The 70,145-nt window shown below is 36.7% G+C and overlaps 1 protein-coding gene across 1 annotated transcript; it reads left to right on the forward strand.

Moving 5' to 3' along the window:
- Positions 1 to 24,697: 24,697 nt before the first annotated feature.
- Positions 24,698 to 52,344, forward strand: LOC113082401 (heparan sulfate glucosamine 3-O-sulfotransferase 3A1-like). Its single transcript, XM_026254059.1, has 2 exons — positions 24,698 to 25,511; positions 51,619 to 52,344. The coding sequence occupies exons 1-2, from the start codon at positions 24,949 to 24,951 to the stop codon at positions 52,238 to 52,240; spliced, it is 1,185 nt and encodes a 394-aa protein (XP_026109844.1). The 5' UTR covers positions 24,698 to 24,948; the 3' UTR covers positions 52,241 to 52,344.
- Positions 52,345 to 70,145: the final 17,801 nt, after the last annotated feature.

Below are 70,145 nucleotides of genomic sequence, written 5' to 3' on the forward strand. Positions count from 1 at the left end.
CTCATTTATTTTCAAGTTTGATTCACTATAAAGGAATTATGCTGTGCTTTCGAATAAATCAAATAAAGCAAATGAGGGAGCTAAAAATCATCTCCTGAAGTTTGAGTTACCGCATTGATTGCATTCAAACTCTTTTGCTGGAACAAGAAAGAGAGAATGATGGGATCATTTGACTTTTTTTCAGTCACTGATAATGATCCCAGAGTTGCATTTGCAGCCATAAATGATCCAGAAAACTGCTATGAATATGACCCCTGCTTTCCGTTGGGCTCTTCATATCTTCTCTATTCTCTCTAACCATAACGTAACTCAATGAGATGACACAATGGCCAATATAAAGCAGCATTACCACCCAAGACTTATTTTATCACATACTCACTCATGTCTTAATGTGACACTTTAAGCTTGAGTTGTTTGAAATCAAAATGGGACTGAGAGGAAGTAATATAACATTGGTAATATCAAACAAAAGACTAAAATACGACTAGAATTACAATGAAAAATATAGAAAGAATAAAAAAGCTAATTCAAAATATTAATATGAACTATAATATATGTAAATGATATTAAAATAACACTGCTCTAGCGACAGGTCCACAGGTATGTATCTCTCCTCACAAACACACACTCAATCCCCAGTTTCCTCAGTGTTACAGTGAGTCTGGGTGAGAAAGGAAAATGATCCAGAAGAGAAATATTTGTACGATGAATTTCATATGATGATCTGATAAGATTCACATTAAGCATAACATACGCTGGCTCTGATATTCTCTTTGGACACACGCTGTTACCAATCACAGGACTAAGTTCAAAGTACAGTGGTTCAAATTCTTAACATAACTCTCCCCAGAAATCTTACCAAAACAATTAGTCAGTCATGTGGCGTTTATCCCTTAAAAACGTGTGAACCTGTCAGATTGGTGTACATGGTCACAGATACTCCCGATGCCACATTTAACGCTTATCTCAGAAGAAACGGCAGTTTTATGTGGCCCTCCAGTCTTCTCGCCCTGACAAGCCCAACTGCAGACTGTTCCTTCTCGATTTTAAAAGTATTAAAACACTAATGTTGCTCCAGCAGAAAAGAAGTGTTTCACAAAGCTGATGGAAATCTGAGAGTAAAGGCAAAGACTCCATTTTCCACCAACACTAAAATTGGCAAGCGTCCCTTATGTACATTTCTCTACTCATCTATATTTTGCCTAATGGCTTAACTCACCCATTTCTGTTTTCACTGCTCTATGCCTTTTTTTTTTTTTTTTTTTTTTTTTGCACTGTTCAGTTATATGTTCATAGGTCTGATATGAGTGGACTAGTGTCCATCTACAGGAAACCTGATGCAATCTTGTGGAATACAAGCATGAACATTCCTGTGAATGAGAAATGTCAAACAATGCGAGTGCTGTATTGACAAAGTGATAGTCACTGAGACTTTCCTGTATGAGATAAACCGAGATATGCTGGGTGTTGCAAGTACACTCCTAAAACTGAATGTTCTTTATGAGCATTGATGTTTCCATAAAGAACGTTTAACATCCACTGAACCTTTCCATTGGAAAAAAGGTTCTTTAGACTGGAAAAATGCTGTTCTAATTATTAAAATGCTCATCGTACTAATAAAATGTTTCATTTAAGACTGAAAGGTTCTTAAGGGAACCAGAAATAACTATTCTATGGCATCACTGTGAGAGAGAGAGAGAGAGAGAGAGAGAGAGAGAGAGAGAGAGAGAGAGAGAGAGACTTTGTTTTTAAGAGTGTAGTCATAAAAAATTATATATCTTGCCGATGTGTCTTTTAAATTTCAACAAGATAAAAAAAATGAGACACCTAGCAGCAAGAATATAGAGCTATAAAAATCAAGTGGATTGCAAAACCCAGATTAATCTGACTTTGTAAGAATATCAAAACCTTTATGAATTTTATCTGTGGAACATGGAGCATGTTTTTGCCCATACACTAGGGTCCAAAATGACACTGGACACCACTGACTTTAATTGTGGAGACCAACAGCACTAAGAGATTTCAAAATATTTCAAAATATTCCAAATATCACTTTTGAGCCAGAGGAGAAAGTAAGTCAAACAGGCTTGCAAAAATATTAATTTTGGGGTGAACTGTTCCTTTAAGAGTTAACACAAATGTCATTGAACATCCATCTAGAGTTTACTGACTGGCATTTTTCAAACAACACTTCTCTGTGTCATTCATGGATGGACTCCTGGTGCGTTCAGAACATCATTACAGCTAATAACCTTCATTTCCTGCAGGAAGATTCATTATTTATTTGGACATTTATTTATATTTTATTCTATTTTTATAAGTTGATAATTGGACCTAATAGGACAATTTCAATGATTTTGCTCAGGTGAAAAACGCCTGTCAGTGCACAGCTGGGAACGCAAAGACTCAGATACAACCTTTGAATGGATTCACATAAGCCGTCAACATGTCAATGTTGATGACTGAGAAACTGCTTGTGAAGCTGGAGGAATTTGTGTAAAATATAAGAATCATTTGCTGGAGTTTGGTGTGGTTCGGAGAATTTCCACTTGGCCTGAAAGCATTGTTGTGAAATGCATTTGACCAAAACGGACATGCATGCTAGGAGCTCTGAAGATGAACGTTATTTAATTACTGTTTGATGAACTGAAACAAAGAAATTCATTGTGAAACTGGTATTTTTTTTCCATGTTTAGAATGAAGCAAAGTAAAATGGCCTATTTGAGGTCTGGCAGAGACTTCCCAATCCAACTACAAAAAAAGAAAAAAGAAAAAAAGATTTCTAAACAGAATATTCTAATTTGCATAATATCCATCAATTTTAGTATACAGTGGAAATGATTCCAAGAAGGCACTTCTCTGATCTGCATAAAGTATGAATTAAATGTTGTTTTTAAAGAGAGATTATAATCTAAATCAGCATAGACTTATTTCAAAGAATCATGTGCCATATGAGGAATTAATTAAATTTTAAAATATAGGCTACACATAAAAAGAAGTTTGAATTGTAATATTTCACAATACTACTGTTTTTAAAGTAAAGACTATATATATATATATATATATATATATATATATATATATATATATATATATATATATATATATATATATATATATATAATATGCACCTAGATATTTTTAGTTCTACAGCCCTCCTTTCATGAAATATTATACTGTTCTCTTCCTCATGGCTCCACCCATCACTGGATGCCATCAGATGAAACCTACAACGACTCCATGGCCGTTTTTAACATTGGCACAACATGGGTGTGGTTTTCCTGGCAGGCACTGACACGTTGCTCAGATCCTAATAGAGATATCTCAGAGGTTATTAGCACAGATGGTTGTCTGCAAGTGTATGCAAATAAGCTGCACACCGAATCAGGCATCCCCACCAGCACCACCTGCCTGCCTCTAACACACACGTACGTCCCTCGTCTTCCCTCAAAACCCCAGTACAAAAACAAGACTGTACCTCCCTGTTCCTAATCAGCTAGAGCATATTAATTAAAGCAAACACATTAATCTTCATTCGCTGCCTTTTGAGGAGCACAATACCAAAGGCGATAAAGAGAGAATGGGAGTGGCACAAAGAGAAATTCAGAGAGGAAGGAAGAATCACATTGTTTTTGTGTTTTTGAAGATACATCCTTGGGAAGATGCGTTAAAGAGGTTGGTGTGGTCAAGGAGGACAGCTCTGGCTTTTGTGTGTGGGTGGACTTAAAATTTCCACAGTGGGTGTTTGCATTTACGTCAGGGAAAAACAGTTGACTATAGTGCAGGATAGTTTTAATACTTGTCACTAACACACACTTACTACTTCCCTTAAAAACATCATTTGAATACCCCAAAGCAAAATTGTATTGCTCAGTTATAGCTCATGACATTTCTAAATTATAATGTACTCAAAGCATCTGTTTGAAAACATTGTCTCAGATGTTATAATTCAATTTCTTTGGAGAAATAAATAGAACTGAGAACTGTTGGCATACAAAATCACTGTAAAAAAAAAAAAAAAAAAAAAACCCAACAACAACAACACTGCAGCAAAGATAATACACTTTAAAAAATGTTGCATTTTTTCAACCCAACTTTGGGTCAAATATGGACTAATCCAAAAATTGGGTTACATTTTTACATTCAATTTTTAACCCAAAAGTTGGGTTAGTTCATATTTGATCCAAAATTGAGTTGAAACATTTTTAAAGAGTACTCATTTTTAGAGTTCACAATGTAAGATAATACAAAGATCGGATTTGTGACTGTTCTTTCCTATGGTTAAACAAATTCATTCTCCCTCTCTCATATGCATAAAGCAAAGGGTTTAGTTTATACCACAAAGGACCATTGCTTTCATAGAATTATTTAAAAAAGAAAAAAGCTGCTGCTTATTATAAACAGACACTTGAGTATAGTATTTAAAGTGTGGTCTCCATACCTTTTACTTTGCAGTAAAATGAGTCTGTGTTTACACCAAAACACAGAAGAAAAGCACATTGTTACCACACAGCTTTGTCATTTTTGTATCTGACCTCTCTGTTGTGCTTCAGACTGGCATCTGTGGTAAACTTCAGAGAGAAGGAATTCTGTTTTGACCAAGCAAAAATGGCACTGCCTAAAAATAAAGCATATAGAATTTTTTACTGGTGTTTTGTTTAATTTCCTCATGTTGCCATGGGTATACTGTCACAATAGGAGTTCATTAAGTTTGAGGTGGCTGGAATTTGCTGTTTCATCAAAAAAAAAAAAAAAAAAAAAAACAGCAATTAAACCAAACTAGCAAAGAGTGCACTATATGCAATTCTTACTCCAGGGCAGATATTTCATGCACAATTTATATTTTTGCTTTTTCTGAATGTTTGAAAGGCTTCTCAAACTAATGTAACTTAACCAGAAGCATTCCTAGATAGATGTGCCACAGCTGTGCTATATAGTCTGCAGTTTAAACTGAAATGCTTGTTTAATCCTCAGAGGGAAATGAGTGATAGTCATCTGGCTTATTGGGGCCAATTACTCCTTGACCCCAGATTTGCATTATTGACCAGTGCATAGACACTTTTGTTCTGTATTGCTGTAAACACAAAGCCCTGTCATATAGAGGAGACCTGCTAACAGATGGCATCTCTATTCTACACAATAAAGGTTGACACTTTCTCTCTCCTATTAACCTATTAGAATGTGGTTATATACCATAAAAATAAAAATAAATGCCCTAGTATGTCTTTTGTTTTGTTTTATATTTATATCATATATAATATGATACTATAACAAATATGATACTGATTTTATCAGTATCTGCATTTTATTACTGAATAAATACACGCTTTTGAAGCAATCAAGTAAGTCAATGATTCAGTGAATCATTCATACAGTCATTTGCATTGCTTCTGAATGAATCAGCTGTTTGAATGAATCATTTGAATGAATGACTGAATGACTCGCTCATTAAGACAATGACTTGCTGCCGCCTACTAGCAGTTTTATTTTCACATTTATTGCATCATTTTATTTTATTTATTATGTCTAATAAATGTTTTTTTTTTCATTTAACACAATAATGATTTTTAACTGACGGCTTTAATGCATACCTGCCAGCCGGTTATTGTAAAATAACCTTCTCAGATTTCTCAATATCTGGAAAACACTTTATATCTTAGCATTCCTGCCCACATCAAACTACCAGCATTACTGCCTTGACTGCCTCCACGCTTTGCCTCATATCCCCACACCATAAAACTCAATAGCAATGCAAGGTCATTAAAAAGAGGTGCTTCCAGAAGTCATAGGTCCTCTTCTGACTATTATTAATTCCTCATTGTCATTAGGATATGTCCCCAAAACCTTCAAACTGGCTGTTATTAAGCCTCTCATAAAAAAGCCACAACTTGACCCCAGAGAACTAGTTAATTATAGACCAATCTCGAATCTCCCTTTTCTGTCCAAGATACTAGAAAAGGTGGTATCCTCACAATTATATTCCTTCTTAGAGAAAAATGGTATATGTGAGGATTTCCAGTCAGGATTTAGACCGTATCATAGTACTGAGACTGCTCTCCTTAGAGTTACAAATGATCTGCTCTTATCATCTGATCGTGGGTGTATCTCTCTATTAGTTTTATTGGATCTTAGTGCTGCTTTTGACACAATTGACCACAACATTCTTTTGCATAGACTTGAACACTTTGTTGGCATCAGTGGAAGTGCATTAGCATGGTTTAAATCGTACTTATATGACCGCCATCAGTTCGTAGCAGTGAATGAAGATGTATCATATCGATCACAAGTGCAGTATGGAGTACCTCAAGGCTCAGTTCTAGGGCCGCTACTCTTCACGCTTTATATGTTACCCTTGGGAGATATCATCAGGAAACATGGTGTTAGCTTTCACTGTTATGCTGATGATACGCAGCTCTATATTTCCTCGCAGCCCGGTGAAACACACCAATTTGAAAAACTAATGGAATGCATAGTCGATATAAAAAATTGGATGACGAGTAATTTCTTACTGCTAAATTCAGAAAAAACAGAGGTGTTAATCATAGGGCCTAAAAACTCTACTTGTAATAACCTAGAACACTGTCTAAGACTTGATGGTTGCTCTGTCAATTCTTCGTCATCAGTTAGGAACCTAGGTGTGCTATTTGATCGCAATCTTTCCTTAGAAAGCCACGTTTCTAGCATTTGTAAAACTGCATTTTTCCATCTCAAAAATATATCTAAATTACGGCCTATGCTCTCAATGTCAAATGCAGAAATGTTAATCCATGCATTTATGACTTCAAGGTTAGACTATTGTAATGCTTTATTGGGTGGTTGTTCTGCACGCTTGGTAAACAAACTACAGCTAGTCCAAAATGCAGCAGCAAGAGTTCTTACTAGAACCAGGAAGTATGACCATATTAGCCCGGTCCTGTCCACACTGCACTGGCTCCCTATCAAACATCGTATAGATTTTAAAATATTGCTTATTACTTATAAAGCCCTGAATGGTTTAGCACCTCAGTATTTGAATGAGCTCCTTTTACATTATACTCCTCTACGTCCGCTACGTTCTCAAAACTCAGGCAATTTGATAATACCTAGAATATCAAAATCAACTGCGGGCGGCAGATCCTTTTCCTATTTGGCGCCTAAACTCTGGAATAACCTACCTAACATTGTTTGGGAGGCAGACACACTCTTGCAGTTTAAATCTAGATTAAAGACCCATCTCTTTAACCTGGCATACACATAACATACTAATATGCTTTTAATATCCAAATCCGTTAAAGGATTTTTAGGCTGCATTAATTAGGTAAACTGGAACCGGAACACTTCACATAACACCGTACTTTCTACATCATTAGAAGAATGGCATCTACGCTAATATTTGTCTGTTTCTCTCTTGTTCCGAGGTCACCGTGGCCACCAGATCCAGTCTGTGTCCAGATCAGAGGGTCACTGCAGTCACCCGGATCCAGTACGTATCCAGACCAGATGGTGGATCAGCACCTAGAAAGGACCTCTACTGCCCTGAAAGACAGCGGAGACCAGGACAACTAGAGCCCCAGATACAGATCCCCTGTAAAGACCTTGTCTCAGAGGAGCACCAGGACAAGACCACAGGAAACAGATGATTCTTCTGCACAATCTGACTTTGCTGCAGCCTGGAATTGAACTACTGGTTTCGTCTGGTCAGAGGAGAACTGACCCCCCAACTGAGCCTGGTTTCTCCCAAGGTTTTTTTCTCCATTCTGTCACCGATGGAGTTTCGGTTCCTTGCCGCTGTCGCCTCTGGCTTGCTTAGTTGGGGTCACTTCATCTACAGCGATATCATTGACTTGATTGCAAATTAAAACAGACACTATTTCAACTGAACAGAGATGACATAACTGAATTCAATGATGAACTGCCTTTAACTATCATTTTGCATTATTGAGACACTGTTTTCCAAATGAATGTTGTTCAGTGCTTTGGCGCAATGTATTTTGTTTAAAGCACTATATAAATAAAGGTGATTGATTGATTGATTACAGCCCATAACGACAGGGGAATGTAATGTGTTGTGCTCAGCGTCTCCGCCCATCAAGGGCAGTAGCTATATGTTTAATATCCCATAATGCCAACAACAGTGGAAAAGCACCCACTAATGACTCATCGCCCCAACACAATTTACTAAAGAGCCTTGCTGTCCAGCAGGTAAGGGGCCACAGCTGAGGAACGAATCATGATGTCCCAGGAGGCCTCACTGACTAGAGGCATATGTGCTGAATGAGAGAGCCTGCAGAAAGCTCTAGTGATTTATGTTCCTGGATTATCAGCGTTGTTCCTTTTGGGTTCAGGGTTGACCTTTCCTCCTCTACCGCTTATTATTTACCGCTCTGAGATCAGAAAAATTGTACTTAATGCATTCGCAGGGGAAATGTGGCTCTGAATCACTGAGCACTTGTTGATGCCCATTTTTAGCTGTGAACAATCACTTTTATTCTCTTTTTTTTCAGTGTATTTTGTTCAGTATTTATGGAATATTCCTTGAAGTTATATGTGTTACTCAATCACTAAATCACTTTAATAGTGCACTTAGTAGTTTTAGCCTACTAAACCTAAGTATTAAAATTCATTTTTGTCATCTTTTGTTAAAAGTGCTATTCGATACTTTAGATGTTAATTTTTTTTTTTTTAATGAGGAAACAAAATACCCTGTACACCTTCTAAACAAGACTACAAACATTGGCATTTGCAACAACAGCTTTGTACATTGCAACCAGAAATCTAATATAGTAGAGAATTGACCAGCTGTCAAAGGCTCTGAACTCAGACTGAATATCTACCCACAATCCCACAGGTGCGAGTTCACTGCGGTGTGCCTGCCATCTAAAACTCTCCCTGAAACCACAGCTGAGTCAACATGTCACAAGCATGCAGCACTCAGGTGTGGAGATCTTTCTGCTGCTGAGCTAAGGACAGAGAGGAGCGCTTCAGAGCTCCAGCAGGAGGAATGTGGAGTCATATTCATACCAGGAGGTCATGGAGACGGACTGCTTTAAATTCAACTACAGCCTTAATTACACTCGGCATTATTTGTCTGTGAAATCAGCTCACCTGGTGTGCCAAGTGCAAATTGTTGCTTGATTGAGGCCTAAGCCACAGTGTGCAAAATTCAATGTTATTCTTCCCGTTCCCAAGAGACCTCAATCAATCGGTGTCCACTTAAGTCAGAAATAACAGTCATCAAATTTGCCGATCTAAGAGCTTTACGTGTAAGACCTGATGGTCATACTTAGCTCAAGTCTGTGAAAGACATTAAATCAAGAGCTAAATTAAGACAAGCAAATGCCAGAAATGTGGCCTAGCCAGAACGCAACTCATGTAAAAAATATTTCATGATGAAGGTATTACACACACACACACACACACACACAAAACATACTTATAGTGAGTGGCATCATATGTGATGTTTAGCAGCCTCCCAGTGTATAATTAGCATGTTAATTGCAACTAGTCACATTATTTACTGCAAAACTAAGCAACAACATAGACTGGACTTGATATTTTAGGCCTGTACACATCATTCACCAAGACTCAAAGCAGTTTTTTTGGCATTGTGAATTGGACTGAAGGGCTGACTTTCCTCATCACTCCATCTGTAAGTCTTCTCATGACATGACAAAGACCCTGAACCAAAAAAATGCTGTGAGGTTTCATTCATTGGGGTATGAAGACAAACACTGAGAGCAGAATGACTGCATTGGCCTAATTTCTCTCAAATGTCTCTTAGAGGCAAATTGACTTTGTCGTACCGTCTATCCGAGGTGTTGCTCACATTTGTCATGAACAGCATACTGCCAGATGTGTACTCATAATGAGTGTCTGTGCATATGAGGGCATGTATGACAAATAAAAGATTAATGGTCACATGTGTGTTCTGCTTAAGCCGGCCGGTAATCATCATGTGAAACACCTGCAGAGAAGGTTTAAAAGGTTGTTGGCTCTCTGACTCCTACACCTCTGTTACCCTCTTTGGTTTTCCGTTATTTTGGGTTACTTTGTTGTGATTATTTGTTTGCGCTATGCTTTAGGTTAGTTTAGGGTTTCATGTTCTGCAGGCCTGTTTGTTATGTTGGAATGTGTTTATTATTTTGCTTTAACTTAGTCTTTATCTACTTTCCAGTAGTGTTGCTTTTTACATTTAATTATAAGTTTATATTTGAACTTTATTTTTGCTAATAAATACTTGATTCAGTTGCATTCTCGTTGTCTCCCTCATTTGTTGTGGATCTGAGCTGGCCGTGAAACATGAAAATAAGCATATTTCAGATAAATGTGCTGTCTTTTTGTTTAAAAGACAAGTGTGTCCAACCATACTTCAGGCTATTTTAATTCAACCCTGTTTCTTTTATATAAACTAAGCAATTAAGTGAGTGTCAGGATGAGATTTTCACATATCACACCTCTTCTTAAAATGAAATAAGGCTTATTCTGGCTTGCATAAAAACAAAAAAGAGAATTTAGATCATGCAGTCAGTGCGCTAGGTGTCACAGAGTTATTGATATGCCATTGGAGGAAATTTCTGACTAATAGCTGTGAGCCCGCATTGACCTGTTGTCGCGCTAATGAAAAATGACAATCGTATTGGGTTTGATTTATTACAGCAGGCAATTACTGTCTTAGCAACAGTGAGATGGTTTAATCTACCAGAGAATGTGTGCTGGGGAAAACTGTACATCAGTACGCCACATGAGTATTTCTGACGGCTGAATCCCACACTAACAGAGATTCCTGTCCAGATCTTGCCCTGAATAGGATTTGATTCTGTAGCCAAAAGTTTGATAAAATATTGTTCAAGTTTAACTGTAGTTGAATTACTGCTCCAATATAAAGCTGGATAAATATTGATAAATGTATACTACTATTGGAATGAAAAACGTGATTCTAATGAAAACAATGCGGTATACTCATTGTAGTTCACCTGCATTCTTTTTATAGTATTTATCCAGAACGTAACTATCATACAGCAATATTTAAAATAACCTTTTACTACTGATTTTTCTTATAAAGTGTCCAGATGTAACCAAAAGCACACAAACTAATGCAGGATTTAGTGCTGAAGATGGAAAGAGTTCTAGTCTCAATGGACGAGAGCCATGCAGCCACTTGCTAGGTATCACAGCTTTGTGATTTAGGAACCTCAAGGGTGGCATCCTTGGCTGCCCTGTAAACGCCCTCAATCAGTCCTGCCTCTATTCTCAGTCCTGTTGCTTTTATAAGTTGTCCTGATATTGGGTCAAAGCCTCTGGGGATACTAAATTTAGCTGAAGGTACTAAGCGAAAGGAGGGGGGAAAAGAAGAAGAGAATGAAGCAGAAAAGGCTCTACTGCCCCACTGATTTACAGCTTGACTTTAATTGGGTTGTCAAATCAAATCCAGTGTTGTTTCAGGAATGCCAAGATGTGATTCCTGTGCTGTTTACAGGAGTAGCCAGACAGTCAAGGACACTGGGAAAGCGAGAGGAAGAAATTAAAATACCCAAAAAAAAGAAAGAAAAAAAAGTAAAGAGGGTGAAGAAAAGAAAATGGAAAAAGTTTTGCTAATATTAAATCACAAAAATATCTTGTGCAAGACCTTATGGGCAGGACAAAACACTTTTTGCTAACAATCGTGATCATAAAAGTTCAGTCCAAAAAAATAATATTAGCCCAAGGGGATTTTTATTTTTATTTTTTATCAACCAGATTCATCTGAGCAATTACCTTATTGCAATAAACCAATTTTAAAAAACAATCTAATCTAAATGCGCTTACGAAGCTCACGGCAACATTTTGCACATCCAAAGGAATCAAGTCCATAACATTTGCGGTGAACTCCCGAACTCTCATTATGCCTGTAGAAAATCACAATCTCCATAAATGCTGCTCTCTCAGCAATAAATTACATCTGTGTCTGAGATACTGCAGCATTATCTCACTCGTTATTCTGGAACGGTGGGTTAGGTTGAATTATTAAAGGCAGTTTATCTAATTGGATGCAGGGCTATGAGGGTAATCCCATCTATAGAGTGATATACATATACTGTAAATGCGTACTGCGCTCAAATGAACCTCACTTGTAATTATGGGTATGTTCTCCATTTCGTTCCAGCTCTCTTTCCTTCAGGATCTCTATATCTGGAAAAAAAAAGAGAGAGAGGAGAAAATGGAGAAGATCACCAAGAGATTGTAAGTGGAATACATTTCAGGCTTGCACTCCTACAAATAAAGCTTATTTAATGGCTCTTAGAAATGCCTTAGGTTCAGCAAAGAATCCACTTCTTATTTGCCCTTATATTCTTCTATGTGCACTATAGCGTTGTCAAGTTGGGTATATGGTTCTTGGAAGGATTTTGTCCTTAAATTAAGTCTTGTATGCTCAGCGAGGCTGCATTTATTTTCATTGCAAATGCAGTAAAACACTAATATTGCTTAATAAACAGCAATTTAAAATTATATATTTGAATATATTTTAAAAAGTCATTTAATTCAGTGATGGCGAAGCTGTATTTTAAGCAATATTTGTATGCTAATTTGGTTCTCAAGAAACATTTCTTATTATCAATGTTGAGAGAAAGAGAATACAGAGGTACATGTTATCTATAGAGAGAGAGAATTTAGCAAAATAATGGGTTGGCCAATTTAACTGGAAATTAGCATCCATATGTCTCATAATGAATTCAGATGCCGAGTGAGCTAAATGACTGCAAGCCGATCTGTATTAACCCATCATTAATCTATTAAATTGAAATCATTACTACTGTGACCATTCACATCACTTATACATTAATATGTGCACAAAAGAAGTATATGTAATGTATATATGTAATAGGATCTTTTACACAACAGGTAGACTTAATTTAATGTACGGCTCTCTTTCCTTTTGCTATCACAACAGACTATAACTCCTGCTGAGATAGATGAAGAAGCAGAGAGAAGTAAAGAAGAAGAAGAGAGAATAGATGGGAAAAATGAGTGCTAGCGTGGCTAATTAGCCATGCAAATCCTCAAGCTGGCGGACTGAGTTTTGAAATGAAATTGCTCCTTTGCATCTGCAGTGCGTATGTTAATCTCCACGCATTTGCCTGGTTGAAGGCAGTTTGTCGTTCTGAACAGAGGGTTCAAGAGGTTTCTTATTGCCGTCTCTGTCCTTCTGACTGAGCCCCTGCTGAACATTTATCCTCCACAGACAGGCCTTTCCCCCTCCTCCATATTCATCAGCATTTATAAATTATTCTCATCTCCTCTATGACGACCAGATATGGCAGCGTGTACCAAAGATTGCTGTGCAGAATTGTATCTTGCATGATAATTAAGCCATACGTTATGGAAAGCTAAATAAGAAACTATGCTGAAAATAGTAGGGATGTACAATATGCATGATAAACTGAATATATTTTAGCCAATATATTTAGGATTTTTATTTGTGTGTGCTCATTTGTGTTTATTTATACATTTAGTTTAGTTTTAGCTGTCATTATAAATAATGACCAGTATAAAAGAATCCTTTTGTCTTCACCAGGCTACACAATATCCCAACTAGAAAGAATGTCAGCTTAACCAAAGTCAACCAGCTTAACTAAAAAGATGATCAACCAGGTTTACAAGGTAAGTTTTGCTAACGATATAAACTTTAACAATAAACTCATTGGTCAGCCAACTTCAGAAATATCATGGTGGATGTGATCGTTCACTTGCTAAACCAACAAAAACCAGGCTGGACCAGTATGGAAATTCACTTTCAGCATGATATTTACTGTGAAAAAGAAACATACCATGTTATTTTGATACCAACATTATTCTGAAACAAAAAGTTCCCTTATAAACAGGATTGCCATTTGACTCTATACAATCAAAAAAAAAAACCTGCTCCAGGTCATGGTGGAATCACTCTAGAATTTCCATGCGATCAGAAGACGAATGCATGTGGTGAGTTCCAGTTCAGTCCCTTCTTCATCCTGAAGAATGTCCATCTTTTTCTCAGCCACTAATCGTTTCACTTCTCCATTTTAACCCTATGACAGTTCTTCAGACAAACCACATACTCTAGTGGAAAGAGACCCTGAAAATGCTGAGCTCTGATTGAAAGACCATAATGCTGGCATCTCGTCAGGGCTCCAGATGTAACTGGAGCTGTTTGCATCCGAGCGGCCAGTTCAAAAGGTCAGCGACACATGTACTATTTCAAATGTAAGGGATTAGCTGGTTTGTACATGATGTAGGATTGTAGTTTACAACACAAGAATGGATCAGTGATGCAGACAGTCACCTCTGTTCTTCTTGGCCAATGTCTAGTTCAGAAGGATTTGATATAATGCACCAAGGGTCTTGGAAATATCAACCCAAAGGCTCCACATTTCCTGGCCAAAGTTTCTTATTCCTAAAAGTAAATTCAGATGGATTCAGATTTAGAGCTCTAAATATATTATACTGGCTTGAACGGTGAGTATTGTGTTGTACCCTGTGACTCTAGCGAATACAAGAGCTGAAGTTTAGCTGGAAGCAACAATAAAAAAAAAAAATCTATATATATGGTTGTCATCAGCCCCATCAGCATACAGCTGCTATTATAAAAATAACAAATAAAAATTAATGATCAAGTGTCAAGACGTTTGGTGTGCCTACTTAAAAGTGTACACTTCAGCACTTTTTGGATGAAATCTGATGCTATGTAATGATAAACATGAACAACAGTAGTTCAAATTAATGTATGAAATGTGCATGAATGTTATCCCATGTTAATAATGGGATAATGAGTTGATGAGCTAATGTTTATCCACTTAGAACATAGTTTAACGTTTTTTTAAGTTTCCAACTTAAAAATATAATAATTATAATAATGAGGAAAATTAAAAAAAAGTTTCTTACACTTCAATACCTTAGTCTCTGAAGACAGATAATGTTTCCCTATCACTGACAGTGATGGGAGAAAGCTGGCCCTAACACAAAGCAGCTTTGATGGAAAAGCTTTTACGATTGTTTAGGGAGAGCTGAAATCTTTGGAGTATCTCTGTGCCACAAGATGTGGAGTGGTTTTGCAAGAGTGCATTGCTTTTCGTGCATAAAGATTCTGCAGAGAGACTGGAGATAAGGATGGGCACAAATATTTACCATTTTCTTCACAGGCATTTACTAAAGTATACATTCAAAATATACAAGTACACTTCCATTAAATTATTTTGTCTCTTTTGAGCTACAATTTTTTCTATCCCATTACCTCACCAAAAAACTCCAACAGAAAGCTTTCTTCATTTTAAGATTTTCATTAAGACATTATGTTTACCATGCAATTTACCTCTGAATCATCTGGTGGACTTTATAGTGAAGGTGATTGCAAGCTTTTTTATCGGGCCTCCAGATTGTAGACAAAACCCACCCACATAAGAAGCACACACCAACACGACAGGTTTGCAAGACGCCTAGAGAGAGAATTCACTGTTGGATGCTGGCACGCATGTAGTGGTATGTGGTGGAAAGTTTGCTTGCATTGAGCTAATGTTGTTCTAGCCCAACTGGAGCCTTTATAGACCAGCCTGACTGCCTCCACATGACAGGGGATCTCTAACCCTGTCATGACAACAACTCCTAAACACAATCCCGTCCAATGTGCTACAACCGTCTGGTATAGCTGTCAAAATCGATGAAGAAAGCGGACATGTTTGGTGACTCTTCCACAAAAAATAATGGCATTTAAGCAGATTACAAATGCCTTTTGTCTTGAATTGATAACATTTGTCAATGAAAGGCATGCTTGATGTAGTCTAAAAAATCAGCAGAGCAGTTATTATCAGCAGCCAGCCATACCGAACAGAACATGTAACCCTGAGTTCAGCAGGCAGGGACATTAATCAGCCCGAATAAATAGGTCATCTCCTGCTATGCCGAGGGCTTTCAGCCAGCACACCTCCATACGTCTTACCTAAACACAGTGACACAAGCTCCAGAGATTTCCAGGTGTTCATCACCCATGACATCACCGTTCTCAGCATAACGGAAACTTTGAGAATGGCTGGAGAAAAAAAGAAATAAAAAAGAACCTTGTCGAAAAAGATGGCAAATATTGAGTAACTGTTAAATACATGTACATGCACTTTTTATTTTTTGCTAGGGAATTTTTATTTATTTATTTAAAATAATGTTAACAAAAAATATGAAATACAACACTGCAAGATATTAACAATGCAAGTCTAACAGTATTTTATATATATATATACAGTTTTTACATGCAAAATTTTGAAGTCAGCTTCAGTCAAGGCTGCTGAAAATTCAGTTTATATTCCTGCAATTACAGGAACACATTACACTTTAAAATATTTTCATATAGGAAACAGTTATTTCAAACTATAATAATATTTCACAATATTACAGTTTTTCTGTACTTTTGATCAAATAAATGCAGCACAAGACTTAAAAAGAAACCTTACTGATCCACATTTTTGAATGGCAGTACATGACGTTTTGATATTTGGTTTGATTTTGGACACTGGTTAACTAAAATGTTATTTTCATTGACTAAAATTAGACGGCACTTAAGTCACAGTAAAATTAAGAATATAAAAAAAGGAAGAAGGGGAAAGAACACAATCAGCAAACAAAATATCTCCCTGTGCATATACCAAAAACTTTTCAATGCAAACACCAGTGCTGGATCTGTCAGCTGAAGGCTTATTAAAATGTCATTGACCATTAAACTGCATATTTATGCTGTGTTAACTGAGCTGATGCCAGAGAACTGCACACAGACTCATTGTCACCGAGCCGGGTTGAGTCAGACAGGCTGTGGCAGTCAGAGATAAGCTTTATTGCACAATGTGTGCACAGGGTTCATTTGATTGATGCATCTCCATTATTATTACTCCAGTGAGAGGTAATACATTCTGGGGTGTCATAAAAGCTTGGGTCTAAATTAGTTGTGTCAAATTGTGGTGGCGGCTCCGTCTGCCCTATCGCGCCATTTAAATGAGGTGGCACTGACACGACAACGATGGGGGGAGCGAGGGCGGCGTCAAACCCTGCTCAAAACACAGCCCACAGGATTCTTCTCATTAAATAATAGATTTTTCTCTTTCACTCGCTGTCTTTGTAGAATGGTGAATGTTTGCTGCCTGTGCTGTCAAACACACACACACACACACACACACAAAGCAGGAAAATCAATTTGGAATAGGGGGTTCAGCGGAAAAAAAGCTCACAATTGCTAATTCACAAAGTATTCAACAACAGACTCACACCGGTGCCCAAGCTATCACCCCTTTAAATTTCCAAGCAGACAAATGTATAAATCATCCTGGATAATTAGTGTATTCAAAGGAGTCCATTCCATATCCCAGATCTCCCTTTCCGTGACCATTAGAAGAGATGCTGGAGGATGAGCCGTCTGGCCAGAGTCCTATTTTGTCACCTGCTTGTCTTGGGGTGCTAACATGAGCGGTGAGGTTACAGTACAGTTGGTTACAGTGTATAAGAGAGGGAGGTTTTTTCAGTGGAAGCATAGGGAGGAAGCAATGCTTGCCATTTGGATGTAATGGGAGGACAGGAGGGAAATAGAGTTGTAAATATAATCTGTGGAAACCATATAAAATGTACATGATTATTGCAGCCAGCCAACAAATTCTAAAGTAATGGGTAAATACTACATATGCTACCCATTCATCAACAGTAAGAACCATCAAATAGAAAAATACAGTAAAATATACCCCCAAACCGTGTGTTTTTTTTGCTTTAAATTGCGCATGCGTCAGCCCGCGTTTTTGATTGAGTGTGGACTCATATAAACACTGAAGCAGTGTTAAAAGTAACACTGAAGCAGAGTTGAAGTTAATGAGATAATTAAGAAATTAATTGGGTCATGATTGACTATTATTGAAGACATCTGATGTTAACAAGCAGACTTAGGAATCCAGCATTTTTTGGCATAATATGACGTTTTTAAAAGTTAGTTCTACATAAAGAAAGAATTATTATGTTTAGAAACACAGAAATCAAGAATCAGCGTGAGCATCACAACAACGGTGACCATCAAAAAAGCATGTTGTAGCCAATAAAAACTCATCCATGGCTCCCATCATGCATTGCGGCATGAATAAATTATGAGCTGAACTGTCTTTTTAACTTTTTAATAACTAAATTTTATTTTTGCTGAGATCATTTTTACCTAATTTTAATGAGTAAGTAGCTGTTGAATATATACATAAATGTGAGGTATTGTTACCCAATTTATGCAAGCATTTAATAGCTTTTTACTTCAGATAGTTTATACTCAATATATGGGATTAAATCTACCCCACCAAAGTCGATGCAAATTGTTACCTCAGATTTACTGGGTAAATTCTATAGATTAGTTTTTACAGTGATATTTGTGTGTCAGAGTAAAAGACAGTGACAGAAAGAGATGAAAGTGTGGAAGAGGTTTGCCTTTATGCCATATATTACCATGTTTATGTGTGTCTGCTTGCAGGAAGGGGTTTTGGATATAAATGGGGGCTGAAATAAGGCACCATGCCTAACTGTATATTTAGATGTACAATTAATTTCATCCTCTGATCCTCTGATTTGGACACTTGGGACTGCTCACATATACGTAGGACAGGAAAGACTTCTAGTGAGAAGAAGAAAGAGCTTTATTTGGTTTGGTCTCTATATTGGCAATTACTGAATTTAAACCATGAGTCTGCACAATATTAAAGAATTAAACACAAGTTTGAGTTTTAACGGTCTTACCATGTAAGCATTTATATGATTAGGGCTTCTTCAACTTAAATTCCACAGAAAATAGTCATGCATTAGGAGTTGTTTCCTAATGATACAAAATAGCATCGCAGTGTTGAACTTTACCAATTATAACCCAATGACAAAAGCAACATGCCTAAACTGATCAAAGTAAAACAAACCATGCTTATTGTTTAAATTCCTGTTTCCTTTTAAAATCACTACCTGTTAATAAAGAGAAAAAACACATACACATGCACACTCAAAGAACAAGAAGAAAAATTGATCAAAAACAGAAATGTCTGTAAAACATATAGCCATAACTTGATCCCTCATGTCTGGCTAGTGTTAAAGAAAACAAACAATTATCTCTGCATACCTAAAACATTACTATTATGCAAATAGTTTCACCGTGTCACCCTTTTTCTGCTGGAAAAAAAAGTGTTTTAATGAGTTTGAGAACATAGTGAATGAGTGACAAAATCTTTGTCTCCAATTACTATTTTTAAACACAGGTATCTTATCAGTCTGACCACACACATACAAACACACAACCTATACTTCCTTTCTTGTGTAACTTGTGCTTTTATCAACCACCCTGGACCCCGTGAGTCACTAAGCAGAGTCTGTCGCCTTTGAGTCTTTGCCAGACTGTGATTTCTTGTTTAAAAACAATGCTAAATAAGACCAACATGTCAGCACAGTTTTGCAGAGTATCAATTACACCGTTGTGCTAAAGCAAAAACTGTCTCCATCAGCACCTCCCTTAGCATACCACTTTAGAGACGATTCAGGCACATGTGAAAACCTTTAAAAATGCTGGAGGCATCTGAAGTTGTTCTCAAGAGTATTCTTAAATGCAGTCACTCCTTCTGCAGATGGGAACTTTTCTTTAATTATCCTTTTTATTTTAATGGCTCTAATCAGGATAATTTGACTGTCTATCTAGCATTGGACGATTAAAATAAACTAAATGAGAAAAAAAAAAGGAAAAAATAATCAGATATGAATAAAAGAAGACAGCTGTGGTTATATGATATATATATATATTAATACAATAAATTACACAGACAAGCATAACCAAACATTTCAATTCAGCCTGGTTGCCCTAAACAGCCATAGAGTTTTCCGTTGAAAGGCATGCAAGCCAAAAGCCAAAAGAGAAGCAACAAGCACCCTGTTGCCAACCCACTCAACCTTTCCCCAGATGCTAAGTCACTAATTTGTCACCACTCTTTTATTACGCAGTGTGGCTAACAAGGTATCTTTCATGCTCTGGCAAATATTAACAAGTCATGGATGGCAGAAATGTAATTATACAGTTTGAATCTTGTAAAACATGCAAACTGTTTAAATGAGACCTCTGCTTATGTCCTGGCTGATGGCATTAGGCTGGAAGCTGACATTAACAAATAGTGTTCATTACATATTTTCCATATGACCGGGTCAGGTCTTCCTATATGTAAATATCAGTTGTATATAATTATATATATATTTTTTTTTTTATTTTTATTTTTTTATTACTTTTATCTTTTTTAGCTTCTGTATTTTAGTTTGTTTGCTGGGAATGTGGTTTTCAGGTTTGAACAGTCTGAGCTCTTCCGACTGTTTTTCTCTTTTTGAGGGTTCCCACGCTTTCTTTCCCTCTTGTTTTTTTTTTTTTTTTTTTTTTTTTTACATTTATGACGTCCATTTGAGATACTGTTACAAATAATTATATAGCAAATACACCAAATAGTACACCTTTTTTCCGCTCAGAGTCAATATGTCAAACAGAGGATCAGCAAGTCAGGATGAGTGCCAAAAAGTAGTTATTTATACATCCAGCTGTCTTGACTGTCAAAAAATTAATGAAGAATTTCCATATCTTCTATCAAATTAAAGAAGATGAACTGTTTTTGGAATGGGTGCAGGTAATGTGTACTCAGGTGGCTGAATTGGATTCTCTCATTCCCTAGAACAGTTAAAGCACTAATCCAGAGGTTTTAACATGATGGGATAAACTGGATGCAAAACCAAAACTAATTTTATCATCTATCCCTTGAGTGCCACAGATGGAACCTTGGAGAGTCATACTGTAGAAGAGAAAAATGAATAAAAACCTTTGTTTCACACCGTGCTCCCCACCTCATCAATAACCTCTTCTATGCTTGGAAACAGGTACGAATGCATCGTGGTTTCACCTACATAGAAGCTTTCAGCGGCTACCTCCAGCTCTTCTCTTTGGTCATGTGGACAAGGCAAGAGTAGGGATATCTCTCCAGCTTTTGCTTGCAAGTTATGTTGACCTTTTGAGAAATTTCAGAGAACCTGTCAATCAAGAGACATTTGCAGTATTTTCATTTCTATTCCAACACATCTGGCTCAGTTCAAAATAATTTACAAGGAATGTAGTAAATCCAAGTGCTCAGAATGCTTAAAACTATTCTCTGAAATGTGATTATCTAAAAAAAAAAAGAATAATAAAATGTAAAAAAATACTTATAATTTCTGTATAATCTAATTGTCTGAGAATCTGGCTGCTTTTTAACTATTCATTTTTTCTCTATTATATATATTTTTTGTATCTACATATGACTCGACTTTAAATTCATGAAGAAATACTTGTTTGCCATAACTTATTTGAAGTTGCCCATTTGTATTGCTTTTTGCTGGAAGACTTTAGGTCTGTACAATTCTGATATCACATACTGTATGCTTCTGGTCCTAGATTAGAATAAAACAGGGAGGTCGGGAACAAGGCTGACATTTGTTTAAGTAAGAAAGCAATCCATCTAATGACTGAGTCATCTTCTCAAAGGGCCTCTGGTAAAGGAGAGCTGAGATGAGAATCAGACGGAGAGGTTGTGAGACTCATCTCCAAAGCCAGGCTCATTAGTGTGATCAATGTGAAACAGAGAGAGAGAAAGAGACAGTCTGTGCATTGTATTAGAGTGATATACACAGGAAATTGAATAAGTTTCAATATAATTTATATCGGCTGGAATCTCTGTTTTGTGAACTGGATTTGTGGAAGTCATGTTTCATGTTTTCATGAGTACATTTGAAGTGTTTAACGATATGATTTTTGTTATAAACTCAATAGTCGTTCTCTATGGATGACCCCCATCTCCTGTCTGTCTCACTCAATACTGCTCATCAAACCTTCTCCAAATTGGGCTGAGTCTTGCTGCCTCTTAGAGGTAGGAATGTGTGACACAGTCATCACACAAATGTGACACACACACGTTTGTTTTTGTGAAAAGTGGGGACATCCCATAGGCGTAATGGTTTTACTGTACAAACTGTATATTCTATGGCCCTACACCAACCCTACACGTAACCCTAACCCTCACAGGAAACTTTTTGCATTTTTACTTTCTCAAAAAAAACTCATTCTGTATGATTTATAAGCGTTAGGAAAAATGGGGACATGGGTTATGTCCTCACAAGTCACCCTCTCCTTGTAATACCTGTGTCATACCCATGTCATTATACAAAGTTGTGTCCTGATATGTCACAAAATCAAGAGCACACACACACACACTAGTACACACACAGTTAATCACATTTGAACTTAATTAGGGATTCGAAATCTGATTATTGAACACTGTCACACTTTTTCTTGAAATCTATTTTACACTGAGGATTTATTGTTGGCACTCATAAAGGTATTAAATTTGATGTAAATAAGCCTCGGGCGGTTCTTTGCAATCAATCTTGATCTAAATATTTAAGCAGCATTTCAAATCGGACTCTTAATTTGACTAACAGCATGATTTATTTGCATTTCCCCAGTTGTGACTGAAAATCCTTCCTCTTCAGCACTGGGAAAATGGTTTGCTTGCACGTCTGAACCACAGATGTGTTTACGTATCTAAATACATTTCCTAACCGTTTTCTTAGAATTTGGGTGTAAAAAAATCATCTTAGCCAATGCTCTATTACAGGAAAAGAAAAAGTTGTATTCAAATATATAATATAAAGCAAAGTAATCTATCTTAATGCCCAACTATCTATCTATCTGGGCATCATGAAATCATGTTTTACTGGACTGTTACCTCATATGCCCTTGTTGTAACTGCATTACAACAGGGAATGGGATGTAAAAAAAAAATACAGAAAAAAACAAACAACAACAACAAAAACTGTATTGTGATTTCAAAATGAATATATCTGAACTCTCTAAACAAATGCCAAATGCAGATACTTGTAATTATGTGTTGCAAATTCTTGAGCCTGTTTTATAATTCAATACACTCTAAGTATCAAGAGTAAATATAACAGATGAAATAGAGTTATCTATTATTTGAATAAATGCTCTTATATTTTTAATTCAAACCAAATGCACGCTATAATTACGCTCTGAGTTTTTCTCTTCTGTGTTACTCAAGAGATCGAAAAAACACATACTTCTACAAAAGTTGCAGTAACAAGATTGCACTAAGAGAAGGAAGGAAAAATAAAATGCATAAACATTGACACGATATTGTGCAATGAAGTTCTCTCAGCCTGCGTTTTAAATATCAGTGGACTGGCCTGTCCACTCAGAAACAACGTTTCCACACATTCCTTTATCATGAAACCAATAATGGTGGTGCAAAAACATTTGACTCAGGGGGCATCACAGGGGGATGGCCCGGCTATGGTTGTTGCTTCTTTCTCCCGGGACGGCCGAAAAGGCCAGGGTCTGATTGTTAAATGCGAGTCAACCCCTGCATTGTGTCCTCATCATAGTGACATCTGGCACAAACAAGCCGGTGTTTTTGACTGAAGTCTCCATCTCCATTCTGAAGCAGTGGGCTGTACTGCATTGAAACACTCCTTTGGCTTTCTCATGGTAATGCTGAAAACTACACGAGCAGATGTGAAACATTTGGTTCTGTTCTTGTTCACTTGTAAAGAAATAATGTGCTGCTTTTACTTTCATTTCACCATGCTGTGTTCTTCCCCTCATTAAAAAAGAAACAATACGGCAACAAAAAGGACAAATAAATGATGGTTGTGCTTGGTTGCCTGAAGTGCACTGAGGTCCGAATGTAATCGGAGTTTGAAGAATGACGGATTAAGGGGAAAGCAAAAGAAGAGCCAAATGTTCTGTCATTGATATATCTGTAAAGATCTGTAAAATTAATAGTGGTGAAAACATGGAATGGACACCAACTCTCTCTCTCTCTCTTGTTCTCTTTCTCTCTCTCGTTGATCCACAGAAATGATGAAGTGCACACACCCTGTAGATTTGGAGATCATGTTTATAGATTTAGTCATGCAGTAATGCATGTCAGAAATAATCTTATTAAACCATTACCTTGACTGTGTAAACACACACTTGCACCAAACAACATATCAGTTTCATACTATTAGTTTAAAATTCTATATATTTCCAAACAATATAACTAAACATGTTGTCATTATTTCTAACTTACTTAGTAAGGGATCTACTGCAAAATGATGTTTTAACTGAAGAGGCATTTGAGTATTTGCAATGGTTTTACTTTTAAATGTATCAATTTATTTGGTGAATATGTTGATGATGAATCTACACACTGTCTCTTGATTTCTCTATAGCCACTTTGCGTGAACTACAAACCGGCATTTGACTGTATGTGGCCACGGGCGCTGAATATGACCTTTTGCTTTTAACACGAGCGTGACCGTTCCTCAGCTGAACTGACAGGTGGGCGGAGTCTGCCTTGCCCATACTGCATCCTATTGGTTACTGGCATGCAAAATACGTGCGCTCGGGAAAGGTTTTTGAAACCTGATTGGACCGCGACATGTCAGTCACTTCTGACAACGTCATTCTGAAGTTAGATACAAGGGACACACGTGTGAGCTACTAGTGCAATGAAAGTTTATCAGAATTTCACAAATCTTTCGAAGCAAATGTTGGATTCAAAAAAAGAAAGAAAGAAAATTAAAGGAAATGTAGCTTTTTGAAATTTTGGTCTCACCATTTTTTTTTTTTTTATACATTTGGATTACAACAAACTATTACATAAATAATTTCAATGAAATCTTCTAACACATTAATTTAAAATTCGCAGCAATCTCTTTCTTAGAAAAGTAAGAGTTTACACAAGACAATGGGGTTTGCATATCCCCGACGGTTTCTGTAACGCGGCGCGTGCGAACTCTAATCCACCTTTGATGCTCTCGAGCTCCAAACTCTGCCTTATTTTTTGATGGCAAGACTGAATAATGCCAGTCTAGCATGGCTGTCTCTACAACTCATGCCATCCCTGGACCGACATGGCATTTAGCCGCGTCTATTCGGACCCTCCGTCCAAGAGCATCTCTAGGACTTTCGCGGTCATGTTGCTGTCTATACTAGCGTCTTTATACTTTCTCCACTGCCTCGCGGAGCGATCCGGGACCTGTATCCCCACGGAGAGAAGAGAAACGGGTCCGGTGGAGGGATTTTACGTCTCGAAACTGAAAGATTTTGAGTCGCTGAAGAGAAAGAGACTTAAGAAATGGACCTCCACGAGACCTCTGGTGATGAGGCGCCACAGCTTAATCCACCGGCTCGGAAGGGTCAGTGAAGAGAATCTTCCTGGACTTGAGGCAAACGTAAAGATGTCGAACTCTTCGGATGTATATTTGGAGCCGGGAGGCTCGTATTTTGATACAGGTAAACTGAGGACGTTAGGTGAGGGCAGTAAGAAGCTGCCTCAGGCAATCATCATCGGCGTGAAAAAAGGTGGAACGCGCGCGCTGCTGGAGTTTCTGCGCGTGCATCCAGATATTCGCGCGGTCGGAGCGGAGCCGCACTTCTTCGACCGTAACTATGACAACGGACTGGACTGGTACAGGTAAGCTACACGTGATCCTTGATGATGATGATGATGATGGTGCCCAGCTACACGACAGTTTGAAAAGGCTTGTTATTATCTATTTTTATTATTATTATTATTATTATCATAATTCATGATTTTTTTTTTTAATCTAATTTAGTTACATGTAATAATTTACTGTATATTATTTTATACAACAACAAAATAATAATAATAATAATAATAAATGAATAAATAATTAGCAGTTGTATGATTATTATTATTTTATTTTGCTGCAGTGCTGGTGAATCGTTTTGTCAATGTGACAAAACACTTGTTTAAAAAAAATCTAAAATAAACGAGTAACAAAAAAAGTTATTTTTTTTTTAAATATATTTAGCATTTAAAGTAACAAATATATGATAATATTAATAACATGTTTATTTTAGTATACGAAAAAACTATTTGTGGGGTTCAAATTCTGTTCATTAAAATAAATGTAAATGTAAATAAATAAATAAATAAAGCAAGTAAAACCATCTCATGATTGAATAATTCTGTATTAACAGTATTAACATTAATGATATAAATGCTTCACACTAATCCCCTGTATCTTTTTTTTCTAACCAATTGGTAGATCAGATTAAAAGTGTAAAAACAGCCCAGATCTGATTTGTGTATTTCCTAATCCATAAAAATAAAAAACCTCAGTGTCATTAGTAAACTATCTCTTGAACCATTTTGGTATTTGGAAAACAAATTAAAGTGAGAACATAAGCTTAAAAGTATATTCCACTACATTATTTAAGGTCAAAATTAGTAATTATAAGAATTAAATAAAAAGTGCAGGAAGCTACTATTAGAAGATTTATAGGGTTCCCTTAAAGGAAAGATAGGCATTTCTATCAAACTTTTTACTTTTTTTTTCTTTTTTCTAATTGTTTCATGATTGTATCAATTTTATAACACACTTACTAAAGAATATAAGAAAAACAGGTTTTGCTTTTATGTATTTGTATATTTTTCTGCATCTGTGGTTAACATATCTTGGGATATTGTTAGAGTTTAACAGCAGCTTGTATTTGCTGCTCAGTTTAAAGTGCCATATCAGACATCACAGCTCTGTTATCAGGAGGGATTACGGCCATAATGAAAGGTTACCTGTCTGTCTCCACAGGTATATTTCACCTACAGATTAGGTCATGCAAAAGTGCAAAGACAAACTTGCCCTAATACCATCTTTCCCACCCTTCTTTTCATCTCTGATGGACTTGGACTTCCTTATACTGAAAGTATACATTAAAAGAAACAAATAAATATAAACAGAAATCCTTTAACTCCTTTAAATCAATGTGCGGTCTCTCTTTTCAGCATCACTCTTTCACACATTCTGTTCATCCTTTGTGCTTTGTTATATATCCATGAGGATCGCATCCATCCATAAGAGTTGTCAGGAGTCTTGGGAATGCGACACAAGGCTCAAAAAACAGTCCTGTTAGTTGTAACTCCCCCTTCCTTTAGAAAGAGAAAGGGCCCTTAATTTTAAAACGACACAATAAAACACAACAACTGCAACACCAATGTTATTTGCTAGTTAGATTACTCGTGCATTTACAGTATGCCTGCTTATACTGCATGTATACTTTTTTTAAACACAGCAAATGCATTTAAAAAGTGCGTCCCATCAGGTAAAATGGACAAAAGGTGCATGGAATAAACTAAGCTGGCATAAATTGTTAAGAAATGTGCTTGAGCTGAAACAACTGTGAAAGGCTGGTCAACTCTCTACAAGACAGGAAAAAATAAAGAAATAAACTAAGCAGCAAATGATTTTCTCTCACCCTCTTTTCTCAAATGAGCTGAAAGACATTTCCTGAATATATATGCACAAGGCGTGACAGTTTGATGGATCTGTGCAAATGTCTTAAAAATAAAGAAAACAAACATAAAATTACTTTTGCGGCATAAATTCTCACCCTTTGTCAAACCCTCTGGGAATAATTGCTTTTCTCCCAAACCTCTGAAGTTATGAATGGGCTCTGTTTTTTCTTCTTTTCTTTCTCTCTCGCTCTCTCTCTCTCTCTCTCCCTGCACTAATCACTGTGTCCAATTTGCCGGAATTATGTGACTCTTTTCAGACTAGGCTGTGAATGTTTAAAACACAGAGACTTCCATCTGCAGGGATGAAGGTCCTTTGTATGTCGTAATGGCTGATACAGAGACTGTGAAGGAATCACACAAATTTGCTTCTCTGTGGGAATATGAAACATGTGTGTGTGTGTGTGTTTTGTCAGTTATTAAGTTGCTCGTGTCCAGTTGGTCGTATTGGTGGTGCAAAAAAATCTGAAGAAAAATCTCACAATGATGCTGTGGTGAGTATTTTTGCTGTACTGTTTTCAGCAGTTTTGTCATAGAACAAAAACTAAATAATTTAAAAGTAATTGTAGTGTTGCAGGACTGCATCTGTGCTACTACAAATATCAGTGTTGTGGTTGCTTGTCAAAACATTACTCACCCATCTGCAGTCAACATTGTAACAGTGAAATCAGACGTGTAGCCAGAACATCTGTGAGATGTAAAACATTATTAAATTATGATTATTGGTATCAGCAGGATTTTTATTTGGGCTTTTTTTTAAATAATTGACAGTTCATCAGCTGAATGTCAGCTTTAAAAAAAAAGTTTCCAATATCCCACTAACATATTTCTAAAAATGTATTAATAAATACACTCAAAAAATGACTCTTGGCTGAACATGATTCTTTCATGGACAGTGGTTCCACATGTTTGTACCATGTTATTTGGACAAGAATAAATCAAGTTATAAGGACATGTCTACTTTTAGTTGAGTTTACTCAGTTTGCTTTAGTTCATCCTCATGAAATATCTGAGTAGAGATAATATGTTTACATCATGTAGAACCATTGTCCATGCAAGTTTAGCCAAAGAGTATAAAAACATTAGCAAGTAAGATAATTTTTCTTTACACATGATGTTAGCTGTTTGCAGTTTAAGGATGTTACTATATGTGTACATCATTCACTAGCACTCTCATTAAAGTTGCTTTTTTTAAATTAAGTATTTTAGACTTTCTTTTAACCAGGTCCTCAACACAACCACAAGCTCCACACTTCACCACAATGGTAACTCGCACCAAATACACCAATATAAAGTCTTTTAAAATGGCAACATAATAGAGCATTAGACATGAAAAAGTCTCCTTATTATCACATTTTACTAAAAACTGCATAAAATAACACTTTATTTCAACATTTTCTCTCCCCATATCCAGTCCTGTGCAAAGCATGATGGGAAGCGTAAACTTATTTTGAAGTACTTGATTGAAACATGTTCTTTCAAAATGAAAACTTTATGTTAAACCAACGAGTGACAGTTTTAAGTCAGTTTAACATGACACAATCATGTTGAAATGAAAAATAGCCAAAATGGCATTAATTCAACATGAATTGTTCAGGGTAAAGTGAACAAAACTGAAAATTCTTTTTTTTGAGTGTACAATTAAGAAATATTGTTTGCAAGGAATCTAATTATCATCAAAACCCAACAAGAATGAAAAATCACCTACCACTGAAACAAACATGAATATTAGGCTTTTTATAAATGAAAAAAAAAAAAAAAAAAACTATTAAATTAGATACATTCGATATGTAACAATTAATCAAACTTTGGTTTTATGTACAGAAGTGAAAAAACTAACAGTGCACTTTATATATTAATAGTAATGAGATCTTTTTCTTTTTTTTGCTGAACTTAAGGTGCGAGAAAAAAAACATATGTGGTTTAGGGTCGCCTCATTCACCTGCTTGCACATCTCACTTGCATGTGCTTTATTGGACTATTCTAAGTTTTTGTACCTGAGCCAGCCTTGGGGCAGGTTGTACTGTAATGTTGTAGTGCTAGGATGACATAAGCCAGCTGGGACATGAGATCACACTGAACAAGAGACCCCTGTGTGTGTGTATAGGCCTTTGATCTGGTTTGGCTAGGGGCATCACTGTGACATGTTCGCTCAAGTTACCGCAAATACACTGAGAAACACTATCATCTCTCTCTCTGCAGTTCTTACTCAGTTTAGTAGAAAGTTAAACAGCATAATTACAATTTTCAAAACACTTCTAATAATGCAGGTATGCTGATCAAATTTCCCTCAAAGCATTTATGACTTTCCCTTGATACCAACGCTGTTACCAGTGTAAAATTGCATGTTATCATGCTCTTTGTCTAAAATGGCCTTTATTTTGTAGTGCAATAAGCCCGTGACTAAAGCTCAAACCAAGTTAAAGCCTTGTGAATTACAGCGAGACACAGAGTAAAATGTGCTTGTTTGTGTATATGTACAGACTTGGGTCACAGAAAGGTTTGGACCTTTATGTAGGTCATGTCTTGAGTTGAGAGGTCAGTAACTGGATCTGTTAAGTGAAGGATTTCAGGAGGGTGAAAATTAACGTCAGGAGTGCAACTGTGAGAGGGAAACTCAAGAGGTCTCTCAACTCTTGTAAAGGGAATGTGTGAGCATGCAATCTGATAGACTATGGTTGGGTACGGCAACTAGCTCATGATGCAATAGACATTGATATATACCCAATTATATATATATATATATATATATATATATATATATATATATATTGATATATATATATTGATTATATATATATTGATATATATATATATATATATATATATATATATATATATATATATATATATATATATGATATATACCCAATGTATCACAATGTATTATATTTACTATATAATATTTTATGAAAGCCATAATACATGCACATGCACACAAACAAGGACAAATACCCCCTTGCAACAAGTGTCATATGACATTCTCTGCAGAACACACATTGTGTTAACCCCCTCAAACACACACTTGCAAACACTCTTAAGCAGCTGATCCCCAGAGCCGTTTGGGGGGCCAGGGCACAGTGCTGGTTGTCAACAGCTGTCTGAAAGGCATTCTGGGAATCCAGCCCCCAGAGGGCACTGCACTGAAGAGAGCGAACAGGTGTAGACTGCTCCCCAGACACCTTCACACTCACACACACACACACACACATACCCGGCTGATGCCATTATCTGGTACGATTCCTTCACAACCTGAACACAGCTCAGCAGGACACATATTTGCAACTTTCGGCACTAAGATGAGAGCAAGTGGGCTTGATAAAGAGCGGGAGATGGGATTGATGATTTGCTTGTTACAGGTGACAGAGAGCAACAAGGGTGGAAGATGTTGGCCATGAGAGTGTGAGAGCGTGCAGACACCGATGGGAATGCAAGGGATCAGTTACTCACAAGTCGGGTGTCACCCCTTGTTTATGTTGTTCGATTTGTGGAAGCTTTGATCCCAAGAAAACCGTTAGGGACTATTTTCAACTACTGCAGAGGAGAGAAAGACACTTAAACATCCAAAAGCTTCATCTACGCCACCTAATGAGACCAGTCTGCAACAAATGATTCATCATTTAGAAGAAAACTTAAGGATAGTTCTAAAAGATTTAAGAGTCATCATTTACCCACCCTCAAGGCATTTCTCCAAAAATACAAAAAAAAAAAAAAAAAGACTCTTTGCAGATGCCTTTAACCAAAAAAAAAAAAAAATATTGTTATAGAAATTCTGCACACAAAACAAGTAAATGTAAGTAAATGACAATAGAATTTTAAAAACCTTAACATATAAACAGAGCATTTTATTCAACAATCTCTCCAGGGCATGTCTGCGAATGTAAATTTTAGTTTATTTGCTCTTGACATTGTGGAAGTACACTGGTTGATGTTTTTGTATATTTTTAAAACAAACTAACCCGGGGGCAGTTCTCAATGTATCAACCGAAGCAACTCAAAACTTTACCACTCTAGAATAACATTGAAAGTGGTAGCAAAGTGTTATCCTGTCATAAAGAAGCTGAAATAGTACACCAGTACTTGGCAGCAGAAGTGCATGTGGGGTTTATGTCTGTGCAGAGCCTGCAGGAACAATGCAAAAGGAGTCTGACAATATAAAGGAGCCGTGGATGCTTGTGAACTAGACCCAACAGCTCTGAATAAAACTACCTACAAAAAACAACAACTACATGCAAGCAAAAGCTGCCGCTTACAGTGAGCCAAAAGACAGTACTTAGAACAGACACAAAGGGAGAGAGGGGTGTTGTGGGTAAATGATGCATGGCAAGAACACATACGTGTTACGTCCTCAATGGGGCGGAATGGTGGAATAAAGCCTCTCCGTCGCATGATGGATTTCACTTTCCCAGCTCACAGGCAACAGCTTTATCACAGGAAAGAGAGACAGCAAATTTTCCACCCAAAGACAGACATGAGAGAGAGAGAAACAGTAAAATAGAGCAGTAGTTCCTATTACCATTCTGAAATAACTGTTGAAATGAGCAAAATCAACACTTTTCCAGCTTGACTGTATTAATTAGTAACATTTATTATTTATCAACTTAATCATCTGGTGAAAATGAAATGCATACCCATTATAAGTACTTATTCCAATCATGAATCCAGCACAAAGGCCTCTTTTAAAATAAATAAGTCTTTTCTTTCATTTTTGGCATACTTTGTTCCTCAGCCACATTTGAAATATTATAGCAGCTCTTGTAAATTATAAGTTTGCACTAGTGTTGATGTGGTTCCTATTGTTAGGTGTTTAACGCTGTGGGTGTTCTGAGAGCTGCCGTGTGAAATGTGTGTGTTATCTTTCCATGTGACCCGTGCTAGCAGTACAAACCAGGCCAGTCCTGTGGTGTCCCTATGCCACTGTGAATCAGAGAGAAAACAAGACAGAGAAAGGGGGAGAGAAAAGTAGAGAAATGCCAAGTGAAAATTTTAATTGTGTATATGTGTGTGTGTGTGTCAGCCCAGTTTAACCCTTTTTCTCTTCTTGTGCACTTCTGCCAGGCCCGTACCAAACAAATAAACACATAGAACAAATCTAATCACGACATAATGCATTGATGGTGCCTTCATATAATATCAGAATTACTGTAATTAAGACGTTCCAAACTGTATAAAACATATAATTCTTTATTTCACAACCTCAAATTGTATTTTTCTACTTCACAGTTTATCATATAAAACAATTAAAATGGCAGCAGCTTCAAAAAATGAATAAAGATATAGCAACCTCTACATTTATTATTAGATTTTATTATAGCTGATATTACCTAATGTGCTTTCTTAGTTCTTCAATATTTTAATAGTGAATATATCTGAGTAATGTATTTTTTTATTATAATTTTTTCCATGTTTGCATGTAGCTGAGGCTTTTATCAAAGTTACTTACAAAAGAGAAACAAATCATTCATCACAGAGGCAACGATATTTGTAGTATGCATTGACAGATTTATAATAAAGATAGATTAGTGAAAAAGTGAAGTGACATGGCATACAGCCCATGAATTCTGAGTGATCCATTCTCAGAATTCATGCTCTGCATTTAACCCATTCACCCACACACAGAGCAGTGAACACACACACACACACTGTGAACACACTCCCGGAGCAGTGGGCAGCCATTTATGCTGCAGCACCCGGGAGCAGTTGGGGGTTCGATGCCTTGCTCAAGGGCACCGCAGTCGTGGTATTGCCAGCCTGAGACTTGAACCCAACCTTAGGAGTCAAACTCTCTAACCACTAGGTCACGACTTCCCCAATTAGAAAACACTGTAATAGAGGTAAAACAAAATACAATAAATCTCTTAATTTACGTTTTTTTTTTTTTTTTTTTTTTTGAAAAGCATTTAAAAAGTTTTTTGTTTTTTTTTACCATTAGGAAAGCCACATACAGATCAGTTTTAATTTGTGTTTAGATTGTACGTATTGAACACATTATATATTCAGCATTAGACAGTATATCAAACAACACAAGTTTGCTAAGTCTGACATCCATAAGTGAAAGTGAAACAGAAAAAGTGAAAAGACAAGACTTGTCATAATCCTGCTGTATTTCCAAATCACATGCAACATAATCCACACTTTGTGCATGTGCTGGTTTTTTTCTTATCCACTCATGTGTTCGTGTTCAATGCATGTTGTTTTGACTTTAGAAATGAATTTGGGAAATCTATCATGTCATTTGCCGTCTAATCCAGTGTAACAGAAACATGCAAGAAGACCCGCGTACACCACAGCCCTTGTAACAGACACTTGAGGGTTGGCATTCTCAGCAAAACTGGGCTGATCTCCTACAAAAACACACAAAACAGAGAAAAATAGAGACGTCTGTGGTAAAGAAAGACATCATACCACACATACAAATGCTAGACTCTTTGTATTAATCCGTATTCTGCGGTAAAAACTCTCAGGTGGCCACAGTCTCTGTAAACATACAAGCACTGTTAAAGACTGCACACTGTGCAAGAAACCACGTTTAAAGTGTTGTCTGAATACCGAATAACCCTTACCACAATACCTATAGATTTATGACACAAAATTAGCGGGTTAAGATGTTCAAACATTCTTTCCTTTGTTCTTCTGCATACATTTCAAGAGATGATCCCTGTTGTGATTTAAATAGACTCATAATTCCCTGAACACTTTTACTGGACATGTTTCAGGAAACAATAGATGTTATTTTGCATATAATTCAGCATTTAGACATATAACATGAGCAGTCTATGTGCTTAGCATATGTTTGTTGAATTCATTCATCCTCTTTATGGATATACGTTCAGCCAGACGTAAGCTCACCCTACTACAGCAAGCAGACAAATCAGTCATCAGGAGAGAGTGACCCGCTCTGGCACCAGAGCAGTGACGAATGAAGCCCGCTGGCAGAGTTTGGCTCTTTTGCATAAAGACAGAGTGTAGGCCGCTGAACGGCTTGTGATGGATACTGTAACCACAGACTCCTCTGACCAGGTCCAGTAATTTAATGAGTCCCAAACTGAACACTTCTATTTGCTAATGGAACCAGCCCTGACTTGCCATTAAACAGTCTGGAGGAACTCTGACAGAACACCGTGTCTAAATGAAGGAGGAGAAGCACTTCTTTATTTGTTTTGCTTTCTTGTTCGTGAAAAAATGAAGCATGTATGGGGCATTTACAAAGTCTAAAACAGTTAAAAAAAATGTATAGACTTTTCCATGATTTTTCCAGTCATTTGAGATGGCTAATAAAAGCTTTATTTAACCCTAACCCTTTATTTAATATAGATCATAGAGTAATTTCTAGCCTAAAAATAAATTATATAGACTATAGAAATGGTCATGACTTTTCCATTACCTTTAAAGATGTTATTAATTTCCATCACATTTCCAGTCACACTTCTGAAATTCCCTGATATTTCCTGGTTTTCCAGGTGTATAATTTCTGCACCACAAACAAAATTGCAATATTTTTTCCCCTACTTTTTTTAATGTAATAACAACATGGGATGTGATTACCTGTTTGTTGAGCAATGGAAGACAGGGGAGTGTTTCTGCATTTTACTTTCAATGAGGCCATAAATATTACCTGACACTTGTAACTTGATTATTTAGCATGAAGTACTGTACACAGCTGCTGGAAAGTTTAGGATCAGTAAGTTTTATTAATGTTTTTGAAACTAGTCTCTTATGCTCACCAAGGCTACATTTATCAGATCAAAATATACAATGAAATCAGTAATATTGTGAATATTATTACAACTTAATATAACAGTTTTCTCTTTTATTATATTTTAAAATGTAATTTATTTCTGTGATGGCAAAGCTGAATTTTCAACAGTCTTCACAAAAATCTTTCAAAAATAATTAGAATATGCTGATTTAGTGCTCAAGAAAAAAAAAAAAAAACCTCATTGGCAACCATATTGTTGTTATAAACTCCTTGCATCTACCAAACTGCATTAGATTGAAATTAATTTCAAATTCCTAATTTGTCCAGCGGAGTCAAACAAAAATCAGACATAAGCCACTAGCCTGTACGACCTCTTCACAACCTCGCCTACAGGCCTTGAACATTTAATAACACTCAGACCGCGCACTAGTATAGTATATCTGTTTCATTCTTTTGAGGGTAAGTGTGACAGCATATTTATAGAGCCTGGACTAATGAGACAGGAAGAGAGTGTTTTTAAGGACATCCCCCAGAAACAGGACACTCTGAGAACTGCGATGCCTCTGAGGTTCTTTAAATCTCTCATTCCTTCATCTTCTTAGGAGACACACCTTTCAGCTACTGTCCCAAGTGATGACGTTTCCACTGTTTCTGGTCAATAAAAGTAGTAAGTACTTGAAAAACATCTTGCTGTTTGAATGTTGACTGCAATTCACTGTACAAATGGTCTCAAAAAGTATTTGGACATTTTAGCCACTTAAAAAAAATTATGAGCATCATTAACAAAATATCAAAATACAACACAATTTCAAACCAAATGGCATTTATTATACAACAAAATTCACTTACACTTTCACTTTGAGAAAAAAAGTTTCAATATATAATGTTATAATATATTTGTATAAATATATATATATATATATATTTTTTTTTAAATAATTAAAAAATAGATCTAAAAAAGAACAGAATATAAAGAGAACTGAGATAAGCTTGAGATTCATTTGTTTTCAGATGTCACTTTCTTTCCTATTTTGTTATCTAATGCACTGAAATGCATTGAAGTGTGGCATGCAAATACAAACACAAACACAAGTATTATTTTAGAAGAAGATGAGGAATCATAAGTCAAAAAAGAATCTGTCATCCACTTGCTGTAAATCATCATGCATTACTGCAGTGCCGAGGATGATCAATTCATGAGGCAACGCACCTTTCTTATCCGAATTAGTTTATCAAATCCACAAAACTCAAGTTATATTTAGCCATAGTCTATACTGGAAGTATACATTACACCACATTTTATCTCATTTTATCCTCATTTTGTTCAGAGCAAGAGACCTTTGGGAAAACAGTTTGGAAGAGTTCTGTACAGAGACACAGAGATTTATGCTCTCTTTTAAAAATCTTTCAGTCAGATCACTTCTGGTTTCCTCCCGGTGTTTACTGTACACAAACAATTCCAGTCTTTACACTATCACTAGAAAACCATTAACCTATTTCTATGGACATGAATGATACCTCAAATCATACAGCTTATTAAAATGTTTCTTTATGTTTATAGTTAAGTGATCAGATATATGATTTATACATGATGAGCTATAAAACAAAAAAACAATTCTCAGACTAGAAGTGACCTGAGCCAAATCCAGAGACTTGACGTGAGTTTTTCTGCTCTATTCCAGTAAGCAACTACCCAGAATACCCTTGCAACACCCTAGAAACCATCCAGAATCCCTTAGTAACAACATACATCACACACCAACATTGAGGCGGCGAGTTTTGCACAGATAAGAAAATCTGTAATACAGATACTTTCATAACCGCTTCATTTCTTTTAACATCTGGACAAATTTAAACCTCTCCTGGGTGTGTGAAGGAAGAAGACTGCTCTGAAAGCACTGTTCAAAAATCTCTAAATGTGCTCAGCCTACACAACTGTGAAACGTAATGATGCGTTGTTAATACTGCTGTGTATTTCATTAGAGAGATAAATAATGTGCTGTGATGGCTGTATTTTTCTGTGCTGATCTCAGAGATGACACATTTGTTTTCATTCAGTTATTCTGTAATAATCATTGGAATCTTTTTAAATCTGATTCTTCTTAATAATATGGACGGCATAGCTGAGCAATGAATTTAATTTACACATGGACTTGAGAAATATAATATCACAGAGGATACATGGTGTGATTCTTTGATGGAAATGTACACACACACACACACACACACACACACACACACTCACTGGCCACTTTATTAGGTACACCTTGCTAGTACCGGGTAGGACCCTCTTTTGCCTTCAGAACTGCCTCAATTCTTCATGGCATAGATTCAACAAGGTTTTGGAAACATGGCTCAGAGATTTTGGTCCATATTGACATGATAGCATCACGCAGTTGCTGCAGATTTGCCGGCTACACATCCATGATGTGAATCTCTTGTTCAACCACATCCCAAAGGTGCTCTATTGGATTGAGATCTGGTGACTGTGGAGGCCATTTGAGTAAAGTGAACTCACTGTCATGTTCAAGAAACCAGTTTGAGATAATTTGAGCTTTGTGACATGGTGCATTATCCTGCTGGAAGTCACCATCAGAAGATGGGTACACTGTAGTCATAAAGGGATGGACATGGTTATTTGAGTTACTGTTGCCTTTTTATGATCTCTTACCAGTCTGCCCATTCTCCTCTGAACTCTGACATCAACAAGGCATTTTCGTCCTCACAACTGCTGCTCTCTGAATATTTTCTCTTTTTCGGACCATTCTCTGTAAACCCTAGAGATGGTTGTGCATGAAAATCCCAGTAGATCAGCAGTTTTTGAAATACTCAGACCAGCATGTCTCCATTCTATGTTCAAAGTGACTTATATCCCATTTCTTCCCCATTCTGATGCTCGGTTTGAACTTCAGCAAGTCGTCTTCACCACATCTAAATGCCTAAATGCATTGAGTTGCTTCCATGTGATTAGCTGTTAAGCGTTTTGTGTTACCAAGCAATTGAAAAGGTGTACCTAATAAAGTGGCTGGTAAATGTAATGTATATATATATATGGATGCTCATGTACCTTTAAAGATACTTTCGCACACTGAAACAAATTCTTATGGAGAACTTCTTTAAACCACAGCACTGAGACTTTTAGAGCAGGCAGAGTGTTGCTTTTCGCATAATTGCCCCAAAAAACTACAATTATGATTTCCTCCAATACACACGCACAAAGTTTTTAATCTACTCACTTGTGCTGCCCCAAACTGTGCATAAATGGCCAACTGCCTCCTCGTGATAGCTAATGTATATGCAAATCAGCCATTATATATAAGATGTTAAATCACCCAGAATATAAATGCAGCTAATATGCATTTTATTCTCTATATTTTTGGTTGTTTATTTATTTTTTTCCTTGAGCGATGCTCAAACAGTGATCCCATCCTCATTATAATCCATTTCAATCTCTAATCGTTCATTTGGTATGTGTGGAGCATTTGTCTTTCAAGCATGGCCTCCTCACTCAATCTCTCTCTCTCTCTCTCTCTCTCCCTCGACTCCCCAAAATTTCACACATTATCTTCCTTCAGCACTCTTCCATTATGCTAATGCATTTTGAGGAACGATTTCATCAGTATGAAAAAATAGAGTAAAATCTCTCTGATTGATTAGGTGAGTTATTATATGGGGATGGCCCACCTCAACACCCCCATATGCCATTATAGATGACACATAGACAACTGTTCATTTAAAATCATGGCCATGAACTGTATGTAGCTTAAAGAGTCTAATATAAGAGTTATTTTTGGAATGAGCACATTAGTTATAAGACAGATAAAGAAGCATGATCATTCACTCTGATGTCAGTTTGCTTTAAAATTACCAGTCTTTTGTTTAACAGGACAGGCTCCATGACCATTAAGCTCGGCAACAATCAAAACTTAAATTCTTCCATTGTTTTTTCTTATTTGCAAAAGTATTTTCAAAACAGCCACCCTATCAAAAACCAATCTTTCCATTTTGTTCCGAGACAAAAGCAGAGTTCTCAATAGGTCTTTTGTTAAAGTCTTACAACAGCATCCTTCAGTAATCCATTCCTCATCTTCTCCTCTTCATTTAAATAGCAGTGCCATACGGAAACCTAACCGTAGTTGACAGCTTTTCACAACACCCTCCGTCACACCTCCTATCAGCAAGCGAACCGTTTCTATTCTGCAGCATGGATTTATCTTGACTGTAGGAAAAAAGGAAGAGGTATTTCAACATGTTTCTATTCTCCAAGGACAGATATATCGGTGTTCACCAAATTCTTTTTCGGTTCTGTTGAATCTGGGTTCGAGCCCAGTCCAACCTCTGCTCAGTTCAGACACCATTACTAACCACAAAGCCTTTCTTCATAGTCTTGCTCATCTCTTCCCCTCTTTTTCAATCTTCCTGCATATTAAACATACTAGCAGAACTGCCACAGATAGCTTCGTTCTTTCATTTTATAGTCACGGTCACATGTACCACATGATTAAGCTGCTGTTGGATGTGAACAAGGTGCATGCAGCTCCATTTCTTTCTTGGGCTATTTACTTAATGGCTAATGAAAAAAAGGCCTCCAAAATGTAAATAGCACATTAACCCACCCCTTTTTTCCCATTTTCTAGCCCTCCTGCCTTTCTTCTAACTCCTCGTTCGGATAAATTACTGTGCTAGAACATTATTACGGGGCACATTACTTATTCTGCCCAATATGTAAGAGGAAAGCAAGATGAAATCCCATCAAAAATTTAAAGCAACAGACTTCTAATAACCTTCTAGATGGCTAACACACACTGCTGGTTGTTTGTTTCTGAAAATGCTATACTGAACAAAGAAATCCTTGTAGAAGGAATAGAAAGTATCTGTAATGTAACTATTTGCATGCTATGAAGGAAGTAACAGTGCTTGCCAGGTGCTTCTGGTAAGCTTAGGTTTATATTTAATTAAATGAATTCATTAGATTAAATACAATTATTCATTTTCCGTGAGCTTTATGTGAGGATCAACATAAACTGACACCGTCTTTGCAGATGATTAAATACATATATGAAAGAAAAGAGTAAGCTTTATTCGGTGTTTTAAATGCATGCAACAAAGAAGACCAACTGTGATTCAGCATGCAAACATTACAACATTTGGTTACAATGTACTTGAGAACTAATGACTTTATAAACCAATCAATGTCATTGATGTCCAACCGTAACCTTATACAAATGTACTGAAATACAAATAAGGATTTAACCATTCTTAGCTGAACTATTCTTCTAGAAATGCATACAGTTCACAAGAAAACTGGAAAGCTCATCTAAATATCTACTAAATACCTTTGCAACATCTACAAAGTCAAGTGTTTGTTTGGGATGCATTGATGTTTATATGGTTAATATGGTTTAAAACAAACCCCTATAAGCAGAATGCTTAAGAAATATCAGTCTAGCGTTGCCTTGCTAGCACTGTAATGAGTTTATTTGAAGCATGGGATAAAAAGGCATTTTTAAACATGCTAATCTGAGCTGAGCAGTCTTTATGATGGCAGGCTGTAGCAGTGCAGGGAAGAGCTGTGAGCGGACTGCTGCGATGTCTCTCGCAGCTTGGCACCATGACAGGCAGAGCAGGATGGGAGTCTTTTGTGTTAGCAGAGCTCAAAATATAAGAGTCTTACGCAAAGAGAGAGAGAACTGATGAGGAACAGAGACTGAGTGAAGAACAGACTCGAGTATAATCACATGGAAAGAGCTCGGGAAGAGGAGCGAGAGAGTGACAGTGAAGTGCAAGTGAGGCTGATGAAAGAGCAGAAATTAAACGAGGGAGAAATAAAGATTATAGCTTACAGTAAGAGAAGAAAAGCTTAAGACAACCAGAGAGGGACTTCGAGAGAGAGAGAAGACTCTGTGTAATCAGCTTTGCTCCTCACTCTTCCATAAAGTGCTTGATGGTTCATCCCTAAGCCTTCACTTTTTTCTTTATCATCTTCCATTTTCCCTACTTTCATCCCTTCCCAGACTGCACTACTCGGCATCTGCCTCCTTTTAGCTCGTAGTTATTGGCCTAAATAGGTCAATAAAAGTGGTGAAGACACCGAAATCTCTGTATTCTGATACAAGAAGGAATTAAACCTCTGGCTCTTGTAGAAATACCATGGCCAGGTCGACCCTGCACAGCTTCAGACTGTTTAAGCAGTTTATTTTGTATTATTTTTATCCAAAATGGGCTGGGTTAAAGTATTATAAACGTTACATTGAAAATAAAGGCTTTGAAACGATTTAAATTGTTCAATTAACACTCTAATTTGACTTATTTTTAGGCCAGACATCACAATTTGCATGCTATCTATTCAAGTTTAGAATTAGCACGTTAAATCATAGTCAGTGAATGTTGAAAAAAGGTGATTGGGTAGCATACTTTTTTTGGTGAATTTTTGAAGTGCGTATCCATGTATGGTTTAGAAAACATCACTATTATTATTGTTCTTCTTTTTTTTTTTTTTTTTGGTTAGGTGCCAGAATATCATAAAGCTGAAGACCCTTGTCTAAATACAGTATGCTTATTTCCCTACTAATATGCAAAAGCAGCATGTAAATAATATGGTATAAAATACTAAAATGACAATCTGAATATGGAAGATATGTCCAGATTGTACTCCTACTACAAACATAAATACTTGTAGAATGTACTTTAAAAGTTCTTCATCAAATGCAGACCAAATACAGAACAATGGCTGCCTTCATAAAGCTGCTGTTTGACGGGATCTCATATTGTGGGAGGACCAGGTGCTGGAACTTGAGTTGGGAATTCCTTTCTGCACGGCATTGGTGGTGTGTGAGTGTTCACCTGTTTGCTGGCCCTGTTTGCATTCACTCAAGTGCACCCCACATTATTATTAAAGTCATATTTATATCAGCTTTTATTACTTCGGTAGCAAACAATAGTGATCCGGGAGTAAATTAGATGTAAATGGTGACATCAGTCTCTAAATTTCGAAGGATTAAAAAAACCACATGATGAATGAGCCCTATGCACTGATTTCACAGCCACAGGGCATTGGTTTCAGAACCGCTGATCCATATTAGACAAACAATGAGAGCGCAATATCTAATTTATAGCCCTGTTACTAGAGCCACGCACAAAAGAGAGGAGAGTTTGAGCACAGAGCAGCTTGTTCATGTCATCGTCACCCAGTTTGAATTATACTGGCTCTGATGATTTTCTCTCTTTGGGAGAACACTGCTCTGCCTCGTCTGGTCCTCCTCACAGAATTAGGAATAGAAATGTTAAAATAACCTTTTTGCATGTTTTAGTCTTGATGAGCTTTTTGTTGCAATGGTCTTTGTACTGACACCAATTTTCTACATGGCTACTCTTTCCTAGTTGTTGACTATAGATTAAAAGAATAATTGAAGCAAGAGTAAAAATTCTGTCATCACTTACTCACCCTAGTGTCATTCAAAACCCATTTGATTTTCTTTCTTCTGTGGAAAATAAAATGACAATTTTTATTGTTAAAATTACAATAAAAATGGGGTCAAAAGCTTTCAAGTTTCAAAAAGAAATCAAAAGCACCATAAAACTATGGACTAAAGACTTTTCATTCAAGTCTTTAAAAGCCCTATAATAGCTTTGGGGAACTTGTAGGAAACCATGTAAATGTAAAGGCCATGTTCAAATCATTCTTCTGAATCAGAGTATAGAGCTGGAACTTTGCATACTGTATCTTCAAACAAAGGGGTCAAAACCCACCGGTCATGATATTAGAGCCCTCCTGAAGAACACATGAAGGGTTAAAATAGAGTAGTGCCTTGAGCACAACTTGAACTAGCAGTCAACGCAAGTTTCTCACCCACAGCGTTGCAACTAACAGGAAGAACTCTGACATGTGGAGCGAATCCTCTGAGCCTCTGTTATAATAGAGAACATATGCAGGCATACTAGAGGTCTGAAAATCATTGAGAAGAAGCAAGTACCTGCAGATTTCACTGCAGGAGTGCCAGACTAATGATACAGTGAGTGTTACCACAGCGTGGCTGCCATATGTGTTGGGTTTTGATCACCTCAGCTGTAGAAGAGACAGAAGAACATAATGTGTTCACAGCATGTGCATGTGTCTCTGGTTCAGCATGGTTTTAGTTTAAGGGTTGAATAAGAAGCAGCATGCATGTGAAAATTTGTGAATATATTTTTGCTAATTAAATCAAATTTGAGTCCTGACAGCAGCACACCATTCACTGTAAAACTGTTAATATTCTATATTGTGCATATGTATGTATGTATGTCATTTCAAAACCTCTACATTCTCAGTCATTGTTTGGAACCAGTGCTGATAAAAACTAAATGAAAGCATTAAAATACAAATAAAAGCTATGTGGAAGAATGAATTAAAATAAACTGAGAAGAATCACTGTTGTGTCAACTATTAGTGTAGGTTAACAGTTATTGAGCTGCATGTACAAAACAATCACTCAATCGAAGCAGTGAACCTAAGGCCTTCTGTTTTGAGCCTGATCAGACAATCTTTATAGATTTTTCCATAGGTCGACATATTGCAGCAAATCTAACAAGGAACTGACCTTTCAGTCCAAGATATTCTGCTCCAGCAAAATAATCCAGGGACTTTACATTTCAGGAACTACCAGACCAGTCCAAGTCCAAGTCACTGAGCAAAAACAAAGATATTTGCACTAAAGATATTTGTTCTGTAATTATATTTAGATATAGCTATAACAATTTATATCTTTACTCTCTATGTGTATACAGTATACACACATGGACCTCATTAATAACGCTAAGGAGTTAAAGACCTAATATATATCTTCAGTAAGAACTGTGAAATCAAGCAGCCCATTGCTGCTGATGGAGTCATTTATGTTTTGCAGGTCAAGTTTCTTTGTTATTTTTTCCCTCATGTGGTTCTTACTGAGGGATTTTTAATAGGTCTGGAGGAACAGACGTCTAATCGTCCCTAGCTTCCTCCTGCGGGATCGTATCCAAGCCTGGCAGAAAGAATGAACCTGGCACAAAATCATTGCCTCTTAACGGAAGGCTTAAATGGAAGAGGATATGGTGAAGAATAGGCCTTTTAAAGCTAACTAACCTCCACACAGCTCAGCAATCGAACACACAGACATTTTTTTCCCCCATACACTTCTCAGTGCTGATTCTAAACATAAACATATGGTGTCCAGCAAGTGGAACTGAGATTAAATTAAACGATTTCACTTGACCAATCACTTGATGTACCTCACAGATACAGGTTTACTAAAATAGCTGTTCCAATCACGTTCCTGCACATACAGTAGATGCTGGAAGAACCAAAGTGGTAGGCTACACTTGAGTATTAAGCTAATCTCCAGGTAATACAAAGCCTCAAAAATGAGCTTGGCATTCAGTTTAGGTGTTTTATCACTCAAGCTCTTGCTGAAAAAGAATACAGAGAATGTGTAAGAAAAAGATAAGAGAGAGTGAGTGAGAGAGAGAGGCCTTTACTCTTCTTTAAGAGTAATCTTGCGGCTGTACGTGGTGTCTGTGACTCACTGCAACTCAGAAACAAGTGGGTCATTACATTAAAAAGTAATGCAGATGCCATGTTGAAGTGTAGTTTCAAACTTGATGCTTGTCATGTCTTTGTAATTGTTTGTGAATTATTATTACTGCGTGAAAATGGTTTCAAAGTTAATACTTATATAGAAACACACACACAAACACATTATGTTTACATAAATGTGACCCTGGACCACAAAACCAGTCATAAGGGTATGTTCCAAAATGCGAATTAACAGCTGAATAATTAAGCTTTCCATTGATGTAGGATTTGTTAGGATCGGACTATATTTGACCAAGATACAACTATTTTAAAATCTGCAATCTGAGGGTGCAAAAAAATCGTAATATTGAGAAAATCAACTTTGAAGTTGTCCAAATGAAGTTCTTAGCAATGCATATTACTAATCAACAATAAATATCTAGGTTAGAAATTTACAAAATATCTTCACAGAACATGATCTTTACTTAATATCCTAATGATTTTTAGCATTTTAACTTCAGTTTGATTAAATACAATGCTGTTTATGAATATAAAAGAAAAATTCTATAATTTTGACTCATACAATGTATTTTGGGCTATTGCTACAAATATACCCCAAGCAACTTAAGTATGGTTTTGTGGTCCAGGTTCACAAATGTGTGTGTATTTTTTATTTATTTTTATTTTATGATAATTCCAAAAAATTAAGACTTTGTTGAACTTTGACTTTGTTTTTTAAGGCTAAATATAATTAAAAAGAATAAAAGCAACTATAGTTTTGCCACAAAATTATTATTATTATTGTATTAAAAATTACAATTAAATATTGTATTAAGACATAATTTATAATTGATATTACAATTTCATTATATATTTTAAATCTCTGATTAAATTCTGTGCAAAAAGTTCTTAATTCTTAATCACAAAGGATGAAATCACAGTAATTTATATGATTATTTTGGAAATGGAAGGACTAGTGCAGTGCAATGGATTGTGGCATACGGTTTTCCAAACAGTGCTGTATGCTGCTCATTTTGGAAAAAAAATTGGGTATTCCATGCATACTGTACAGACCATACTTACTATATACTACAGCAATATTAGGAGCAGCATGTTAAAATGCTATCCCGAACATAACCCTACACACACACACACACACACACAAACACTTCGACAGTCCTTCAGTGGCACACACTCACACTAATGCGTGAACTGTTCTCTAGTAACCCGTCTGTTTCAGGGATGGCAGCGGGGTGAGGGATCAGGACTATAAATCCACAAATGTCTTCAGCCACACTCAGCTCATTTCAAGCATTCACTTTTCAATCCACAGCCCAGTTTAGCTGCCAAGAGGATCAGAGGAGCGGTCAGGGTTTTCCCTCAAAGCAAATGCAACATTAAAGTTTCCCATCTCGTAACGGAAGGCCATAAAAAGGGGAAGACTTGGTTCAGAATATCTGTGTGTGTGTGTGTGGCATTTAACTGGTGGAATGTAAAAGCATGTTCATCCTCTGATGGCACAGATTATGTTTTTTCTGTCTTTCATTCCAGCCCATCTTTTTTCTACATTTAGAGAGGGTGAATTATTCACAAGAATGTTGCCACAGAGATACTGCTTATTTTTCCTCTCTTACACAATAAACTTGGGAGTTACTCGAGGCACAGAGAGACAGAGATAGAGGAAGCTGTGCTGTGTTTAAAATGTTGCTGATATATTTATAAGAGCAGACTGTAAAGCTAACTCTATAAAAATGTTACTAAATTGCACAAAGGCAGTTGCTGAAAGGAAAAAAACACACCACAATAACAGCCTACCACACTTGCTGTCGAAAGATTAATTTGTTTTTAATAAGGCAAAAAATTTTTTTATTATTTATATTTTTCGTAAACATACTAAGTGTATTTCTGGCTTCCCCATCAATTTGTTATAGTAAGAGTGGAGCGACTCACAGTGAAAAATGTTTCTATCAGCGTACATTTTCCCCTGCACTGACCTTTGGTTTGAAAAAAGTACAGTCCGTGAGTGAGTGAGTGAGTGAGTGAGTGAGTGAGTGTGTGTGTGTGTGTGTGTGTGTGTGTGTGTGTACATTCTTGAATGTCAAAATGTAAAGTAATTTTAAAATGTAATGTATTTATTTAAATTATATATATTTACATAGAAGTAAAACAAAATATGCTTTTTAAATAGTTTTTTATATAAAGTGTAAAAATGTATGATTATTATTTATTATAAAATATTTTATGATTTATTATTACTTAAGATTTTATTATTTATTTTAGTATTTTTCAAGCAGCTTCAATTTTTGTTAAATGATATCTAATTTTAATATGTAAACCAAAAAAAAATGAAATATTTTATATTTTTATTTCAATAATCATTATTTAAAAATAAATATTTTATATTATTAATTTATTTTAAATAATAGTGACATGGACTCTGATGCAAAGTGGTTTTGTATCATCACTCTTACAATATTACAGAAGCATGTACATTATTTCAAGTATTAGAAAGCTACTTATAAAATAGGATGATATGAACTATTGATTTTATTACAATTATTTTAGCCTGTGAAATGACTGTAGAAACTAGTATGACTATGTAGGAGATGGTCAGTTATGTCATTTAGCAGTCATTATGTACAAATACTTGACTGCAGAATGCTGTGATCGACCAATCAGAATCAAGAATTCCAGAGACCTGTGCAATGGTAATGACACAATGACTTCTGTCACTCTAATGCAATCTGAATTGCTTCAACAGTTTGTTTTCACAGCAAAATGCACATGCTCTCTTAATTAGATGACCTTCTTGAGTGTACAACAAGATATTTGTTGAAAAGTGAGGTGAGAAACACCACAAAAGATGAGTCTACTCTGGCACTAAATCGCTCAAATGACAAATAACAAAAGCTCTCACACAAACACACATCGCACGCAATAACAGCTTTTCTGTGGCCTTTCTCAGCAGCCAGAGCTTTCTTGATGGCTGAGTGATCTCAGAGACAAAGGCAGACAGTTGTAGTTAATTCAGGTTATTTCAAAACACACCGACGGCACAGACTGTGGCGGTCGTTGTAAATCACAGACACACTCCTTTAACCTCCAATGGAGTTCAGCTGTGAGAAAAAGAGAAAGAACGAGAAAAAGAGACTGTCTGGCCAAAGGCTAGAAATACTGAGTCAATTAGATGACAATTATCTGCTCTGGATGCCAGCATGGAGTGGTGGGAGATATTTATGGGTGTTTTACCTCTCTACAGGGAGTCATGAATCTACGGCGGTGTGGCCCCGTACCCCTGTGCTTTTTTGTGATTACTGCCCGTTTGACTCGCCATGGCCCCTGTCTGCCCCTCTACATCACACTTGTGCTACAGCAGACAAATGTCAATCTGGTCTGATATAAACAGAGATGCTGGGCAGCAGTTCATTTGGATTGAACACAAATGTAGCAGAATGTTTTAAGAAAAGGTTAAATGAATTTGTGTAATCTGCCACAGTGCCTTTTCAAAAGAGATTTTTAAGCAATTTAGGTCAACATTTTTTCATGCAGCCTTCAATAAATTATTATTATTATTATTTTTTATCTTGATTTAGGACATGAATTTCACATCAAGATCCAATATACACATCATCTTGTTTGCTAGTAGTAAAATATATATAAATATATATATGTATATATATATATATATATATATATATATATATATATATATATATATAATACTAAAATTTAAAATTACATTTTCATAATTTAACCCACATGTTGTCCTATCTGGTATTAACTTTCTTTTTTCATGTGGAGAACAAAATTCAGTGTTATTTTATTATCGTTGTGATACTACTATAGTTTTTGTATTAATATTGTAAATCAAATTTTATTTATATATTTTTCATTTTAATTTGAGATCTTATAATTTTTTTATGTCTTTATTATTTATATTCATTTTATTTCAGTTTTAGTTTTAGCTATTTTAGGACATTTTTTTTTTTTTTGTAAACTATAATAATCCTGTCACAGATGAACTATGTTTCCCTCCAATGAGTGGGTAATTTGACCACATTATTGGGTCTGTGTTCTGAACAAAAAAAATACAAATAAAATCAGTCTAAATTAAGTATTAAACTGAAGCAGATTTGACTCAAACTAAATCATTAACATCACTGCTTCTCTAAGGAAGTATGCCATAATACTTTTATCATCCTTTCTGCATTGATTTTAATTGCAACAACACTGAAAAATGACATTCAGAATTTCTTTTTGTGTTTCACGGTAGAAACTTTTGGACCAAACTGTTCCTTTAAAGTATGCTGTCTGAAAATGTAACAAAGCATTTGGCTGATATTCTTCAGTTGGATCGATTTGTAGGACTCTGCAATGAACCGGATGTGTTTAATGGCTTAAGCTTTCTGTCTGTATTAAATGACTAAATGTGTGTACAGGGAGTCATATACTTACAGCGTGAAGAAGACATCAAACATTGCTCCGAAAGGACTGTAAATCATTTGTGCTTGGAGGCAAAGCTACTTCAAGTGTTACATCATTTGCGCCGCCAATAACCATCTGTTAGAGAAAGCCTCACTTTCCCTTACACCAGCGCCCTCCCTTTTATACTGTCCCTCAGAGAACGCAAAGCTGTGAAAGCTGTCCATGTTCTCTCTTCTCTTTCGCTCTGTCTTCCCACATCTCCCTTTTCCCTCTCTCTCGCTGATATCATTTGAGACTTACAAGCACACAAGAGTTTGTTTAACTTTTAAACTCTCTATGGGCTCTAATGTCTGAGAAATGGCCTTGTGCTGTGACAGAAAGAAGATTTAACCTGACCGCTTGTCTGTTTCAAACAGTCTCATCCCAAAAGAAGATCTGTCTTTTTGTACTCATATTTAAAAGGTTAGTGCACCCTAAAAGTAATATTTTGTCATCATTTATTAACCTGAATGAATTTCTTAATTCCTTAGAACACATGCATGGAGAAGGTTAGCAGTCTTAGGGGTTGTTCAAACAGAATGCACGTTTCTATTCCAATCTGCTACTTTTCCAATGTTTTTCTATGTAAACACACACTAGATGGACATGTAGGATCGTTGTGCTTGCGTCTTTTGCAGCATCTCACACATGAGCACCTCGTTTTAAAAGAGTTTCCACTTTTACACACAGCGACGCTCATCAATTTTATTCCCAAAACAGTGGACTAATCATTTGTTGCATTTTATTTTGACTCAAAGACGTGTTCTGTGTGAGCAGCCCCTTAGGTGTTCTTTTCTTTATAACGAAAGAATGAAACAGAAACAGAAAGATACCGGTGAGCTAGTAGAGACAAAAATAAAGGTGGTGGGGTGGTGTTTTTTTTTTTTGTTTGTTTAATTATTTAAAACACCCCATGAATTATATATTTTCACTTTTTTTTTTTTTTTTTTTTTGGTTTTATAATGTACTGTAACTTTATGACATATTTAACAACATTTAGTAATGCATTTACGTAGTACAATGAACCTGTCAAACAGAATATACAGATGCATGCTATAATTGATGAAATGATTAAACAAATGCACTGATCTCATATTAACATGCAAATATATATATATGTAAAATGATGTGGTTAAACCTCCTGGATGATAACCTCTGCGAGTTCAAACCTCACTAGATGGAAGTGTTCCTTGAACTATCAGCGTTGTTGCATGAGCAAGACACTTTACCCCAGGTTATTTTTCGGGGGCTGATCCTCTTAAAAGCAAAAGTCACTTAAAACATCATCTGAACAAGTAATTAGTACGCAAAAGTTTTGTTTTGTGTCACATCACCAGTTTAATTTGTGCTCCAGAGACTACTTCCATCTGTGGGAGTGCTGCAAACCCGACTCAATCAGCAAGCTGTGGTGTTCACTTGAGCGAAACGGCCCAGCTGCACAAAACATAAACACTCGCGGCAACATGCTGGACAGACGCTGGGCTCTTGTTTTCATCAGGAGGCATGAATCTGTGGTGGCATGTGACATAAAGTACAGCTGGCAATGAAAAATAAGGCACCTGAAAGGCTATCTACAGCCACTGACCCCCTGGCCCACTAATGTCATTACGGCCCATAAACCGCTATCGGGGTTGAGGGAGGCCATTTGATCAGGGCCTAAACCCCCCAATGGAGTCAGATAAATAATTTAGGGATCCATTCTGCACTTGGGTTGAATTTGAAGTAAACAGGCCTTGTGAGGCTCTAAATGGTGGAGTGGAGAGCTGTAAATCATTAAACCACTGCTTTTATCCTCTTTGGTTCAGGTCAGTGTCCTGAAGGCAGTGGGAGGAGAGAGTGAGAGCGGCATGGACAAACAGATTAGACTCGTTTCTTCCTTTTCTAGATACAACAGAGCTATAGAAGGCAAAACAGAAAAAGAAGAAAAGTTTTACAAGTTATATATGGAAACAAAATGACGGCTATTTTTCTTAATGGAGGACTATCTTGAAAGTCAGCATGAGCAGTTGCTTATTTTGGTGTTTTTTTTGTCAGATATGCTGTCTTTTTGCAGCTTTGCTCAATAATTTGTCTTGTCATTAACTCCGCTACAAAAGAAACCTATGTTATAGGAAAGAGGGTTTAGGGTCATGTGATGTTGGGGTCAGAGTTTGATGGTCTAATGGAGACTCAATTGGCATGAAGAGCCTCTGAGAAAGCATTCATCCTCTCAGAAATCAACAACAATGAGGTCAACTATGAGAACAACTCTGAGTGTTTGATGCTGGTTTGGAGCGAGAGCAAAAAGTTTTAGATACAGTTTGCCAGTTGAACTCCTGACATACTGATATAGATAATGCATCATTAACAAATAAAAATATAATAAAATAAATAAAATTATTTATTTCCTTGTTTTCTTTCAAAAAAATCTTACCCCAAATTTTTTGAATGGTAGTGTAGTGGTAGTGGTAGTGGTAATGGTAGTATCATGGTTTCCACAAAAATATTAGGTACAATTTGCCTATATGTACTGTGGCTCTGGCAAATGACTGCAACTAAAATCATATGAACTCTTCTTTATCATTCTCTCTCCATAGGGACCTGATGCCTAAAACCCTGGAAGGCCAGATCACCATGGAGAAAACACCAAGCTACTTTGTGACCCACGAGGCTCCGGCCCGGATCTACGCCATGTCCCGCGACACCAAACTGATCGTGGTGGTCCGGGACCCCGTCACACGAGCCATCTCTGACTACACGCAGACACTGTCCAAGAAGCCTGACATTCCTACTTTTGAGAGCCTGACGTTCAAAAACAGGACTACAGGGTTGATCGACACCTCGTGGAGCGCCATTCAGATCGGCATCTATGCCAAACACCTGGACAACTGGCTGCAGTTCTTCCCCATGAGCCAGATCCTGTTCGTGAGCGGAGAGCGGCTGATCAGTGACCCGGCCGGAGAGCTGGGCCGTGTGCAGGACTTTTTGGGGCTCAAGAGGATCATCACAGACAAACACTTCTACTTCAACCAGACCAAGGGCTTCCCTTGTCTCAAAAAGGCAGAGGGCAGCAGCAAGCCCCATTGCCTGGGTAAGACCAAAGGGCGGACCCATCCAAATATTAACCCTGAGGTTGTGCAGAGACTTAGAGACTTCTACAGGCCTTTCAACATGAAGTTCTACCAGATGACTGGCAGGAAATTTGGATGGGATGACTGATAGTGAACAGTGAAATAGATCCTGGATTTGGGAGAAACAATTATACTGTGACCTCACAAGCAAAAAAAATAATAAAATCTAACTATTATATCCCCAAAAGTGGTCCAATCCGGTTGTGGAAAATTACAGTAAAATCCACATACTGTACAACTCGATTAGTTACAGAACACTATGAACAAATGTCAGAAACAGGAGTTAACATTGCTATTACTGTTCCAGATTCTATTTAACTTCAGATTCCAGATTCAAAATTAAATTTTGACCATTTAGAACAGTCAAAAAGATACAGACAAAAATAGGTTTAAACTTTGCTTTTGTGAATAGTATTCGTTTTTATCCCAATCAGACTTTAGCCATATTTGTCATTTAAACAGCCATATATTGTCCCGTAAGAGGATCTGGAAAAGACACCTGAAAGCTAAAGAGATCCACTCTAGAACTATGCATTTGGACGCTGAATTGTGAATTATCCAGAATTATATGTCTGGAGTTGGAGATCAGATTAGTTATTTTGCCATAATGTAGAAAGCTCCAGCTGTTTATATAGGTTTGCAATTGTTTGGCAGAAAATATAAAAAAATACAAAGTGTATTTTTTATTTATTTATTAAAAAAATATATACGCACATATACTGTACAGTTTAATTATTTTTATTTAACAATTTTTTTTTGCACATGGATGGTTGGTGATTTAATGCCTTTTCTAAAATGTTTCATTCGAGCTGAAATTTAACTGTGCACATTTAAATGCTTTTTCATCCTGTTCACAGAGAGCAAATGTTATCTAAAAAAATGTCTTATATTAATGGATCAATGGCAATAATAAGATGTCCAAAGTAGTAAACATGCAGAACATTATGTGATTTCCCCCCCAGGTTTGGGTTTTTGGTTTTACAGGACAAACAAATGAAAGTCTTATTTGTAATTTGACTGGATGGTTAGCTTTAAAGAGTCCATTTAAAGTTTGGGTGTGTGTGTGTGTGTGTGTGTGAAAGAGAGAGAGAGAGAGAGAGAGAGAGAGAGAGAGAGAGAGTATGAGAAAGAACTTCGACAAAGCAGCAGTGCCTCTAAAAGACATTCAATCAGTGTTTCTCCATTTAAAGGTGATTTGAGTAACTGTTAAATGTTAAAATGTTTAAAAATCCCACATTCCACAAGAACTTTATTTGCTCATAAAGTTTAAGGTGCCTGAACCTGTTTGGAAACTTAAAAGCAATCATTATTGTTGCACACATCACCTTTATTATTTTTTTTCTTTGCAATATTATCAGTCACATTATGCTTTTATAGTTCTGTTTATTTTAATTAACAATGGATTTATAAAGTACATTTTTAATAAAAAAAATAATTTTTAAAAATAACAATTCTCAGACTTATTGTATTTTAAGAAATAGTTCACCTAAAAATAAACATTTGCTGAAAATGTACTCACCCTCAGGCCACCCAAGATGTATGTGAGTTTGTTTCTTCACTGGAGCAGATTTGGAGAAATGTAGCATCATATCCCTTGCTCACCAGTGGATCCTCTGTGAGGTGATGTTTTGAACTTTCATTCTAACGGCACCCATTCACTGCAGATCCATTGGTGAGCCAGTGATGTAATGCTATATTTCAAATCTGTTTGAATGAAGAAGCAAACTCATCTACATTTTGGATGGCCTGAGGGTGAGTACATTTTCAGCAAATTTTCATTTTTGGATGAACTATTCCATCAATTAGAAATTACATACAGAGCCTTTTAGCCTAGAATTATCATACTCAGTTTTTAGTTAATACTACACGAATCAAATTATGAAAAATAATCAAAATGCAGAGTGGTTTATGGCTGCAGAAGGGCTCAAGACCTTGGCAGCAGACAGCAGACAGCAGCCCTCATCCTCTGCTGGATGCAATCCTATCTGTCCTGCTCCATCCAGCCTCATTGTCTCAGCTTATCTCTGTCCCTCGTCCACGCCAGGCAGCTGCAGGATGCTCCAAAGCCCCAGAAGATGCTCCTCATTGTGGGTTTATTATTTTCTGGATTGTGCATAAGCCTGTCGGGAGTTTGCCTTTCTAATTTGGCTGGTTAGCGACCATTGAGCACCACTGGAAACGAAGACATGGACAAAATGGATATTTGGATAGTCCGTATGCGCTGGCAACCGCAGAAACGTCTTGAGGAGGAATTGGACTTTTCAACCCAACCCTTATCCTTCTCTCTCTCTCAGTTTATCACTTGCAAATGTCTCCTCGCTTTAAGGCTCTTGACAGCCACCAGCTCTCCACCAATCCCTCGTTCCTTTGCCTTTGTTTATTTTCATTTTGTATCCCTGGCCTCCATGCTCCCTCGAGTCCCGTCGAGCCACTCGGTGTGTTTGTTTAAAAACAGACTCTGCAGTCAGGCTGGAATCTGACAGTATTCATTATCAACTTAAACAGTGTGTTAACCTGACTCGCATCAAAACTAAATTCCACAGGTTGGGTTTCTTATAGACTATTCCAGCTGGTCAGCACAACCACATCCCAATCCTAATCAAGGAAATCTATATAAAGCTGTCAAATTTAAGGCTTGAAAACTTTCTAATGAGCCCACAAGCTTTTAAACACATGCAGTAATCTAAATGTCAAAATAATCATACATCAGTGTACAGTAAATCTACAATGCTTTTCATGGTATATAATCTTCTCAAATAACTCAAATCACTTACCGATTTGCAAATAAACAGTTTTTAATATTACATTTAATTAGTGGATATTATCAGAATTAATTCAGCCTGAAGTGATTCACATTTAGACTCCAAATTTTTAAAACGCCAAAATTTGAAACGGCAAACTTTTTGCGAAAAATTTCAGCCTCTGTTCAGTTTTTACTAAATTCATACTTTTGCAATTCTGAAATTAAAGATCTGAATTTGTTTCAACTGATTTATGGCCTCGTGGCTATAAGACATGTGACAAATGAAAATATTTTCTAAAACAGGCTCAAAATATGCCTTGTATATATGAAAATATATACGTCTGAAATCCTCCAGCTGAATGGAATCATAGTCTGAATCTAAAACAATCAGATTTGGTTCCCATCATACACTACGTAATTTGTGCCAGAATCTTTTAACTTTAAATTACAGAAATCTGCAGATTGGCTCAGACTTTTGAGGTGTTTTGAGGTGTCCAAATTGAAAAAAAATCTGGGCAAAGGATGTTTATTCCAGCCTTTATCCTGCTGTTAGTCAGACTTTAAATGCTAAACATTCTAGCAACGATGTCATAATTGAAATTTGTTTTGACTTTTTCTTATTTCTACCTGCATACTGTATTTTGATTAGTGTTTTCTTACTTGAATCTATATAAACATCTCAGCTGCATTTACATAGTAAAGACAGAGGCACACTAAGGTTCTAAATAAGAAAGCAAAACCTGACACACACAAACGAAAGAGACTGTCCCTGTCCCCAGCTATCAGTAGAGTCTGTGCCAGCTCAACACATGTGTGTAGTCCCTTTCAGTCTTCTGTTAACCCTGATAACACACTCATCCTGCTGAAAGAGAAAAAGAGAGAGGGAATATGACACAGATAGCATTTTCAAAATTTAACTTTTTTTTTTAAAATCTACTAAAACAACTGCTTAGTGACTTAACACAACACAGCTTCTGTCATGAATTTCATCATATTTTGCCTTTCCCCAGACAGCCCTGAGGTGAAATCAAACAGTGAACCACTGCCTGGGAAAGTCCAGAGAGAGGACTCCATCAAAACACAAAGTTGACCTCTAACCTCTTCTTTGAGAACCTGTGTGTTTGTCCGGTGACCTAATTCCAAGAGAAAGTCGCCCTGGACTACTGTATTCGTATGATGATATATCTCAGGAGAGGCCTCATTTGTACTTTGTTGGCATTTGTTTCTGCTCCAGTGACTCATTTGTCATGGTGGTCCCGTGTTCTGTGGTGTACTGTAGTGGGGGCTGGATTTGGGATGCAAGTGTGGTCAGACTGCTAAACTTGGGAGATGGAGAGCCAAAGGCCCAGCGGGCATGTCAGACTTCCGCTGTTGAAAGAAGCCATGGTGTGTTGCTCATTATGAGAAGCCATATTTCAGTAATGTGGGCTAGAGCACGAGCTTAAACAAATACAGGCTTTCTTTAACCTGGAGGTTAGAAGCGACGGCATGCCTGCTCCGTGCTAAACGTCAGACTAATTGATTCAAAACATTTCTCTTCTCTGAAAAAGAAGACACCAGGCAAACATTGCTGACCACCTTTACCTGTATTAAAATAATAAAGTATTTTTCATATCTTGACTCAAATTTAAATTAAATAATTTTTTTTTACAAAAAAATATTTTAGAAGTTTTGTTATTTTATTAAATAAAAATAATGAATATTCTAAAGTTTTTCTTGGATACTCAGTTTTTTTTTTCCGTCTTAATATTATTGCTTAAATAATCATAATTTATTGTATTTTACCAAACTATGTATTTTCCTTTTAACGTTTTAATTAAAGTTAAATTACATTTTTTTCCCTTTATTACTATCTATATACTGTTACTTCACCTTGACCCACAAACATATAGATTTACTAAACAGGGCAAATTATTATGCTTATTTAAATAACCGTGCAAATACCAGTAATTTGCTGAGTGCAAACGTTAGAAAATCACGTAGCGTGATTCATTTTAATACTTTCCTCCCATATATCCCTCCCTTATATTTTACATCTGAAAGGGAAACTCCTACAAATACATATTCAATAAGGTCAGGCACAAAAATAAGCACCAATTCTATCTTTAGTAAATCATGACAGTACTTTTTTAATGACAAAAGATGGTTTGGGCTGGCGCAAGCTGTTAGTAAATCTGTCCTGTACAATTTTATTTAAATTCATAAATGGAAAGTACTTCTGTATTTATTTTGTATGTTGAGGGGAGGGGCTAAAAATGGGGGATTTGTCATGTCAGATGAAAAGTCAAGGTATTTCAGTGAGAAAATGTGCCTATTATTATTAATATTATTATTATTAAATGTAAATAATGTGCACATGTGAGTTGCACACATCAAGGACAGTAATGTACATTAAATAAATAAGGTCCGTTTTGATTTCACGTTGACTGTAGAAGCTGATACTGGTGGCTTAAATCCAAATTCTTCAATGATATCAGCCGATAAAACTGTGAAGCACAGAGCAATTACTGTACAGCCTGTGCTGGTGATGCTCGTCTTTCATCGGCTCCTCTCGAGCGAATCCCAGCGTTGCTGCTAATTAAAAGAGCTTCATTGTGTTGATCCGGTCCTTCTTTTCACCTCGCCTTGGATCAGGTGACACCAACAAGAGAGAAAGGGAACAAGGGATCAGAAATGCAAAACAAAGCTCTCAAGCATGTCCTCAGTTTGCTCCTGGTTTGCCACCTGGACCCTGTTATCTGACCCTAGTAGACACACATAGATGCCTCCACATTTACCTGGATCATATTCCCTATATCACCCTCAGCCAATGATGGGCTACAGCAAATATTTGTTTTATTTGATTTCATTTGCACATAATTAATCATGCAGTGCTATGAGCTATATTCTCAGGTGAAGCAGACCTGTAAAAATTAGCTCAACATGCTCTTTTATATGCAGCACATTAGTTAAGTGCTACAAAACAGACTTTATTTACCAAGAGGTCAGTCACCTGAGCAAATACAGCTGTGTAATTGATCTCTTTCTTTCATTTTTCAAATTGCCAGCCAGTTTGTCTGTAATTGTAGGCCCTATTCCATAATAAATTCCATAAATAAGTAGAGAAACATGTAACTCATGTATATGTCTCAGGAAAAGGTGCTTAAAGCAAAACAATGGCACATTTCATGTCGGCCAAACATGGAATGTCTGTGTAAACTTGTCTGGCTCAGCACTGGCTCAGACATAATATAACCTGTTTACACTGTCGTCAGGTTTAAGATGCATTAATCATATATCGAGGCCTTGAGAAAACCCACTACTGTGAAAAATAATAAACTGCATATTTATAAGGCTGTATCTGGGTCTTATAGACTCATAGGAGAACATTTGTCATGGCTAAAGAAACAAAAAATACACAAGGAAGTTATTGCATGACACACTATGGCGATGAGATGAAACTCTTCATTTGTATACACATTTTTATCAGATGTTTCTCCTTAAAGGGGTCATATGATGCTGCTAAAAAAAAAAAAAAAAACATTATTTGGTGTATCTGATGTAAAGAAATGTGTTTATGCAGTTTAAGGCTAAAAAAAAATCCCATTATTTTCCAGACACTGTACATTATTGTTTCTCCTCTATGCCCTGCCTTCTGAAACACGTAGATTTTTACACGGCTCATCGTCTGAATAGCGAGGTGTGCTCTGATTGACCAGCTATCCAATGCGTTGTGATTGGCCGAATACATCAAGCATGTGATGGAAATGTTAACAGTGAATCACACAGTCTATACGACACAGCATACAACAATATTAGAACGAGAATAAAAGGTACGCCTTCTTTCTTTGCATGAACATCTGGGCGGCGTTATGCAAATCTTCCAACATAGTGACGTAGAGATGTGAGGCGTGTCAGAACGAGCCATTTCAGGGGGGCGTGGACGAGTGTTAACTTTTATAAATAATATCCCTTTGATTTGAGACTTCAGTCTTTGCAACTGTACAGATCGTCTTTATGCACCAAGAGCTTGTAACACTCCAAAGAGAAAGAAAAAATATATAATTTAATTGCATCATATGACCCCTTTAAATTCCTTATAAATAAATGTAGAAATGTAAATATAGAAACAAATAAGATGACTGATGACAATAAGAGTACAAAGATACAAAATGAATGCGAACAGCATTCAAATATTAATATTTATGAAAAATGTATGATTTCTGAAGGATCCTGCATAACTGATGCATTTTAAACAGTTTTATTAGTTCACTTTTGCTCATCAAGGCTACATTCATTTTACAGTAAAGACAGTAAAAAAGAAAAAAAATTATTATGATACAAAAAAAAACTGTGGGAACACTTTAGAATAGGTAACCCCTATTAGTTGCTTATTAGCATGCATATTACTAGAATATTAGCCATGTATTAGTGCTAATTAAGAACATATTAATGCCTTATTCTACTTGACCTTATTCTACATCCCTAATCTTACCCAATACATACAGTAAACCTAACAATTACCTTACTAACTATTAATAAGCAGCATATTAAGAATTTATTGAGATAAATGTCATAGTTAATAGTTAACAAGTGTTACCTATTCTAAAGTGTCACCGTTTTGACCAAAATATGAGGGATCATCTAAAATGCATGTTATTTTTTTTTATTTAGTACTGACCTGAATAAGATATTTCACATAAAATATGTTTACATAATATGTGCATAAACTGACAGTCTCCACTGATAAGAGTAGGCTGGAAAGTACATATAGATTGTTGGACATCCTAGGCATTGTTCTCTTTGTTTGTTTCTTTGTTTGTTTCTTTCTGTATTTTATTCACTCTGACACTCTGAGGAATTTTCCAGTGGTCTGTTTCACCTTCCCCAAGGAGGTTAATTGCTGCCCTTTGGCCTTTTCTTGCCCGAGCAAAATTTATGTACCCTCCACAATTTCCATCTTAACCACATACAGGCTTCCAGAGCGCAACTTGATTTATCCTGCAGCACCCTGGCAGAAAGTGTCGGCACACCATCGCACAGAACCCAATAAATCCAAACAAGACTGCATTTCCAGACCGTTCTTCAGCTCTTCAGTGAGTGTGGTCCCTTGTGAAGTTGACTGGGATGGCAAACAAACACACTGTTTAGGTGGCACCCTGTCCATCACTCCCAGTGCTTCTTGACTCAGACTCACGCTTTGTGGCGTCCCAGGGTCATGAATAATTCCCGCTCAAGTCGCTGACTTTGCCCCGCGTCTGTTTGCATGTCATCTCTTAGCATGGCACTTTGACACCCGGACGGCGTTAATTATTTATAATCTTCATCAACACTTGCTTTGCTTGACTGAGCTGTGTTGTTCAAATGTGTGCGAGTGTGCATTTTTAAGTGCGTGTGTGAATTTGATGTGCTCTGTGTGGTAGTTTTTTTCAGGTTCTGCTTTTTATAATGAGGACAGGGTAAACACTGAGCTTTTCATTAATTTATAAACTCTCTGAATGGACAAACTCATTTATTACTTATTCAGAGCCGTTTGTTGTGGGCCACAAAGAAACAAGACAGTCCCACTCGTCTCACGCGTCTGCGCTTTCTTACTGTCCCCATCACAAGAACGAACCATTTATCAGCATGTATATTTGATGCAGTATCTGGCCGAGTGTCTTGTGTTCGTCGGTTTCAATAGGATGATATGGTTTCATCATGTTCACAACTGTAAGAAGACCTGCTAAATGTGATAAAAGTCAATTATTGCACTAAATCAGTGTCAATAGAATCTCAAATTGGCTATTTTGTCCATTTTCTTTATTTCCAGACTGGTACTTAAAAATAACTTGCTCTGTTAACGTCATATTTCCAGTCAGATTGACATTTCTTCATAAAATATCTCTTAATCAGATCTTGAAAAAAAAAAAAAAAAACTGGTCTGTTTCATGACAGCGACAAATGAGTCTATTAAATGCAGATTTTGATATGTTTACCCAGGACGTTTGGCCTTGAGCTCTGCCTCATTTGAAAATCACTTGCTCTTTGTCTGGATTGTACGTCTACACGAAGATGAAACAAAACCGCTTAAAAACCCATCCAAGACGCGGGGCTGAAAAGCTCTTTTATTAGGCTTCAGGCTGCATTTTTTTAATTGTGTTTGCTCAGATGATTGCGAAGATTAAGCGTCGCTTCTGAGATCCAGCGAAAACAATGTGCAGATCCCCTTGATGAGCAACCCCAGGGCTGACTGCCCTCTCTGTGTGTTTATGCACGATATAATGTCAGAAAAGTTGCATGGGTTTTTACAGACCATCACTTAAAAGTGACCACTGATCCCTTCCACATTCTCATTTACAGGACTTTTATTGACCTTTTACTAGTCCATCTACCAGGATCAGCATAATTAAAACAATAGGAATTCATTTTCTTAAATATTTCATTCTAGATTCATCTAGTGATGGGTTTAGCACCTCTGCAGATGCATAGTGATCTGTGATATATGTATTCACTGTTTCACAGGTGAGTTGTGCAACGTTGAACTATTTGATGAAAATAAAACTAAATCAGCTGTAAAAAAAAAAAAAAAAAAAAAAAAAAAAAAAAAAAGAACAAAGAAACCCCACCCAACAACGGCAAAACTTAAAAAATCATAAAATTCTAAATATTATGTTTATATAGTTAAATTAAATTATATGGTGACATTTAACAGTATAGGGCTCTATAATATTATGTAAAATAATGTAAAATACTTCGATTTTTAATCTAAGTTAATTTTATTGTGTGGGTAGATAATGTCACAGACGAGACAGGAGGCAGACAGGATGGTCAGTTGGAGAGTTTTATTTGCAGAATGCTCCGAACCAGACGGGAATATCAGAATGAGAGCGAGTATGGACCAATATCGATTTACTGAACGATCTCTAATCACAGGAAGTGGAAGTGGGATCACCGAAGGAGGACTGAAGGCAGAAGAAGACTGGCCGATCTTTGAGGGTTCTCAGAAGATTCGCGGATTCTCAGGCGAGTGTTGAGACAGAGTCTGTAAGCCATGTAATGACGAGATCAGACGGAGACTGAAGGTTGAGAGCGGGTATATAAGGGTGAGCAGTGATGAAGGATAGCAGGTGACGGTGATGAGGATGAAGAGATGCAGGTGATGACAATTAATATTCAGGGGATGACGAGCGAGTGGGTGGAGGGAGTGATGATGATGGTGTTGGTGGTGGAATCCTGACAGATAAAGGTGTAATTGTGTTTCAATAAGGTATTTATTATAACTGAGAAACTATTTTATAATGGTTTTCATTTTTATTTTAGCAAATAATTGTGTGTATTTTTTCACCTTTTTTGTCTATAGTTTTCATAAATTAAATGAACTAAATGAAAATAAGAGATTTAGCAATTATATATGCTTAATCGTTTTATTTTATATATATATAACCAGTTTTAGTTAATTAAAATAACCCTGGATTATATATATTTCGGTGAATTATTTACACAAATTTGTTGTTGTTGTTTTAAGCTTTTTTTAGGCAACAGTCTAAATTTTTTAATTTTAGAATTTATTAAAATAACTGAATTATTAAATGAGTTACACACTGTGTGATTTTTTTTTTATAATTTTTTTTTTAAAGAAAAAAAAACCAAATACTCTAAAAAGGTAAGAAAAAAAGCCTCTTACAGATTAATAATGGTAAAGGAACAAGTAATACCATCGCTATCGCACTGCCAATTCGGCCATATTTTACGAGGCATTTCGTACAATCTCAAATTTATGAGTTCTGTTATGGTTATATTTAGAGGCAGGGTTTGGTGTGGTCCGTACAATCTGAATTTCCCACCTCGTAAAATGCATGTGATTTTCGCACATCGTATGAATCTGTACAAGTGAGGTCATACTAATTCATACGGATTGGTATGAATTGGTGAGATTGGGCTCACATCAACATATTCTTCGGTTTGTTATAAAACGTTAAGGCAGCAATGTCAGTAGGACATGAATGAAAAGAACTGGACCTTTCTTGGTCCTTGTGGAGCCTGTGGGACATGTGAAACGATGACTATTTCAGCCACTTCAATCACAGTTAGATCTCTTCATACCAGAGCAGTTTATATGGCCCACATTAAAAGATCTTTATTTCCTTGTTTCAGATGGTGTCCTCTCCAGCATGCCATGGAAATCGAGTTTTAGGTAAAAAACAAAAACAAAAAAAAAACAACGGCAGCAGCAAGCCTCCACGGACATACAGACTTCCCTTTGAGGACTAACCAGGCTAAACGAGCAGGTTTGGCTCTTCATAAGAGTTATGGAAGCCCTGATCCCATTACTCGCCCCTTGAAGAATGTATCGTGTGGCTTGAGCGCATTTAACCTTACGCTGCTCCTGGCTCTGGATCACCAAGACAGTCCAGTGCCTTTTTCAAGCGTTGCTTTTTGTCAACCTGATGGGCCTTCCTCCCAAAGATCATCTGTATAACAGGGGGCTTCATTTGGAAAGTAGTAAATACTCATTTCAAGAGTATTTGGTTCTGGACACATGGGGCAATCTTCAAGCTGAAGAGCACTGGACATGCTATAAGTGCTATCAGCTTGAGTAAAGCAAAGTCGTCAGAAATTATATAAGATGTGGGAGGGAAATTACAGTGATAGTAAAGAAAAAACCGCAGGGTTAATCAGTAATACTGTATACAGTGGTCTCTATTAGACAAGACAAACTGGATTTGGGGAAAAGATGAGCTGCAATAATCTTGAATTACATCAAAACGTTACATTTGGTTTCACTGTACAAATAACTTTTTACTTGCAAATGTTTGTATGCAAAACAAACAGAGTGAGGAAAAATGGAAAGTGGACACTCTTTGGCTGGTTAATGCTAGTTGAGAAGTCTTACGGAAACAGCATCTACAGCACAAGAACAACATATTCTGGTCTTTTCAACAGTATTACTAATAGCAGGTTGAGAAACAAGGTGGTTTAATCCCATTTTCCCTACCACAAACGTGGAAAATTAATATTGGCTTCTTGGAAATAGATTTTCGGTTTCCAAGAAGATCAAATAGCTCTTCCACTTGTTAGGAGCCATTAAAAAGTCAAAGACCTGATGTGACACACTGCTGTAAAAGTTAAAGTTACTTTAGAACTTTGAACGTGAGCTCTGAACAATAGCACCAAATTTGGACTTTTTCTCCATAATACATCTTCACCCCGCTTTTGATGAGACAGGTGCAGGAGTGATGTAAAATATATTCTTAAAACCATGTGCATATGCCAAAAGTACTCGACAGACGCCAAGAAATAGATTCCTGCAGCATGTGAACAACAGATGCTGGATACGCAATGCTTCAGTAACGTGTCTGTTTTCAAAAAGCCACTACATGATTATCAGGAGTGGATGTATTGAGGAGATAAACATTAAACTGTACCAAAAAATACAAGTGGGAATAAGTGCAGCAAAAAAAATTAAGACCAAAAACTTGCAAGCCTCAAGTAAAAAGTAAAGAGAGAATTTGTGAGGCGAAAGAAAAAAAAAAAAGATGTGAAGATGTGAAATAATTCCAAAGATCATATATTGTAAATGGTCACTATAACAGTTATTTGGTGCTGTGCAATATAATGTAAAATATCAAGTTTCTCAAAGTTTGGAGGGGGGGGGGGATGTCTAGACATGGTCTAATATCAATTCATCATTTCATTAGGTGAGACTATGGCTCCTGACCAATGCATGGACAGTTTTGTATATATTTTGAGAACTGGCAGGTTGGCATTGCCACACAAAATGGTTAATGCATCACAAATGTATAGCTTTTTGGATAAAAAAAAAAGGATTAAACTGGCCAGATAGCAATAAAAAGCTGTATATCAGTTGCCAAATGCGTCTTTTAAAAATATAGATCCAAATGTCACTAAAACACTAAAACAGAGGGCAAAATAAATACATTTGAAAGAAATAATGGAACGTTATATTTAGATGCACACATATTTGTAATGCTGGGGTAATCTATGGAAAAGTCGTAAATTTGTCTCTATAGTAAATGCTTTTGGGGTTCAAGGGCTTAGAACATTTGATACTGTTCTAGATTGTTAATTTTAATATAAGGAGGTAAAAGTCTACGGGTAAAGTGTGGAACACCATCAAATCTTGATCAATGAAGCATCAAAATGGATTTATAAGGAGACATTCTACGTTAAAGCCCCGGTCGTCCTACACATGAGCTTGTACAAAATGGCTGCCAAAAGAGGAGTAAATATACCAAAATCTGTTGAACCTACGCCAATAACGCTTGCCTGATCCAAAAAGACATTTACAGTTGTAGGGCTTTCCTATTACCTGTGGTTACAGAAAATCAGAAAGCCGTCATGACACTGTATTTTCAGCAGAGTGCCGATGTTGTGATACATTCCAACAACTTGTTCAATCCCTGTGTTTTCAGCTCGTAAATCGCGAAGTGTTGACTGCTTTACTGGTAAGGTTTCTGTGGCGACAAGTTCCTAGGTGATGGTTTGGTACTCTTGGGGTATACAGTGTGTTTTATGAATGACCGTGGGTGTTGAGAGTTGATCCAGTGGCTTAGAAACAGGCCAGCTTGGGAACAGCTGTAGAAACATTTTCTCAGCCTGTTTATTCGGCCGCCAATTCAAAGAGTTATTAGCAGATCCACAGTGAAATTTCAACAGGCACGGCGGAATGGATTCCTCTGATGGAGACAAAAAGAAACGTTTGGAATATAATGAATAGGACGCACAGTAAGGAGAACATACTGTTTTCAATTCACACCAGGGGTTTGGTTTGTCTTCAGATCTCCCCTCCAAAACCGTTCCCCAGCCTCATCATAATGGATTTATGATTGATAATCTCATCAATCTGTTATATATCAACTGCAGTCACATCCGTGTTCTAAATGCCTAAGATAGTGGGTCAGCCGAGAGACACTGTCAGAAATACTCAGGACATAGATTTGAAAGAACACAGATGTTAGTGGTGGGAGTGAATGAATCTTTAACATAGCCAATTGTACAACTTGCATGCAGAAACAAAAATGAGTAGTGGTGTTGCAGCCGGTTGCAACATTATTATCAGACTTTTTGTATTTATAGACAAAGCCATAGCTTGTTCAGTAACCACTGTTTAATTGAAAAAAAAAAAATGTTTAAAACATGTTTTAACTGCTTAAAACACACCAAAAATATGACTGTAAAATGAGTTCAGTACCCAATTCTAAGAATGAGTGGAAAATAAAAACATAAAAATGCTAATGCTCAATATGGCAGTAGTGCGAATGAAAGCCCCTTATAATATCTGTACTAATTAACATGTATAAAAAAAATTCTAAATAAAAGAATACAAAATATGCACCATCCACATGCTTTTATTAAAATTTCTAATTATATATATATATATATATTTTTTTATATAAAAGCTAATATTATAGATTAAAATTTTAAACATTTATAAAATGCACAATACTTCCTCTAAATTGATTCTACACGAATTTGTGGAATCAATGTATATAACACTATAAATCACAATTAATGACAGAAAACTGTGTGATTAGTTATATTTTAATTATTTATAATAATTATTATTATTAATTTTTTTGCAAGCAATATAAAAAAAACCTGATATTATAGCATGAATAAGAAAAGTGGGCAATTATAAAATAATAATAATAATAATAATAATAACCACAATAACCACATCTATCAAAGGTAACGGTCTCAAAAATCTGGTGTGCCCATGAGCAATGCTAACAGACTGGGGCACTAACAGAGCTCTCAATGTCTCTTTCCCAAACAGTTTTTTTTTCTCTAATAGCACAAACTTACTCAAAAACATATGAAAAAACCCATGCATCTTCATACAATTTCACATGCACACTCTCTCTCTGCTTCTGGAAGCTTCGGGTGCAGGCGCGAGTTCTTTTTGGCAGCGTTCGACCTCTCAGCAGTAATGCTACAACAGATGTGCTAATGCTGATGCTCTCTCTCATTCTCAGTAGTTCTTTACTCATTCCTCTTTCTAAGTGACTGAAAGAAAATCCTCTAGAACAGTCCAATCGACAGGGGGTCTGTGTGCAAATTTGATAAGAGCAAACACATTCCCAAACAACAAAGAAAGAAAGAGCAAAACAGAAAGACACAGTCAGAAAGAGAATCATGGGAAAGCAAAAGTGAAGAAAAGGAGTTGAAAGAAAGGCTGATTAAGAGACTAAAAGAAGGAATACTGCACCAGATAAAAGGGCAAGCAGCAGCAGAAGTGATGGATGAATGAGTCTGGTTGTGTGGATGAGTGGAAAGAAGGCAGGATGTGGGATGGCACGGGAGAGAGTGGTGGATTTTCGAGCAGGTTTGGGGCTGGTCCTGGCAGCCGAATATAAGCTGTTTGTTAATGGCAAAGCATCAACGACCTCCATGGCCTGTGCCAAAAAAACATGAAAAAGCTTTAATCAAACTGTGCCTGTGTTGCAGCTGTAGGGCCTCTCCAAAAAAGAAGGAGGAAGAAGGGGGCCGGGCGCAGTTTGGGGCTCGGTCAGTTGTGGTTCCCGGGATGCAGAGGTGGGAAGCTGTGAAGAGAATCTGGGCATCTGTGTGTGAAGCACATGTGGAGGAAATGCGAAAACATGCTGATTATTTGAAGCGTGGGGAGAGATGTAGAGAGCATGAAGAACAAACACAGACCTGGAATGGGTTTTTTGGCTGGTACTGAGCAGATGGCAAACATATTGGGAAGAATTTCTGAGTATCTGAACAACAGTGTAATGTCAGTACCGTAATTAGTCAACATTTATTTGTTTAAAGGTACAATATGGTGCATTTTTCTCTCTCTCAGACACAGATTAAGCCAAATGCATGAAAGAAGTGTTTGAAAAGTGTTAATTGGTAAACATTACTATACAGTTTTATATTCCTTCTTCAACTAGTTTCAGTACAAAAGTTACAGGCTAAACTAAGAGTAAACAGCCTCTCACTAAAATGAATGCTGTTCATTAGATAAAAATTAATTAATACATGTTGATATTTTTTCCTCACCTTTGTAAGGGGTAAGCATAAAATAAATATTTAAAAAATCATAAATTAATGTAAAATAAAAATAATAATTAATTAATTGATGCTTTCCAAATAAATGTTTAAAAATAAATGAATTGTTTAAAAAGATAAACTGTAAAAAAAATAAAAATACTGAAAAAAAATATATACAAACATTTTATGATTTGTATAAAAATATTACAAATTTTATGGTTTACATACAAAAGGCTGCCAGCTAAATCAGCTCTAACTAGAAAATGAATGCTGTTTTCAGAAAGTGAGCACTAAGAAAGAAAGAAAAAGACTAATCTAGTCTAGTATTTCTTCAGTAACTAGCTGGTTGTACCCACAAAACTGAACTGAATGACAGTACTCTGTCATTTCCCTCAGCAGTGCACTAAAATAAAAAATAAAACAAATAAAATAAAAATAAATAATAAAAAAAATTCTGCAATGGTTTTAATCATTGATTAATGTGACCTGTCTGTAGGATACATCTGTGCCGCATTAACCTGTTTGCTGAATCATACCAGTTCCTGTTTATAGTGACTTGTCTAAATAAACCAGACAGTGTAACTAATTAAATCAGTGCTCTTCTGCTCCAGCGGGAGCTGCCTTTATGGCATCCAGCGCAGCTGTTCCCAACACACTACAGCTATCTCTGCACTACAACCTGTTAGTTTAACCTGCATAGAACTGTCTGGGGCAGAGAGACTTAGTTATTCTGTAAGAGGCCCACAATGGTCTCACAAAAGATATATGATTTGGGTTCAAAGTTGGAAATGTTCTAATTGCATGAGAATATTATTAAAAAAAGTCAACTTTACAGGTGCTAAACTTGTAAAAAAAAAAAAAAAAAAAAAAAAGATTTATAGATATACACAGACACACACTTAAGTCAGTGGGCTGTTTTTAAAGAGAAGATGACCAGTAAGTTTCCAAACCTTCATGTCCACGGTTAAGGTTGGCATTGTGGTCACTCATTGAGGACAAAACAATAACATACAGTAAACAAAGAAAACCAAAAGAACTCGACAGTCGCCTTTGAAAGGTGTCATGGCACCACAACACCCACTGAAGAGTCAAATTAGACTCAAATAAGAAAACGAAATAAACATAAAAGCAGACGAAAGGGTGAAATGATATCTCTGCCAAACAATACACTTACTTTGACCACCAGAGAAAACTGGTTAGTGACTGGTCCAGTCAGTGCTTGGGCACATTCAGGAGCTCCTTGAGGGAGCATGTCAAGTTCATTGTTCACAGGAGCACGTTTTTCTTTTCCTGACAAACTGTTTTGTGAATGACCGCAATGTCTTTCTCCTTCTCGCTATCTCTTCCCCTCTCCTCATCCATATCTTTGTCTCTCATCCCTCAACTCGTGTTCCTTCTCTCCCAGCGAGGGGAATCTGCCCCAAGGGGAAGTCGTGGCCTAATGGTTAGAGGGTTGGACTCCCAATCGAAAGGTTGTGAGTTCTAGTCTCGGGCTGGACGGAATTGTGGGTGGGGGGAGTGCATGAACAGCTCTCTCTCCACCTTCAATACCATGACTTAGGTGCCCTTGAGCAAGGCATCGAACCCCCAACTGCTCCCCGGCGCGCCGCAGCATAAATGGCTGCCCACTGCTCTGGTTGTGTGTGTGTGTGTGTGTGTGTGTGTGGTGTGTGTGTGTGTGTGTGTGTGTGTGTGTGTGTGTGTGTGTGTGTGTGTGTGTGTGTGTGTGTGTGTGTGTGTGTGTGTGTGTGTGGTGTGTTCACTGCTCTCTGTGTGTGTGCGCATTTCGGATGGGTTAAATGCAGAGCACAAATTCTGAGTATGGGTCACACATACTTGGCTGAATGTCACTTCATTCACTCACTCACTTAAAAGACTTTGGCTCAATGTAGAAAGGGAAGCTCCTCGGTTTAATTGGCAAGCTTCCTGCAATGCAGCTCTTTTTCATTACACGCTTTCCACAACAAGCTGTTTGACGGATATCATAAACAGCAAGGCCAGGCGAGGGGCAGGGCATGAGGGACGTAGCTCACAAAATCACTGACCGTAATTTTGCCACCAAGAGATTTCCCCCTCAAAGTTCAGGAACGGCCATTCTTCAGTATGACGTTAAGGCTGACAGTTACAGTGCAGACCTCAAGGTGTGTGTCAGGGTGTTTTCAAATGGAAAAATCTGAAAACAGGGAAAACAGAAACAGTCAGGGGTTCAAGGTGCTGGCTAGCATCTAGTTCACATTATACGGTTTTTCTGTTGTGGTGGCGGGACTGT

Source organism: Carassius auratus, unplaced genomic scaffold, assembly GCF_003368295.1.
Source record: "Carassius auratus strain Wakin unplaced genomic scaffold, ASM336829v1 scaf_tig00036024, whole genome shotgun sequence".
Classification (NCBI taxonomy): Eukaryota; Metazoa; Chordata; class Actinopteri; order Cypriniformes; family Cyprinidae; genus Carassius; species Carassius auratus.

Excerpts from the sequence above, each read along its gene's own strand:
- LOC113082401 (XM_026254059.1), top strand. The coding sequence starts at position 24,949 with ATGGCATTTAGCCGCGTCTATTCGGACCCTCCGTCCAAGAGCATCTCT. Across the intron at positions 25,512-51,618 it reads AACGGACTGGACTGGTACAG|GGACCTGATGCCTAAAACCC; the intron begins GTAAGCTACACG and ends CTCTCTCCATAG.